The sequence below is a fragment of the Condylostylus longicornis genome, unplaced genomic scaffold, assembly GCF_029603195.1.
Source record: "Condylostylus longicornis isolate FDR11 unplaced genomic scaffold, ASM2960319v2 ptg000040l, whole genome shotgun sequence".
NCBI classification, from domain to species: domain Eukaryota; kingdom Metazoa; phylum Arthropoda; class Insecta; order Diptera; family Dolichopodidae; genus Condylostylus; species Condylostylus longicornis.
Genome location: NW_026578009.1, coordinates 7,006,063 through 7,078,151, shown reverse-complemented (window position 1 = coordinate 7,078,151; position 72,089 = coordinate 7,006,063).

The following is a 72,089-nucleotide window of genomic DNA, read 5'->3' as shown; positions in this document are numbered from 1 at the left end:
TTTTTGTGCAAAAACACAATTTTTCTAGCTTAAAAATTGTTGCTTACAGTAAAATATAAAGTAATACTGTAACTCTAGCACTTTCGGATCCGTTTGCCTTAAATGTTAAAATTTTGAGTTATGTCAGTATTGTAGCAAACGAGCAATTATAGAATTTTATTTATTTATTTATTTATAGAAAAGTTTGCCAAACGACAAGTTTTTACTGTGAGTGATGAAATTTAAATTTTCATTAAGTTCAGCAATTCTAATTCAAATAATTAGGCAACTCTCTTCGTTTTTAATACGGTTTGTATTTTTGTATCTATTTTTTTTTTATTATTCACTTAAATTGTTTAACAAAAACTTATGGTAATAATTAAGCAGTAAAAAAAAAATATTTTTTGTTTTTGACTTTTTTTTACTCTTTTTTTGTCAGGTAGCAAGTAGTATATACCGATATCAAAGGTAAATTAAATGGTTGATCCAATCTGATTGTTTAAAATTGATAATGAAAGAAAGTTGTTGCGGTTGTTTCTGTATTGCAGCTTGATGGTCTTCAAAAATAAATTTAGAACAAAGTAAATTGCTATGATTTGGAAGAAATTTTAAGATTTATTTTTAATTTTCTGTGGTACAATTTTCGGACTTTAACTCAGAGAATTTTTACTTTTCTTTAAAGATGTAAAGAAATAAAAAAGATCAGAAATTTTATAGAAAATATGAGTGTACTTAATTATGTACATACATACATATACTATGTATGATAAATATCGCAACTGAACGAACCCCAAAAATTACAGTTACTGTTAATTGAGTAAAATAAGTGTGTGTACATAACAAAAAAAAAAAAGCAAAAAGAAAGAGTAAAATATTTTAATTTTGATATAAGTTCCAATTTTATTTGTGGCTAAAATTTTAAAATGAAGATAACAATATCATGTATGATTCATTCTAGTGAAATGCAACTTCTTTGCATTGCATGTTCTTAAAGGGATAAAAACAGAAATTTTTTCTTTTCATGTAAAAATTTAATTAAGAAAGATTACGATGGTGGTAAAAATTTTAATATTATTCAGAAAATTATAAACCTTGTCTAATAAAATTTTTGCTTATTTGATTTCGAATTTCTCAACAAAATAAAACTACGACCGATCAGCAACTTTATTTTTTCTTACCTATTTTTGAAGCAATTCTGTTCTATGAAGTCTTAAATTTTGCTTCAATACTATGTTATATGATAAATTGTATGAAGAGGGAGTTAAGAAAATATTATCTAAATACCACAAATGCCAGTTAAATCAACACTCTATTTTAACAAAGAAAAAAAAAACATTTAAATGGCACTTTAACGTAAAATTTACGAAATGGAATGTTAATTGCCGCTATGAAATAATGCAATACACTGCAAATCAAATATGAATCGTGTTTTGTGCAAATAATCAGAGCCGAAATCGGATTAAAAATATAGTGAATGTGAAAATATTAAAAACTCTTAACTTTGTCTGGGCCAAAAACTAATTTGTCCTCATTAAATGTCAATTACTCTCAGTTTTTATACTAAATGAGATCGAAATAATTATTTTAAATTAATTTGAATTTCTCTTGTCGAATACAGTATACAATTAAGTTTGTAATTTTAACATTCACTTATTACACTTTTGAAAAGGAAGTGCTGCCTATTGTCCATTTGTCATTATTAAATTGAAATTGTACTTTTGTTCTCCGTTAATAATTATCACACATTAAAAATGTTTTTCTTACAATTGATGTCTTTTGTTTTGCAACACTTTTAATTTAATTTGGAAAGAAAAAAATATTTTAGAAAATTTTCACTCTTTTACTAATTTTTTATCAATTTTTTCGTTTTCTTTTAACTTAAAATTAGATCAAAAATGAAAGAAAAGAAATTAAATCGGAAAAAATTATTAATTTCTCTTATTATTATGAAAAAAAAAAATAAATTAATTCTCATCGTAATTTTGTGTTCCATTATAATTTAAAATAATTTCCTTTCTGATTTAAATTACCTTTTAAATCAAAAATTACCTTTTACTCTAGAAAATTCTCCTTTTTTTTTTATTTTTTTTTTTGTGAATAAGCATTTCGTTTCGATATAATTATCATATTAGATCAAATTATAACCGAAAAGTGATTAAAGTTTTTTTGCGGTAAGGGGTGGAAGAGATAGAAGTAGGAACTGCTATATTTTTGAAACACAAACAGGGACAAAAAAAAACTAAATTTGAAACGGAAACTGTGAGTGTTTTCAATTTTGTTTTCGTAAAAATTATAACAAATTTTCAGGAAATTTTAAATTTGCACTTGCGATTTTCTACAATAACATTTCAAATATGAACAATTGAACATAATCTCTGCCAAAAATTATTTGTTTTCTTATAAAACTACTTTGAAATTTATGAACAAATTTAAAGTCTAAAGCTTGTTGGTTTTGAGCCAGTGAGATAAATAAAACTGATATTAGAAATACGGAAGTAGAATTAAAAATTGTGGAAACTAGTACTATACTTAAACCAATATTTTAATACAAAAAGAATGGCAAATGTAGAAATTCTTTTATTTTTAGTATGAAGAACATTCACAATTTAGATTAAATCATTGAAAGTTTCGTCGATTTTCGTACCAAATACATTGATCGAGAACAAAAACAGTTTTGTTTAAAATGTTTATCTGAATTTTAATTTTCAGAATCTAGATATTTGAATAACCTCTTTTGCTAAAAATACTAAAAATGCTAATAATGACTAATAAAGGAAAAGATTAAGAAACAACGACTTAAAGAACATATTTCACATTACCAGTTTAGAACGAGATGAAGGCATATCTCATTATAAATTACTGTACTTTTATTACCGATCATTTACAAAGAAGACTAACTTACTTATCAACCTACATACATTGAACTGATTCTCAATAATTCAAAGAAGTCAAAGAAGTTACAAGAAATAATTAATCGAAAATAGTCTAACTGCAATTGCGGCTGTATTCCGAGGTGAAATTGTAGTGATATTACTCAACGAGTTCCTTCATTTTTCCGATGTAACAAGTTAAAATTTTTATCTCCAGTAATTTTAATAATGTTTAAATAAAATTTATTAATGCGTATTTAGAAAAAAAAAATTCAAATTAAATTAAAAATAAAGTGAAAATTTTCTTTGAATTTTGAATGATTGTTTTGACTGACTTTATAAAGTATGACTTAAAATATTAGAAAGTTTATAAAAAAAAAAACTCAATAATGTTCCAATAAATTCTTAATATTTTTTTAATTTTTTAAGTAAATAGATTTTAGAAATAATTGAATAGATATTCGAAACAAAGAAACAATAGTAAAGCTTAAAAGAATTTGAAAAAGTATAAAAAAAAAATTTGAGTTTTTGTTTTTCATTAGATTTCTTTAATCAATCAATTGGAACGTATTCAACGTCTTATGTTGTCCATTAAATTCCAAACTAAGATCGATCAAGTACAATATGGTATTTATTGAATATCAAAAACCAATTCATCCAAAACAATAATTAATACACAACAGATTATTTTGAAAATATTTGTAAATGGCGTCAGATTTCAAAAATAAATTTATGACATGACAACATAGCGTAATAAGAAGAATAAAAGAAATAAAATTTTAAAAAATTTTTACCTTTAACCTTTAATTAGACTAAATACAAAGCTTTAGAAAATTTAATCGTAAATAAATTTGACACATTATATAGGCAATATGGGTTTGTGTATACTTGGTATGATGGATAATCTGCATGTTCTAAAAAAAGCAGAAGGTAAATGTTTATGGGTGTTTGTGTATAATTGCTTAAATGCAGTCCGAAGATTTCACGGAACAATAATATTTTGGCTTATAAATTCTTAATACAGTAAATTTTTTACAGCAGACATACTCAATAATTTCATATTTATAATGAATTATTGATTTTTTTTTTTTAAATTTTAAACTTTCTTTATGATTTGTTTTCTTATTCCAACTCATGTTTTTGATGTGCAATGATATGTAAAAAAATACTTAACTGTTTTAAAAATTCACAATTTTATGCTCTACTTGCAAACTTCGAAGCCTAATTGTTTAATTATTAACAAGAAGGTGAAATAGAAGACATATTTTATTAAATGACAAACAAATCGTTAAAGATAACAGAAGAACTAATTTATAATATGTATGAGAAAGAACAAATGTGACAGATGAAAGAAGGATTTTGACATATCACCAAGGAAGTAATTTGACAACTCTATATTAAACACTCACATAAAAGAAAAATTGTGTTGTGGAGTCTTGTCATAAAGTTCTGCTTCAAGAATTAAGGAAATTAAAAAAAAACTGTAAAACGAAATTTAATTCAAACTAAATTTTATAATTTCCCTTTACAAACGCAGAGTCGGAAGGGAATGAAATTTTGGAAATGGAAAATTCAACCAAAAATGTACTGGGTGAGTAAGAAGCATTTTTTTTATGTAAGTATTAAATTTGTAAATTGATTGCTCTGTAAAAATTGCAATTTAATGATAAAAAGTCTTTGACATTTGCATCAAGGTTATAAATTTTCTTTTCTTTCTTCAAATCAAAACATTGAAGAAAATTTTAATTTGTTTTTATTGAACTCTGAAATAGTTTCTCTCAAAAAATTTTTCTTCCCTCTGATCATTTTTAAATTCTGCAAAATTTATCACGATATCAAAATTCAAGTATTGTACATTAGAAAATTTTTTATTTTAAAATTAAAATGTTTAATTTCAGTTATCATGTTAAAATTATTTAGCCTAGAAATTAGGATTGAACGATTGAGCGATTAAAACAAAAGACTGAAAGCGTTAAAAAACAACAAAATAAAAGAAGAGAAAAAAAATCATAATTTCTATGAAGCGTGTCGTTTGCAACTTTTTAACTGTATTTTTTTTTATTGGCATTTTGGAAAAATTTATAATGTACTTTTTGCCCACTGCACAATGATTGTGTTTTTTTTTTTGCTTTCTTCTCTATTTGTACCTCTTTTCCTCTTTTTCTCTTTTTTTTTTATACCCATACGAAAGTATGTTCGAAGGGTATACTAAATTTGCCTTACCGTGTGTAACGGTAAGAAATAATGGTCTGAGATATAGTATGATTTTGATTAGCGTCGAATTCTGAGTCGATTTAGCTTTGTATGTCTGTCCGCCCGTTACAACAATAAATCAAAAACTAATTAAGCAAAGTTCACTAAATTTTCACAAATGATTTATTATAGTAAATTCCAGAACCTTATTCAAATTGGATATGATCGGGATAACGGTTCGGGTAGCTGGCATACAACTTCAAAATTTATTTGGCTATATCTTAAAAACTGTAAAAGTTGTGGTATTGAAATTTCGCACAAGTAAATATATAAGTAGGGCCAACGTGTTTGACAAAATTCGTTGAAATTGCTTGGCTCCTTCTGGTAGCTGCCATACAACTTCAATAGTAGTTTGGCAAATATTTTTTGAATTATATTGAAAACACAGTACTGAAATTTTACATAAATCAATAGGATAATATAGCAACTTAAAGTCATAGTCTGTCCCACAGTCAGCTATGACATATTTATTCACACATACGATAACAAATTCGTACGGGTATCACAGAGTTGACAAGATCAACTCTATTTTTTCTTGTTTTTAAATAATTTTGAAAAGTGTTTTTAAGGTGTTGGCTTTTAAACATTATTTGCAATGAATTGATTTTTCTTTTTTTTCACGGCATATATACAAATTACGTTATTGATTAAAATGACAAGTTCAGCATACAAAATGAGTTTTTGATTAATGGAAAAATTATGAAAAAAAAAACAGAACATAAAAGAAAAAAATGTTATCTTAATTTTTAGATCAAAAATGTCAACAAAATTGTTGTTGAACTAAAGAAATAAATTTTAAAAGAAAATACCAAAGTCAGGTTCACATATGTAATTAAAATGTGCAATACGAAACGTTTAATATGAAAAATATTTATTAAATGTACTCGTAGTATACAACCACATAAGATACAAAAGTGCAAAGAGGAAATTTTCTAATATAGATATTTGTATGCAGTCATAAATTTTATTACAATTTACAGTAAAATCATAATATCTTACTGAAACTTGCATTATAACAGTAAGATAAATAATAAAATTTTAAATGGATTAATGATCGTAAAGAATAACCAATTAAAATGAAATAAAAAATGAAATGTGATGACGGCAATAATTATAGTGATTTCTTGTCAGTGCGAAATACTGACCATCTGTTGCAATAGAAAATTGTCTAATCTAACAAAAATTATAGGTATTAAAATATTTGAATTTTTTGTATTTCAATCTATAATGCAACAAATTTATTTCTGTCTACGAACAATTCCAACAAGAAAAGTTATTGTGAAAAGCGAAATTAAATACCAAATTCTTAATTTTAACCAAATAATAATGCCAGTTCCAGAATTTATTATAATAAACATGTTATTTCTTATTAATATACTCTGTTTATTAATAAGAATAAATTTTTAGAATAGAGATTAAAGGATGAAGTATTTTTTCAAAAAAAATAAAATTTCAAATTAGATGTTGTCATACATGATTCTAGGATTTTCTTACAGCATTATGATTCAAAATCATTATCTTAGTTATCGTTATTTTAGTTATTCCAAAATCAGGTATTCCAAAATTTTAAATGACAAAAATTGGATGCAGGTCATTTCATTGTTATTTCAAGAAAAAAATTAATTTTATTAGAAACGAGTTATTCTCTTTGAGAATTTTAAAAATGTCTCCAAAATGAAGGCAATAAAAATCACAAAAAGTACTCAACTCAATTCCATTAATTTTAATGGGGTTATAATTGGGTTTATTCTGTTAATGAAAACATCGTAAAAATTTCGAAATCAATCTAATTCATATATGGAAATGGTTTGTGTCTATAACAAATTTGTTAAGATTTTTTAGAGAAATTAAGCTTGAATATTTCCTAAAATTTATGTTACTCTTAAAGAAATCAAATGAAATTTAGAAATTCTTGTGTAACTTTCTATAAAAAGTGTGGTTTATCCCAATTAAGTTTAACTATTCTTAAGAACTCTGATTTATTTGTGATTTTCATAATTCTAGTTAACAACAAAATCGTAAATAAAATTCGTATTCACTTAATTATTTGATTGGTTTTCATTTAAAATAATTGAAATTTTGTAGAAATATTTTTTACCCTCTAGAAAATTTTTTATTGATTTTAATCGATTTGCACATTCTTTATACTGATTGATCCTCTTATAGAGCATTAGTTTCATTTTCATAATAATCATTGACTTGACTGTATTTTTAGTATAAAACTTTAAAAGAAAATGAACAATTTTTCATTTATGTAGGAAAAAAAGAAGAGATAAAAATTACATAAAATCAAAGGAAATTTTTTTTTAATTTTTCTTTTTAAATCTGACAATAAGTGTTGTCATTTATTTTTTACTTTTATTTTTTTTTAAAGTGATAATAAAATGTTTGCACAAAAAAGCAAACGACTTAAAGCCTGCTGCTGATGTATAAAATATAAAAAGGGAATTCCGGAGAGATTAATCGAAATAAAACAGTAAAAAACAGCAAACTAAAAAAAAAAAAAAAAACAAGAAAAAATAATAACAAACTGAAAGCATCTGAAGTAGTTTTCTGATCATCGGCTATGGTTTAAGAGAGTGTGCAAAGGAAAAAACAAAAATAAATACAAATAATATAAAAAACTTACAATGAAAATTTGCGGTAGACATAAAAATAAAACACAAAAAAAAAATGTAAAAAAAAGAAAAGAAAAAAAAAACGTGCCTAAAGTCATCGCTAAATTGATTTCGAATTAATTTTTTTTTTATTTTACTCGTTTAAATTCAATTGGTATTGATTAATTCAAATTCTATTTGTAATTCAAAATAATTTCAAATATCAAAAAATCTTAGTTATACTATAAACTTTGTAGAAATTTCCCAAAATTCGGTATTATGCAACGAATCTGAAAGCTTAGAAAAATTGGCTAAAAATATCCACAAAATTATAAATTATCATAGCATATGAGTATCATATTTTTTTAACCAATGATACGCACATATATTAAATCTGTTATTACAAAGAAAATGAAAAGGGAAAATAATGTCGAACTTGTCTATAAGCTTTGAAACTTTCTAATCCTATCTAAAATTAGAATGGCAGAATTTTAAAATATTGTTTTATAAATTTTTTTTCTTTGTAAAGAATTGATTGTATTTGACAAATCCCATATAGTCTCATCAGTATTTTGGAATAACTTTAGAAAAAATATTTTCCTAACAAATCTGTCGATTATACCAAACCGCAGCTCAACGTATTTAATTCTAAATTGATAAAATTTCAAGTCACATGTAAATGCATTCCATTGTTTATTTTATATACTTTAATTTTATTTAGAGTTGACAAGATTACCTAATAATGCAATAAAATTTTGTTTTTTCCCTCTTTGTTTTAAAGCTTAAATAAAAACTTAAAAGATTAGGATGATACAGGGCACGACCGTAGGCAACTAAAAAATTTAAGAGAAAAAAAAGATGATATTTCCTTATAATGTGAAATGTTTGTTTTTTCTTCTTTAATAGCAATTTCAAGCCGAAACAAAAAATTAAACGACAACAGGTGAATTTTACTCTTATTTTTGTCATTTTAATAATTGTAAAGGATGTTACTACATTTTTACTCTAAAGAAATTAAAAAAAAAAAAAGGTAAATAACCAAGATTCATTGAATATTATTGGGGCGGATAAAAAAAAAAAGAAAAATTTTAACATTGCAATGGTTTTTTATTTTATATTTAAGATTTTCATTAAAATTTCTTTTAAAATTAAACAACAATATTTCAAATAAATATTATGAATTAAATAACAACGCTATTGAATTTTGTTGTAAATTAAAAAAAAAGGAATGCATTTTAAAAACAATATCGAATTTCTTTGAATAAAAATCAAATAGCACGAGTGAAATCGAAATCACATTTTATATTTAATATTACTCAATAATAAATCTTCACCTCTTTAAATAAGGCTTGTGGGCAGAGTGAAAAGCACATACCCAGTTTTTATATGTTTAAAAACAATCAAAAAATATTCTTTAATTTTGAAAACTTTGCCTGAATTATATCATAAAATTTGAATCATGAATAATTCGAGCACAACGAATCCCCAACTATATTATATTAAGTAGATGGGACGGTATACCTTACATAAACTTCAAATGGATTCACAAGCGCCACCGCTTAATACCATAAGGAATTTTTCCATATAAGAATGAAGCCAAGAAGCGTTTGGCCTTCAGATGTAAAGTTGTTAGAGGTGATAAATTTTTTTTTTTTTCAAAGATTGTTGCTCGAATAAATAATTGTATCTCAAACTCTAATTAAATAAAAAATTATTTAACTAAAATTTGAAGTTTCTTAATCAAATTTCAAATTCAATTTACAACATTTTTTTCAAATCTCAAATTCTTCTGAAAATTATTGCTCAAATCTTAGGTGTTATCCCAAACACTAAAAATTAAATTATTCAAAACATGATTACTTCATTACTTAGCTCTCAAGTTTTTCCAAATTTAAAACTAATAAACACTTAAAATATTTTGAACTCGATTAGTCTAAAAATGGATTTTTAATATTTTATAAAGTTAGTATACAAGTTATTATTTAAATATTATTTATTAATAATTAATTTATTATAAAATAAATTAAATAAAACAGGATTCTTATCAAAATTTTGTATAATAAAATGTGATATTTTGCAAAAATACACAAAACTTGTTCAATTTTATTTTAAAAATTGAAATTTTCAGTGACATTTTTTTTGTATTTTATTTAATATTTTTAAGTGTACTAGTTTTATAAGCCTGAAGACATCCTCTAAAAATTAATAAATGCATAAATGAAATCAATTATACAATAAATGCAAATAATCTTCAATTCTAAGGATATCCTGTAGTAGAATTCAAATTGCATGCAATAAAATTAATAAATTATGCAAAATATTTTGTCTATATAAATTAATAAATAAATATATAAAATTTGTCGTTTAAATGCAAAATTTATGGTGTCACTAGTTGGATGTAATGAAAATTTAGGAGTTTAATAAAATATTTCAGGTTACATAAAATATGACTCCATAATTTTTTTTTGAATTTATTACTTGAAATTGTGATTTTTTTCAGACTAGTTTATAAGAATAAATTGTATTGGATTATAGTAAAATAATAAAAATTATATAGTATAGTACAGTAAACATATAAGTATAGTAAACAAAAAGTATATCATGCACGTACAATTCGCTCACATATTACGCTTGTTTTTAGTGTTGAAATTTTTATGTTTTATAAACTTAACATATTTAATGCTAATAAATATTTTAATAATTATAATTTAATTAATTTAACTTGAATGCTTTGGTGAATGAATTTCTTGATTCGGAAAATTAATTTTAATATTTTATACTTTTAAATTGAATATAACTACATAATTACTTCTAATCTTTAATTTCAACGCTTTACAAGAAAATTTTAAATTCGTTTTCATCATCAAGTATGGGTAAAAATGACAATAATCTGATGTGACAGCAAATAATCAACTGCAATAGGTACTTTTGTAATAGTATAAGTTCTAATAAATCTGTTTTTATTATAGTTAAGCGCAAATGTAGCACAAATTCTAAAAAAAAAAAATTAAATTTTAAGAGTATACCCACAAAAGTGTAATTTTGGTTCTCAGTAAATGCTCACTTTGTGGGATCTAATTTCCTTTGATATTTTTCAGCTACTTAAAATGTTAAATTCAAGAAATCTATATTCTTAGTTCCACAATTCCCTTATAGACATGGTCTAAAATAAAAATTCGGGATACTAGCTCTGATATATATTCTTAAGAACTTGGTATAGCTTAGTGTTTAACCAGCAAAAGTTGAAATAATGAATATAAATAAATAATTTGTTTTGTACCTATAATTTCTATGAAAAGTCTGGTAAGTCGGCATTGTGAGACGGAGCTTATTTATAATATTATAAGAAAACAATTTTTAATACTTTCTTGAGTATGATTTAAAATAATGAAAAAATAAAACTAAAGTCGATTATATAAATTTTCATTAAAATCGCAATTTAGCCGAAATTCGAATATACTTCAGTGAACAGACAGACTGACATTTTGCTAAAAATATTTAATTCCCTATTTCCACGTAATAGAGAAATATGAGTAATTTATTGGCATCATTCCATTAATGCATACAATGCGATTAGTAATTATTCATGATTTATTAATGAAGAAACATCAAATTACACTAGCTGGACTTAATACAATCTTGTTTTGAATGATAAATTGCATATTACTAGTATTCGTAAAGCGTTAAGACCTCAAACTCATAACATAAATTATTAAATATGTAATTTATAAAATTAAAATATCATCCTTCACAATTACATACCTTCGAAATCAGTACGTAAACTTTTGTAAAATATTAATTGTTTTCAAAAAGAAAGAAAAATATGAATATGAGGAAAGTATAGAAGAACCTTATACTTCCTGTGATTACTTTTACCTACATATATAAATTTACTGTTATACTTTTACCTACATATATAAATTGTGATTATAATCAGAAAAACATCATTAATCCATCAAATCTTCAAAAGATCAGTCGTTTTTATTTTTCTTTTTCTGTTCTTGTGTTGACAAATTGCTCTAATCTTATTTCCTGATCTGCTAAATTATTCAATATAAAAATAATATCAAAGAATAAAGGTTAAATTTTTGCTAATTTAATTTTTCAAAAATAAAAAAACAAATGAAAATTGCATAAAATATTACTTTCAATTAAATCGGATAAATATAAAAAAAAAATATCTAAAAGGAAATTTAATTTCACGATATTTTAGAACATTCAGTTTGAAAGTACAACAGTTTGTCTGACCATAAATAAATCATTTGAAATTACTAAAATGTTTCTATTTTTTTTTTTATTTTTTACTTTGTTTTTTACAATTAAATTAATCGATTATCATTAATCAATATTATTTATAAGACAACATAGTAGTAAAGTTCTTTTACTTCTTAAAATTTATTAATATTGCATTTTTACTGCATTTGATTAGTGCAATTTTATCTTTATATAGTTAAAAGGTTTGCTTTTGGCAAATAGTTTTTAAATTAAAATCAATTAATCTCAATTTTCCCTAGAGTTAAACAAAATTGTTATATAGTCAAGTAGCTACTATTAATAAAAAAAATTATTTGACATTGATTATATGTACACATTTTATTATTACGTAAAATATTGTGTACGCCTGAAAGTATGCAATCGAGAAAAAAATTTAAACTATTAAAATTAGCTTAAACTAAAAAAGAATAAAACAACGTTAGGACAATAGTAGAAAAATTTATGTAAATTACAATTATAAGCTTCAATAAACGTAGAGACAAAAAATCTCAAATTATACGTCTCAAATTATACGAAGCAGTAAATTTTATCCAGTAATTTTACAGCAAAAAAGATGTTTAAATCGCCTTCGCAGAATAAATTTTAATCGAACTACTTAATTTTTTTTGTATTTGACAACTTTCAAGCCACTTTTTACTCAAATGTGTTAAAATCAAGTTCTAGAATAAAACCAATAAAAATCAATATTAACAAATACGTTTAACTTACATGGATCCTTTTTGTAGAAAATTTGTTGAACGTAAACATGGAATTGGTGATTGTGAAATACTCAGTGTGCCAATAAGGTACCAATTGTGGTGTATTGAGTAGAATTAGGTTAAAAAGAACGATTTCTCACTATGGTCCCGGTATATGAAATCTTTAAGGTTGTTCCATTAAATTTTTCAAAAGAAAAGAAAATTACTCCTGATTGGTCTTAAAAGGTTAGATAATTTTTTTTCATACCACACTATCAATTTTATAATATTTTTAACGAATTTTTTGAATGAGCAAAGTAAATCGTGTGATATTCTTTCATAAACTGTTAAAGTGAACAGCTTTTACGTATGCCATTTTTATAAGGAATGACACATATTTCCAAATAATTTTAACACATTTTAACTCTTTTGTTTTATTTCTAATACATCATTGTTAATTAGTTAAGAGTAAAGAAAATTTTTACTTTTATATTCAATAAACTAAAATTTTTCTTACAATTCACATTTCCCTATCAATTTTCACCATTCTTTTCCCACTAAATATACATACATACACGAAGTTTTATAGGAAATTAAAATTTTACAATTCAACCTAAATATGTACACTAAAAACAATTTTTACCTTATAAAGAATTGCAATTTTTGTTACAAAATAAATGATAATTTCAAGTTACAAGTACAAGTACAAATGTTTTCGGTCAAAGGATCACAAATTTCTTTTCTTTTCCTTTGCCAAGAAAATTGTATGATTTTTTTTTGTTTTTTCTTAATCATTCACATATTTCTTTTTATATATATATATATATATATATATATATAATAAAAATGTATCATGTAAGAAAATATTGTACAATCTTACCATATTGTATTTGAAAATCAGATTTTTTCATTGGAAAAAAATTTGTACCAAAAATACATAAATGACAATTTAACTATAAACTTGAGGAATCGAAATTGTTAAAGTTTTTAAGAGAATATTTCAATTTCAATTAAAAATCATATATAAATTGAGCTAAATGTAAAACAAGTTGAACTTATTAGATGTTTGTGACGCCTACTTATATGCAAATTTCATAAATTCAAGATATACAAATAAACCTCGGTTAGTAGGGCAATTCTAGCTTTCGGATAATAGTCCCGAAATATAGAAATACCAAATTACAAATTCAACAGCAAAACTGTGAACTGAACTTAGCAAGATATTATTATAGAAATAACGTGAAAAGGTTTATAATTTAAAGAGATTTTGCATGTTAAATGTGTAAGCAAGGCCAACTCAATTATAAGTTTACAAATTTTATTAATTATCGTACCTGATTTCAATGTGATTGCACGTTAACTTTCGCTTTAAATGTACTAATCTAAGAGATCAAAGAAACGTAGCAAAATATTGTAATCATAACATTACAAATCTATAATTAAATTTATAATACATAATATAAATAATTTAGAAATTACAAAATACTAAACATAAGTAAAAACTAAAAGTGGTAAAAATTTTTTTTTCTCCAGAAAAACATTTTAACTTTTAAGGTTAAAAACGACATCTGGAAGAATGGTTATAAATTTGTTTGAATGAAAGGAATATATTCATCCCGTATACGAGTATGTTAAATATGCATGCATGTATGAATTCACATGTATACTTACATATACATATGTACGTAATATAAAAAAATTCAGTGACATTTAATGTTATTGATAGAAAATTTTTTAAATTAGATTTGATTTCACTATACATGTTGCTAAATAATGTTATTTCTCTCTGTTGACTTCAATTTTATAACTGCGAGAATTGAAATGAAAGAAGTCATTTCTTTTACGATTAACATAATACCGTAAAACATTAATAAATTATTTAACAAGATTTTGGTGAATTTCATTAAATTGATGATCATTTGATCAAATTGATTATATGTCAAATATATTTAGGAAATTTACAATGTTGCATATTATATAAGCATGATTAAGCAGAAAACTGATGATGATTTTCGAATTGTTTGAAATACATAATATTATGTACGAGTTTTAGATGAAGATTCTTAAGCTGCTCTTTTACTTGAAATAAATCAATTATCACCTACAAGTATTGCTCATACGAAAATGAAAATTAACCATAGGAAGGCCTAAGCATTAGAAGAGTATTAGAGAATACAAAGTTAAAAAATTTCATATGGTCACCGTTTAAAAATATGAGTCCGTCTTACTAATACGTTGGGAGTAAAAACTCAACTTTTATATAAGGTTCATTTTCATTTTTTGAAAGCAAAATCTTTTAGCAAATAGAAGAATTTGTAAGCGCGAATAAAAGATTATAAAAACAAGAGAAAATAATTTATATATGATAAAATGCTACTCGTAAGCGTATAGTTCGACTCAGGAGGTTTTTAAACGTGTAGTGCAAAGTTAAAACGTTTTTAAACGAGTAGGTCATCTGATTAGAATGGCACAGCAAACTCCGCAGCTAAACAGATTTTTACCGCTGAACCAATGCATATAAGCGCAGAAAAAGTGCTGCGCTAAACCGTGACCTTTGGCGATCTTCTATAAATTCGGCGCTAATTCAATGAATTGTCTCGCCACTAAATGATGATGAATGAGTGAGAAGCTAAACGTGAATACGATATGTGAAAAGAGTATAAGCAAACACAATATAGGTAAAATTCGATAAAATTATAATATAATTTTATCGAATATAAAATATAATTCGATAATGATAGAGATTTCCACAATCGAAACATTTTTCCATATGGGAAAGAGTCGTCTCATTTATAGAAAAGTTTGCGATATAGTCCTATTCAGACACCTATTCAATCTTCAGTATTTAAAATAAAACTGTTTTTGAAGTTAGTACATTAACCAGCTCCTACATAAGTATTTGTAGTTGTGTGTACTCAAAAATAAGTGGGCTAATTTTGTTTTTATGAAAATTTTTAAGGAAAAGAAGAATAATTTTTTTTGTTTTCAGCATCAACCTACAAAAAAAAATTAGATTTTGTAAACAGAATGATTGTTTTAGAAATTGTGTACCAAACTTTCATTTCAAAACAAAGTAAAGAAATTATTGTAAAATAATAAAAACAAAAAAAAAATTCAAGCTCTTGGAATACCGAAAATATTTACGAGTTTAAAGGATGAAAATTTTCTCATTCACCAAAATCGATTTTGTGTAATTCTTGCTTTCATTTTAACAATATAAAACGCGATTTATTCGACTGCAATACTTTTAGAAATCTTGAATTTTTTTTTTTTAAATTAATGGAATTGAATCGGAGAAAAAAAAAATAAAAACAAAAAGTCAGAAAAAAACATTTCTCTCTTATCCAATTATTTTTCCTCACGAACTTTACATTTTGTGTGTGTACCTTCCGCCCCAAAATGAAATTCAATAATTACAAAACCAAAAAACTGAAATCATTTCAAATAATTCTTCTTCATTTCAGATTTTTAATTGTCTACTAAATAATAATTTTTTTTTTGTTCCTTTTTTGAAAATTAGTCACACGAAACTCTTCTTCTTCTTCTATACTTTCTTTATTTGAACCGTACTTGAATTATGCGAAATGCATTTTTTCTTATTATTCCTTTTGTATTAAGTTACAATAATTTTGGAAGGTAGAAATTACACCTATAAAAAGTAAAAAAAATAAGAAACAGCTTAACTACACTTTCACACTTACTTAACAAATGAAAAAAAAATTAAAATCAGTTTAAAATAAAAAAAAAACGAGAAGCTAATAAACGGTATTCGTTATATTTGTAAAAAATAAAAATGAGAGAATTAAATAAGAAGCACAGCGCGGCAGAAGTCTTTTTTAAATCTAATAATGAATTTTCGGATTGGAAGTATGGTAATACTGATCATTTAAAGTGCACGAGTTGAATTAGAGAAAATTTAATGAAATATTTCAAAAACGTGTGTGAATTCGAAGAAATAGTTTGCCTAACCAGCTATTTTTAAAATGAGTAATGGTAACTTGTCAAATTCTCTCTAAAATAAAGAAAATTGAAGTTTGTAATTTATTTTCCTTAAGAGAAATACCCAAAATTAAAAGCGATTTTTGTTAACTGAGAGAATAGCGAGGAGAGAATATTTTTACAAGTAATTTTTTTGTCCAAAATTGTCAAATTTTGTTTAAAATTCTAGAGAGTTTTTAACCTTTTATACAAATGCTTTCAAATTTGTAATCCGATTTTGCATTTACCGAGTGATAAAAGATTATTCAATTGGATTTCCAATTTTGGTAATAGAATTTCTAAATTTTTTTCAATATATGAATATGTGAATATAAGAAAATTTCGGTTAAATTTTCTCAGTCTTTAAACAAAAAGACAAAATTTTGCATTTGTTTATTTAAACAATTTCTGGAAAGAGAGTGAATTTAAATGAAATACGGAAAACATTCTTCTCAGTTAAAGACAGTTCATGATGAGAAAAATTATTAATTCGTATATTCTATCGTAAAATCATTCATATTTCATATTATGAAATAATTTTTTGGTTTTTAAAATTCTTAGGATATACTGAAGAGAATATAAAACGAAATGAGACGACACACCTCCCACTTATACGAATAAATACGAATGAATACGAAACATTGATTAGTTAAAAAATTAAAAGTGTCAGAGATTTTGCTATTAAACGTACACAAAACAAACTTGATATTAAAATTTTTCTAATATTATAAATTTTAATATTACTTATAAAATTTTAAAATTTCTTTTAGAGTTACGACTTATAGTCTCAAAGTAAGGACTTGTTCTAAGGGTAAAGTACATATTATATACAAATATTATAGAAAAGCTCTTTTATAGTAGCATGATATTGGAATAGCGAACTGAGATAGAGTTATAGTACTTGTCCAACTTTCTTCATTTAGTTTCTAAACAATATTGTTAAATTCCAGTAGTAAAATCAAGTGATATTGCAACTCAGATTATATGATTTTCTCTTGAAATCGAATATCGGAATCAAACAGAATGAATACCATTATAAATTTTTAAATAATTGGACAGTGGAACAACTACACAACATTTTTTTTTTATTTATTGACTTTTGGTACAAATAACCACATTACACAATATAAAGAAAACATTAAAATTATTAATCCTATAAAAATGAACAAACAAAAAAATAATATTTTTGTTTTTGTTTTTATATAAATTTAATTCACAAACGTTTAACCTGTGAACCCGCCACCATAGCGCGTAATAATAATATTTATCTTATATATACTTTGCTCTTTTAAGTATACAAAAAAAAAAATAGCAAAAACAAAGATAAAAAAAAGAATTGAGATGAGAAAATAAGATCAATTGTAAGTAAAATAAAAAAAAATTTAATGTACATGGGCACATGTACACATAAAATCACACATTCTACCACACATACATACATACTCGTGCATTCAAAAGTCAAATGAACATTTTTATTTAATTTTAATTTTCTCAACCTAGATTAGGTTTTTATTTACAGAAAAAAAAAAAGTTAAGTGAAAAATAAGGTACGTACACTTTATCTGAGATTACTGCCTTTTTTTTTTTTGATCGTTGCTTTCCACATAAAAGAATAACTAGGTTACGATAAAATATAGGAAGTAGAAACAGAAAAAAAAATTTATTTTTCCAGAACCGCGAACTTTTTTTTCTTTTAAACCAAAAAACAAAAATATTCGAATTGAAAAATTCCTGTAAATTAAAAAATTCTGATTTTATTTTCAACTGTACTTTAGTTTTCTTTTTCTGACATTTCTAATTTTATAATACTAAAGATTTGTATAACAAAAAATCAAGGAAAATCTAGAAATCTAAATAAATTGACTTTTTATACCTTAAAAGTGATAATGACACTTTTACAACGCGTATACACGTACCAATATCGGAACATGAAATAAAACACCTGGAATTGAAATTTGTGTAGTTGAGTTTAGAATTTTTTTTTTGTTTTTTATTTTCACGAAAAATTTTAAATGTCGTTTATCTTCTTTTAATTTTCTAATAATAAAGGGAAAAATCTGTGTATTCCAAGTAATTTAAATAGAAAAAAAATTTTTAAATTTATAAAGAATTTTCCAATTTGTACGATTTTATAAATTTTAATTATATAATTGAGGCACCATAAGAAACGATTTATTAGATCAGAATGCAGTTACATTAGTTAAGGACTATGAGTTCAAAATAAAAGAAATGTAATTTAAATCAACATCAAGACAAACTTACTACACTTCTAATGAAAAATTTCACTGCCCAAACAATTTCTACTCTTAATAATTTCCTTGTTAACATAAACATATAGAAATACTGAGGATTCACTTTTTTGTGGTTGGCCATTTTTGGTGTAGTTTTAAAACGAAAAATTAGCGCAGCAAAACACAATTCCAGCCACAAAATTAAGATAAAATATTAACATCAGACATCATAAACTTTGCTCTTCCTAAAATTCCTTATTTATCAACAATATAATAAGTTACTTAAAAATTTGTTACAAACGAAGTTTATACTACAGGAAGGAAACGTAACATAACCGTAAATGTGATACTCGTATTACAAACAAGGTGTGAAGACACCGCGCAACAAAATCTAAACTGTTATTCAGGCTAAGATGAAACTTTCAAGTAATAATGGAAAATTGATCAAATTCATAATACAAATAAGTTAAAATTTTCACTAGAAATCGTAAATAACATACTAAACTCCCAAATATTTACAATTCCTCTTAATGAATCACCTTGTATATTATATTAGACAATCATTTTCCATAGAATTTATTGTTAAAAAAAAAATAAAAAGAGCAACATAAAAGGCCGACAAAAAAAATTTAATGAAGGTAAAATTTATTTTTTTCTTTGAACAGAACATAAAAAACAAAACATGCACAAAAACTTATGTGCATAGAAAACCCAGCCATATAGCATAGCTGCATCACAAAAACAAACACTCATAGACATTGGAAAAGAAAAATAATTTCTTTTCAAAATATTTACATTTGACATGCTTCTTTCTGTTTATTTTACACTCCTGTTTATAAATGGGATTGTGAAAGTACCGTTTACTCCAATTTAAATAAGGGGGTAAAAGGAATTACAATACCCTTAAAATAATAAATTGATTTTCTTCTCGCACTTAAAAGAGGGGGGCTCCTCTTCATTATCACACATACACTTTGTTTATTATTTTAACGCATGAGAAAAACCAAAAAACAAATATTTTTATTTTTAAAACTTCGGTTTTCCGCTTTCTTTAAAATCATTAAAATAAAAAATGAAGGTATAGAACTTTCTCAAGGTGTTAATTGTTATTAATATTCTAAAGGTAATCAATTAAATCTTGGATTTCTTTTTCTAATTTTAATAATTAGAGATTCTCCATATTTTTATGGTTGAATTATTGCATTCCATGAAGCTGTTTGGCATGAAATTTCATATAAAATTGTTAAAGTTATTAAGTTAGAAAATTATAAAAAGCTTCAGATCACAAAATAATAACAAAATGATTTTTTTCCATGAACATTGCTTCAAGTTGCAGTTATTTCTATTCAAACTTTAATAATGTGATATAATGGACTTGGTGGCGATTTGCAGGTCACACTTATATATGTATATATGCCAACTTGCTACTGTATGTGAGAATTCACAATATTTTAGCTACCAAATGTAAATTAAAAATGTTCGCTGTATGCTCATTGCGAAGGTTTTATTCTCATATGAAGACAGGACTTTCTTACTGGATAATAAAACTCTTAAAGCTTTGTGTAAGATAGCTGAATTCATAAAAAAATTGAATAAAGCCTTGAATTGAAAAGCAAATGAAAAATTTTTTCTCAGTTAAAAATAAATTAAAATTTTAAGGACAAAATCAAGTCAAAAACTTCAATATGTTTTCTTCAGATTCAAGTTCAGACTTCTTTAATTATTCTTTGCGAAATAATTCAAAAATATATGTGACTTTTGTTCAATATCAGTCTAGGTTGTCGAGCTATGAATACTATTACACATCATTATATTATACGCTATAAAATAAGACACTTCTTCCTAATAGAAAATAAGTTTATTTACACAAATTAGCACCCTTGTATTAATATGACACTACATACTTGAAATACAAGAATCAGCAGTTTTACACCATTTATCCAATGCTAAATAGGTAAATTACGTTTGTACACGAATATTACTATGTTCATGTATCAAATGTGCTACATGAACAATGTATGTGAATAACAAATTATTTCAAAAATAACCGTTATAAAAAAAGCTCCAAAGCTTTTTTGCAACACACCAACATCTTATATATCATGTCTGCAATAACAACACAAGTTAAACATATTTAATTTTTCAACAATTTTTTGTTTGTTTCATTTTCAAAAGAAACGAATGAAATGAATTTGTATCACAGACACAAACCGCGTTGAAAAATTTTTTTAAAATTATTCAACAACATTTCGTTATGAAACAAATTTGGTTTTTGTCATTGATAATGGAAATATATATTTATTAGCGAATATTAACTCGCACGGCGTCCTATGTGGCGCAACGCAATTATTGAAGAAAAAAGAAGCTTAATCGTTAATCAACATTTCAATGTTGCTGAATATTGTTGAAACATCTTGTCTGAATAAAATCGTCGTTAAATATTTGAAAATTACAAATAAAAACTTTACCATTTAATTAAAAATTTTTAAAAGTTAAAGCGACTTAAAATATGATTAGATTTTGTGTTTAATTCAAATATAATTTTAAATTTCTGTAAAATGTTATTGATTTTTTTTACAACTTATAACGAAAGCGGTGTATGTACACATACAATGCATAAAAGAGCATTTGATTTGGTTTTGCAGTTTATAATAGGTTTATAACACCAATAAAATAAAATTCAATTCCTACTTCTTATTAATATTTAAGTAAATATCTTAATATTTACATAATAAAAATTTCCTACAGGGACATTATTTTTAAAAATCATATCAATAAAAATAACAATGAAATTTTTAGCTAAATTATGGTATTTCTTAATGTTTACAAATATCTGGATCTAAAAATTTTATCCCTGTCCAAACTATCAATAATGCACAGTAATGAGTTAAAGGTGCAGTAGCACAACAAAATATTTAAAAATCTGTAAGAAATTTCAAACTGAAGCCCAATTTAATTAAAAATAATAATGCCACTTTTAGATTTTATAAGTAGTTAATAAAATAATTTTTGCACGTTTCCATTTTTATATGTCAAAATTCACAATATGTCAAGTTCAAAAGTTCAAAATGCTTTCTATCAACATTTTCTGAATATTTTTTAATTAGGTTTTCTAAATCATTTTAATATTTTTATGGAGCATATTTCCAAAACTAATTGGTAAATTTACACATCGATTTAAAATTTTTTTCACTAAATTAATAAATAACCTGAATATGTTCAGTTTGCCCAAGCTTGTGAAATTTTAACCTGGCTTACATTTTGATAAAAACTGCACCTGTTCTCTTTAAAACTCATTTTACATCCAAGTACATTTTAAAATAAAATGTGGCCGATTTGTTTTGACATTCATATTAATATCTTTATAGCAACAGAATGAAGAATATTTTATTTATTTTAACATAAAATGACACTTACATTAATCCTATTTTCAACTATTATAACAAAAATGTTTGAATAAATCTCAAAAATTTGAATTTATTCTACCTGTTTCATAACCTTGACTCATATTTCTTTTTCTCCCAGCATAATTTAAATGATAAAACTTACCTGAAAAGAAAAGAAGTAAAACATTATTAAACAAACAATTCAATAAATATTTGATCAAAAAAAAAATAAAAATTTAAATATTTACACTTTTTGAATATTAAAAGTACAATTAAATACAAAATAAATGAGACAAATTAAAATAGACACTAGATCATTATTAAAATTAAAAGAGAGAATGTTCTGCTTTTTTGTATTCGCCAATAAAACGTGCGGCAAATTATAAATACTGCATAACAGATGTTTTTCAATCTAAATATTATACAAGAAACAAAAAAAAAATAAATATACCGTCTATATACCGCAACTTATTCGCGATTGCATTAACATGCACTGTTTATTTAATTCGTTAAAAAAAACTATTTCTGGAATGAGTCCAAAATAAGTTTATATGTTTTACAATTTGCAAGTATGTATGTACATAAAAATTGTATTTTACAATTTGCAAGTATGTATGTACATAAAAATTGTATTTCTTTTCACAACATTGTCATTGAACTTGAAAACAAAAACAATATAACAAGAGCCAATGAACTTGTATCGGAAAAATAAATAAAAAATTTACTTTTTTTTTAAGGGATCTTCTTCTTCCTATTAAAACAAATCTATTGCAAAAAAAAATTAAAAAAATCAAAATTTATCTTTGAATTTTCAGAAAAAAATATAAAGTCTATTTAAATTCATTATATAAATAGAAAATTTCTATTTGAATTGAAAAAGAAAACAGAAAAGCGGATGACACAAAACAAAGTTATATCCAAAATCTGTATAATGTTTCTATTGTATTGAAGAATAAAAATTTTGGCAATAACATTAATTTTATAGGGACACTAGAGACATGCCATAAAATTTTTGCAAATTTTTAATAAATAATTTGATGGAGGCAATAATATTGTTAGGTTTTCCAAACTAAAAAGAATTTAAATAAATAAATTATAAGGCTATACAAGTCATGAGGAAACTTCAGCTTCCTTCTCTATGTGTCTTGTAGGTACATAAAATAATTATTAAAATTATTAACAGTGATGATAAAATAATTACCGGATATTAAGTTAACATAATGAAGATATACTGTATATAATGTTGTATGTTGCTATATTCTCCTTCCGATATTATTAAAAATGTTTAAAGAACAGTTTGAAAATTTAAAGTACATACTTGATTGTATACAGTTCCGGTCTTCTCAAAAGGAATATGTATAGTATACAAAAAAAAAAGTATAGGAAGAAAGTGAGTATACATTTATAATTTACATATCTTGTGTAATTTGCAATAATTTACATACATTTTTTACCACTTTTCAACCGCAAAAATTTCAAGAATTTAATAATTTGTGTTGATTTCCAAGAAAATAAAAAAATAGTGGTTAATTATATCAAAATTATTGTGATTATTGAAGTGAAAATATTCAAAATTACATAAATTTCAAATTTTCTAAAAGAAAAAAAAAATATGGGGTCTACATTTTGTAGCTTATACAAAATATTATTAACGGTAATTAAAAATTATGAAAAAATTTTCAATTTTAACTCAAATTTTTATTAAAATTTGAGCGAATATTGAATTTAATTATACTCTAATAATATTTTTAAATATTTATATGCAATTAAAATGCAATCCGGAAAATTTAACTTAATAATCGTATCGTACTAGATATTTACCTTACAATAAATAAATTGACCCTGCCTTCCAAAATTTTTTTCACAAAAACACTTTCTGACACCGAAATAATTTGACATTTAAATATAACAGAAACTCAAAGAGAAGAGAAATGGGTGACATGACAAAGGAGCTTGTTTCTCTTTTTATAAATAATTGTAAATTGGAATTATTATTTTTATTAAAATCTTTTAAATTTTTGCATAAGTAATAAAATCAACTCATATCATAGAGCAAAGAGTTGTATATATCTGATTTATGCTCAAACACATAAAATGTTTTGTATTCAAACTTTTCAATTTAGACAAACTAATTGTAATTTTTGACAAATAATATCTGAATAATATTTTGTAAAAATTAGAGTTATTGTTTTGAGCGAAATAAATTCACAGCTCCAAAGAAGTCATCATATACTTGCACAATAATTTCAATTCGACAATGTTTAAATTATTAGAATATGTATAATAAATTTACTTTATTAAAATTAGAAACCTACTCATATCACAATTTTGAATTTTGTAAATTTATGTTTGACAACTAACGATTTGTCGTTATATTAACTACATTCAATATTTTCAAAGGTGACGGCTCTTTGTAATAATTGTCCTCTCTCTATTATTCTTTATTTTTTTTGAAAATTTCTATATTTACGTAACATTTCATTTTTACGCCTATATATTGTACATTAATTTTATATTTTAATACATAATTTTTACTGTCACCTACTTGTTTACTTCCACACACAATATTTTCTTCTTTTTAATATATTTTATGATTACTTTGCGGAAACTCACCGGATACTTAATAAAATAGCGCGAAAAATCCATTAATAATTTAACATTAAATACGGAAAAATATAATTGCTATAATAAATAAAATAAGAAAATAGACCTAGATTTATTCATTTTATTCAAGTCGTAATGTTTATGTCATATTGCATAATGTCAAATTATTAAAAGCACGCAAAATTATTTGTGTATGTTTGTATATATAAACATAATATTATTAAATATAAAATATGAAAAAAATAAAAATAAAAATAATAATACAATTATTCAGTTTTAAGTTGAATTCATGTTTTCTTCTAAAACTTACATAATTTAGAGTAAGAAAATGTACAAATATGGTAACTCTTTAAATTTACAAGAAAAATAAAAATAACTTATGGGCTTACATAAAATTTTTAATTTATAATTTCCCTTTGCTTTCTAATTTTTCTGTTTGCTTTTTTTGAATTTTGTCACTCTTTATTATTTTATGTAGAAAATCTAGATGTCGCTTCAAATTGTGATTATCGACTTCTCTTTCGTCTATTACTTTGTTTATATAGAGTAGTAAATTTTAAATCAAAATCAGTACTAATTATTACCGCTGTTCTTTAAGTGTAATCAACTATTAAAACTACATACTATAAGGTATTATAGAGGGTATAATGTAATGTATACATACCAGTTTATCCAGTATATGTGCAGTATAGAAACCGTTTAAATGCTTATATTCAAATTTATGAGAATTAATAAAATTGTGTGAAAAATAATTGATTCACCTCAATAAAATTATAATTTGAACCTAATAAAGAATTCCGAAATTCAATCAATATTGCATATAATAAGTTATATTATTGTTATATAATATGTTGTTATATAATAAATTATACAAAATTTCGGGTGTGGAGTATTTGGTGGGAACGCACTTCTCCATAGTAAGGACCCGCAAGCAAATTATTTTTAAAGAGATGTCTGTCGCTCTTTCTGTCTGTCTATCAATATGTCGGCCTGTGTGTGTACGCGTGATATCTCCAGTTCGGCTGAACTGATTTTGATGTCAATTATGTTTACTATGTCACGGATTGATTAGTTTTTGGAATTATATCAGGCCTTGGGAACTGGACCTTTTTTAATTTCACATTTTTTCGCATATAAAAAGAAATAATGAACCAATCTCCTTGAAATTTAATGTTTATATTTGGAGTGTATAACTCAACTTATAAATTTTTTGAAAAGATCAGAATTCGAAAACCGAACTAGAGGCCGATTTTACATTTTTTACCGTATCTACCGAATTGATTACCCAAATTAACATTTTCCGAGGAATGTTAAATAAAACTTTAAAAAGGATTTTGTAACCTAGAAAATACACATTGCGGTCTCTTATATGCATCAAAAATCTGGCCACAACAGTTTTTTTTAATTTTATGCATGCAATTTCTTTAGAATTACAGTACAATTTTGTTATATTATATAATGGAAAAATTAATTTGAACTAATTTATATAGGTTTTCTTATTTAGTGATAACGCAGCTAATATTTTTATTTTTACTCGGTTAGAAATTCTGAAAATAATACTGATTTTCTTTAAATATTCTTAAAAATAGCAAATTACATGCTTTTGCAATTGTGTTTTAATACAAATGTAAGCTCTATTTTGAAAATTAATCAAACTCCAGTATATTACTAAATAATCATAATATTCTAGAATTAATGGATTCCCCCCTTTTTTCTCGCCTTTTCAATCATCAAAATTAATATAATTTGTATGTGACAACTATAGAACGCAAATACATTTCAATTGTACTACACACTATACAGTTAAAAGAGGCAATCAAGTTCAACCACCTCCTTTTACACTTGCATTGATTACAAAAACAGTAAAAAAACAAGAAGAAAAAATTTTTTATTCAAATATAATGTAAATTGCCACAAAAAAATTACACTCGTATTGTAATAAAAATTCATTGTAAATTATTGAAATTTTTTATTCTAGAATTAATTAACAATGAAAAGTGAAAGCAAAATATGAGAATAGAAAAAATAAAATTTCTATTTTATTTGACCATTTAGTTATCATTACAAGGGAATTATTGTTGAAGTCGAAAAGGTAGGAACAATGTAAGTATTAAAAGTTGTTACAACAAATCGATTAGTTATTTACTTAGAAAATGAGGTTAAAAAAATTCTTAAAAATAAAAAAAAATTATGATTGATGCGATTGACCCGAAAAATTATAAAAGATAATATCAAATTTTATAGAAAAATTTCGTTAATGCTTTTATTTTAGATCAAGTCTTCGAACTTTTAATGAAAATAATTTATTCTTTATAATTAGAAATAATTTTAATGTATTAAATGCTAAAAAATTACTTTGATGAATTGTTGACTTTTTATTAACAACAATTAATCATAAATAATTTTTTAATTATTTTTAAATTTAATTTATAGAACATAAAATTTTTTGCCCGAATCAAAATTCGAGAAGTAAAATTAGTTGCTTTCGTTCATTACATTTCAGTATTTTCTTTACATATTTTTCATTAGACTTTCAATCTCAATTAATGAGAGAATTTGTATTCTATGAATGTGAAATTTAAACTTATATTAGTACTCCTTCCAATAATATATGCCATATTATTCCTTCCTATTAACTTCCTCCTATGTAATCAACTGACATTTTAGGTCTAATTGAACGCAATTCGTTGGAATAGAAATTACACAGCGTATACCATGCAGAAATTAATACGAGTATGTTTTTAATTAATGTACGTGGAGACCTCTGGTACTGAAGCTGTTACAATTTGTAAGTATTTACAGGATAAGTTTTCTTTCTCAAAACTGAACCAAAATGAATTCTTCACATCATACTGCGCGAACTACCGATGACTATTTTTCAATATTATAAAATTCTATATGATAATTTGAAATAATCAAAAACCCAAGCCCATTTTTTCTACTCAATGATATTTTCAATAAACATAATAATAAAGAAAATAAAAAATGACACACAAAAACCTTTTATATTTTGATTTGAAAACTAGTTAATTTGTCAAATCATTTATGTTTAAAACAACATTTTAATTATGATAACAGAGAAAGAAGTCAAATAAATTTATTTATTTTATAACATTTTCGATCTTGTATGTGTTTTGATTTACAAAAAAAAAAAAGACAAAAAAAAAAAAAAAACATTTTTTCCACTTCTTTTAATTTTTGGGCAAATAATAGGGGACCTGTCTCTAGTTCAGTAGCAAAGCAATAAAAAATTAGAGGTCTTATCAAATTTTCTATATCTTAATCACATACGTACACTGAATGTAATTTTTTCAATAAAACATATAAATTAAATTAAAAAATTGATTTTTCTCAAATCAAAGTTATCGGAATGAGGTTAAAGTCCTAAAAACGTATTACATGGTAAAACGGAACCGTAGTAATCAAGAAGTACTCATGATGATTATTAGATTGTAGCACATTTATAAGGGGAAATAACAATTAAGCAGTGACGATTCACAAAATTATTTTAAAATAATGAGTTCAAATATAAACATGTAATATTTATCAGGTCATTTGAAATAATTTACACTGATTAGTTCCCTGGTTGTGAAAAAAAATAAATAATAAATTAAAAATTATTTTTGTAATTTATTGAAATTACACATTTGTTTTTCAAATCTTAAAAGAATAGTCACTTTTAAAAGAGCATAATTTTTTTTAAATTTCAAATAAAGGAAAGTTTTGTATCAAAATAAATTTTTTATTTACGTTTTGATTTTTATGAGTTGTTTTGAGTTTTGGAGTTGTAAAATTTGTAAATATATAATTGTAGCGATTACCACAACAACAATAATGGCAAAAATAAGAAATGTAGTAAAATTTAAATTGTTATTATTAAATTAAATGGAATTCATTACGCAGGCAAAAATATATCGAAAGCAAAGGGCTAGTCAAATATTGCGTTACGAAATTATTTGTCCTTTAGTTTTTTTAAACATTATGTATGCAATATAATATTTCGGTGTTTTCTAATAACAATTAAATTGCTTTTTTTTAGTAGTAAACAAGCTAATTGTAATAAATTTTCCAAAGTTCGAGTCAAAGCGCTAAATAATTAAACAGCTACTGCAATCTAGACTCATAATTTTAATAAATTATAATTCTTAACAACAAATATTTTATATATACTTACGGTAAAAAAGAAACTAACAAAATATGTGACAGTGTTTCTAATATCTTAAAAATATTAGTCAACTTTTAAATCAAATTTGCCATAATGGCTAATGATACTATTATTTTAGAAATACAATAGTTCTGTCAGTAATTGTTATAAATGCGATAAGTAACTGTTGTACAAATTATCACAATTTTTTTTTCCAACCCTAAAATTATTGTAAATCTATGATTCGTCACTGTTTAAAAGAATTTAAATTTACATTATGTATACATTTTAGGAATAAAGCCACAAACCAACCAAAAAAGTAAAAAAATAAAATATGTACCTATAGATAAGTATGTAAGTATGTTTATAGCGTATAAAAATAAAAAAATCGAATTTTGATAAAGATAATAATAACAATAATAGTAATAACAACAAAAGTAAATTGGTTTAATTGTATCGCAATCAAAGTTCAATGAACCATTACCAACATATTTGGGTTAACAAAAATATAAATTAACCGTTATTTTATTACATATACGGAAATATTCATATTTTGTTTTTTTTTTTATATTTCAGTAGCCATGAAACTATCGTTTCTAACTAATGGGAAAATAAACATTGGAAAGTACGATGGATGATGAATAATGACTATTAAATTATTTTACTTTTTCGGGCTACAAACATTCATACATATATACATATAAGAATATAGAATTTGTAAAAATGTATGTACATACATATTATATATGTATGCATTATACAAGTTATACTGTACTATTACTATACTGTACTATATTACTGTACTGTTACTATGAATAAAAAAAAACGCGAGCATGCGAGTACTTTCCAAAAATATAATAGTAGAAAATGTATAACATATGTATATGTATGTATAAATTTGAGAAATATAACCATGAACATACATATCATATAAGTATAGTTTTGTTATAATATCTATGAGTAATATATTCGGCATTCATCGGATACATTGCAAATCAAAACCGCATGGGAGAGGGAAGCGCAATAAAAAATATGAAATTGAAATTTTTAATACTTTTTGTATTTAAAAAAAAAAATTTTTTTTATTTTATTTTATTATCTCTATCGTTGTGTCATTGTGTGTTTCGTGTTGTCTCCGTCATGTTACATTATTCATTATGTTATCAAATTTGTAATGCGATCGAAAAATTATAATAGTAAAATAGTAAAACGGAACGTAATCAAAAAAGAACAGAAAAAAATAATATTTGAGTTTGGAGAATTTGGAGAATGAACGGGTATTTTATGTATTGGTCTGTGAATGAGAAATCAAAGAATAAAAATAAATCGCGCACAAGTGTTTCTTTAATATTTTTACATTTTTCTACTTCCTGCTGATTATTTCTAATTTTGTTTTTTTGTCTTTTTTAAACTTTTGTTTTTTTACATTTATTTTTTAGATTTTCTTTTCATTGTTATTTGTATTTTGTAAAATATTGAATTTTAACAGTAGAATCATATTTAATTAAACCATATTTGTTTATATATAAATTTTTCAAAGTGCGCCAAGGATGTTCGAAATTATTGCAAAAATTGCAGCTTTAACAATCTTAACAATTAAATAAATTATGCCAAAAATAGAATTTCATTTTAGATTTCCTAATTTTTCATAAATTTTTTTTTAGAAATTTTTCTTTCCTCTCTATTCCTCTAGGGAACAAAGCGCTGCCACATATACCCTCGCAAATTCTATCTATTTTGTGCTATTCTTTTAACTCACATTCTACCCTCACGGTTCTTCTTAAAATTAATCTTGGCCTACCAAAGCTTCTTTTTCCTTATGTATTCCACTGAAGGACTTGGCGTGTCTATAATTGTGGATTCCTTATCTGATTCTTCGAAACTGGTTCTTGCTTTGTTATTACCCCTAATTTTTCATTAATTATTCTTCTGGACCAGAAGATGCGGCATATAATTATGAGATACTTGTTCAGGAACACTTATAATTTTTTTCAAATTCAATTTAACGATTAAAAAATAATACATTGGGAAATATCAAAAAAAATTTTTGAAGTATTTTAAAAATGAGGGTGGAAGAAAGATGAGTAGTGGGAAGTGAGGTGGAAAAAAATGTAAAACAGAGATTTGTTAAAATTCTAAACTCAATCCTCAATCCGACCCCTAAACTCTGACTTTATGACTAAAAATTTTACTCGTCAATTTTAAATACAATTACAAGTTTATAAACGCAATACACCTTTTTTGTTAAAACTATTTAAATGTCCCGGCTTTATTAACAAACTATTGTAAAATATTATTGATTTTGCTTAGTGAAGTCTAAAATTCGTATACATATATATAGCGTATATCTGTAACATCTGAAACACAAATCTGTAACATAAAGTTTCATTTCCGAAACGCATTTATTTTGTAAACCAGAACAATGTAACAACTTTTGAAATTCATAAAACTTAAGACTGATAAAAATTCTAAAATATATGCATTCTTGTTTAATAAAATATTTAAAAAACATTAAAGTAAATAGTTTTTTTTTATAGATTTGAACATGGATTCTTTTTTTCTTGAAATGTAGAGATTTGTATAGCATTCTCGTTGAATCTTCTAATTAAATGAAGCCTTAGTGAATATTTCTATAATATCAAATTTCAAAACAAAACTAAAAATACAATTTTTTTTTTTAAGTTTTTTTAAACAATTGAATTCATTGAAATTTCTTTTTATATTCAAAGAATAAGGTTCAATTCAATTGGGCCTCCATTAAAAAAAAATGCACCAAACAAGTAGTCTTGTTAAAAATTTTTTATAAATCATTTTTAAATAAATAAAAAAAAATTACATCTTAATTGTGTAATTAATGCCTTACATTCATACATATATTACAATTAACGCGCAAAATTACGCATCTGCGTTTGTAATTTTAAAGCAAAGCGCAGTCTATAAATTTAAAATGTTCTTGATTATATAATATTCTTTTATAATACTGATATCATGTTAATTGACTTTATTTTTTATATTTTATTTTAATTCCAATTTTGATTATTTTCTTTTTTTTGTTTTCATTTCATTTTACAGATCTAATATCAGAAGATTATGAAACAAAGAATGATTTAAAAAAATTTTTTTTTTATTTTGTAATCTTTTTCGATAATTAAGATGAAAACAGAACAAAAAAAAGAGAAAAAAACTGCGAACAATTCAAACACAAAAAAAAAATATGGTCGTTTCTCTAAATTGTATAATATCGTAAATTTTCATAATTAATGTGAAATGCATATAATAAGCGCAATTGTAATGTGATTTTAAAATTGAAATTTTAAAGGAGCGAGAAGAAAAAGAAAACAACCAACATCTTTAACTTATTTATCTTTCTTTGTTCTATCAAATGTCTGGGCTATAAAGAAGGAAGTAAAAAAACAAGAAAAATGTAAGAAGAACAACAGATGAAGAACTTGATATTAATTTCAATTAAAATAAAAATAAAGTTGAATTAAATCAATGGTTTGTAAAGTAGCACATTTCCGTTAACCAAGTGAAAATATTTAATTTTAAAACTTTTTTAATTTTTATACAAAAATTATATTATGCAACAAAATAATAATCATTGCATACTTTAGGGATGAGAGTAAAAATTAAAAAAAAGCTTCATAAAATATCCGACGATAAATTAGAAAACTTGCAATAAGTAAGCTTTTACGGAAATCTGCAAAAGTTTGCATTTCCGGAAATACAAGAAGTCGAAAATTCAAGTTCGGATAATTTTGAAAGAACGATACCTTGAAAGAGGAGAGAAAATCTAAAAAATGGCAAGCAATTATAAATTTTTAAAATTTTAGATTTCTATTTTTCTAGAAAAATGATTAAGTAAAGATCTATTTGTGTACAGAATTTCATCTTTCTATATTAAAGCCGTAGAAGTTTTTCAACTACATCCACGGATGTGCGGACGAATAGACTGAATCTGATATAAGAATTCATATTTTTCAATTCTATTAAAATACTAAAAAAACAAAAAATGACGCATAAAATACCACGACAAGAGTAAATTAAAACTGATAAAGAGCAAGACACAGACATAACTTGTGCTTCAACAAGTTAATCAGATAGGTCAACTCTTTAATTTTTTTCTTAAATACATACATACGTATTTGAAACATGTGAAGTTACAAGAATTATTGGTTCTCTTGATTTTAAGGTTTTTTTTTACGCTTACATTCAATCAATTACTATAAAAGAAAGTTTTCTATTAAAAAAGAATTGAATTGAAAATCAAATATGATTTTTTTTATTTTTTGAAATTGAGATTGATTGATTGATATGTACATTTTTTGTTAAACATATAGTATAACTATATTAAACGATGATAATTAATTATAAATTGGCCTAATTATTTAAAATATGTTAATTGATGTTTAAATATAAATTAAATTTCCAGACGTATAAGATATTATCATTTAAAAATTAAGATGCGCTTAGTGAGGTTTGTGCCACAAAAGAATTAAACTTAACAGGATATGCTTGCAATTAAAGAAGAATAATCGTTATACGGCTGTATAAATTAAGTAAATTGAGATTATTGGTTAGCAATTCACCATTAAATGATTTTTATTTTACAATATGAAAAAATTATTCTAAATCGTGTTGCAGTCTTTATTTTAACATTTGTTCTTCATTGGACACTTTAGCTGTTAAGAATACAGGAATACACATATATAATTGTTAATTTTATGTTATAATGCAATGCATTGCATTAAAAATGAATCTGCTTACTGAACACACCTTATAATAATTAATGTTGGTAAGGGTTAAATCATTTTAAGATAAATTCGCTCAAAGCTAATTTGAGTATTCGCTCATAGAGTATTATTCTATACTAATTTCAACTATACCGCAGTTTTTTCCATATTGAAAATTATTTAGTACATTGTGGAAGATTTTTGAAATACTAGCAGATTTTTTTTAAATACTAGAAAACACTATTCAAGCTTATTTTGAATTAATAATTTTATTGTATTTTAATGTTTGAAATTCTGAAACAGTTTTTCTGAAACAAATTTTCATACATTGCTAATTAGTCCTTTTAAAAATTTACACTGGCGTTAACTACTCGAGCACTCTAAATTGTTATCGATTACAAATATTTTGATTATATAGGGTATTAGTAAAGTAATACCCTATTTATGTATGTCATCAACCTCGTTTGAATGTTTCCATTTATTGAAATAAATTCATATTTCACTTTTTTCTTATGGGAGGATAACAAATATTGTTTCTAAAACAAAAACAAAAACAAAATACAAATCAAAAAAGAAAAAGTGAAAGTGAAATTTAAATCAAAATAATTTTTTTTTTGTCTTCAACAAATGAAAATAAAATGTGTTCAAATTATGCAATTCTACACTGAAAAAAACTTTATACATAAAAAAAGACAACAATGTCCTATTAAATTTTCTTTCGTTTTTTTGCTCTTTAAAAAAATTTTTAAAGGTAAAAATAGAAACAAAAACATTTTAAATGAAAAGTGAATTTAATTAGAAAAAAAAAAATAAAAATATTGAAGCAAAAAACACAGAACACCAAAAAAGTGTATATAAACATTAATAAAATATCACATGGAGTGCAATAAAATTAATGTTTAAACTTAGGCTTAATGTTATAATAGTAATTATAATCAGACATCAGCAACATGTATGATTCATTCAGTATTAGTACAAGGGGACTCTCAGAATTTGAAAATTTAATAAACTTTGTTAAAACTTTTCATCAAATTTCAATATTCACATGTATGTATGTGTTTGTAAAATTGATTGCGTTTATGATGGTGACTTCAAATTCAATTAACTGCCAATTATCATTAGTATTATCACATGGTTCTTAACAATTTGTCATATTTTAATAAATAAATTAGTATGTGAGAATTGAACAATGTAGCGCTTTTTTGAAAAACAAATTTTAAATTAATTTTGCTTTAAAATTTGAATAAGATAAAATAAAACTTTAACTCTGACTTTTCCTTTTATTAAAATCAACGTCGAACTCAACTTACATATACATTTAAATTTTCGACCACAATTCGTTCAAATTTAAAATTTTCCAATTACGATCTTGATTCCGTCTCTGTAGTTTTGATTTAAATGAAAAGTTTAACATTGTTGTTTTATATTTTGAAAATAAATTTATAAACTTTGTTTCATTCTTATTATTTCTGAATTAAAATTTAAATTTTAGAACATAAAATTTAAGAATAAAATTTTCAATAAAATTTGCTTAAATTAAATGACTTGTCCTATGATACTCGTTCCGACGAGTTTTGTTATTTTTATTGGCAACTCATTTAAAATCGAGGACTGCTATTTGAAAATTTTCTGAATTACATTGCAATATGAAATTATACTTTTGAAATTGTATTGGAAATATCATATAAGAACTCATACAGTCACGAATATATTTTACGAAAATGATAGTTGAAATGGTTGATAATCCGGGAAATTAGCACTAGTAGTTAGACTAATAATTAGTTCTTAAAATATGCCTAAATAACTTAAAATATAATAATACTTTTTTGAAACACTATCCCGATCTTTTCCAAAAATCTCTTACTCATACCTTAATTAACTTTTAAGTTACTACAGAAAAGAGTAAAAGAACAAACGGTAATTTTTACTTGTTTTTTATTGGAATAAAGCTATAATTAAACCAGAAAACACCCTATATAAAATATTAATAAGATAAAAATTATTATAATTTTCTTCAATTTATACGTAGTAGTAGTAGTATAGCAGAGTCTTGTCATTTCTATATTTGTTAATGTTAACGTTAATTTTCTTCTTTTTTTGTTTCTGAAATTGCAATTCTTATTATGGAAATTTAATGAAATGATTCTGTTTTTTTTTTTCTCTTCAAATTTTTTTTTTTAATATTTTATTTTAGTTTTGTATTTAAAATTTATATATACTAAGTTACTAAATTGAAAATTTTATTGCTATAAAATTTATTGTTGGCAATGATTTATTTTAACAGAAATATACAAATAATTTATTCCTTATAAAATGTACGAAATTAAAAATTAAAATAAAAATATAAGAAGATAATTTGTTTTTATTCGTTATACTTATAATGGTTAAGTGCAACGCCGACGTCGCCAATTTTTTTTTTGTAACGTAATACATGCATACACGCTGTACTCTACCTATATACAATATCTTACGAGTAATATGAAAAAAAAAATAATACTTCTTAAAACTTGGTAAGATATTGGATCCAAAATAGTCGCATAAACAAATCGTAAATTCTACCAAGGATAACAGGAAAATTAAAAATGGTCATATACGTATGCAAAAAAAAGTAAACCTACAGCAATATATGAGTACAGTATATATGTGGAGTTGAAGTCATATTGTAGTAGCAACGGTAGTAATTGTTGTTATTGTAAAAATAGTATCCAACTCATTTCGATAATTTTTCTACAATATTGCAATACAAGAAATTTGTAAAAGTTGTATACACATACATACATTTAACATAAGAAAAAGAATATTATTGTTCTAGATAGCGCCATTTAGTTTTAGGTTAATGTGTACAATGCTTACGTACACGTAAAATTAAAAGTAAAACAAAAAGTAGTAAGAAACCGCATAATATTGCAAATAAGTGAATTAAACTTTTGTTTGATTAGTCACTGAATAAAATATTTTTTTATAAACAGAATTACAAAAAATTAATATTAAAAATGTATGTAAATTAATAAAAGGCGTTCATATTATTCATAAGTTGTTTTACAGTGCATAATACAGAATTATTTGCAAATAAAAAGTATTGTACCTTCCATAAACGAATATAATTAATTCTCAGATCCAAATGTTGCAAAAGGGGGCACATATTTCCATACATATATGCATATTTTAAGAGTGTGTAATTGTAATCATTAAGAAAGCAAGGTAAGACTATTGAGTCGTTTTCCCAAATTTTTTGATATCAATCCAAATCGAATCGAATATTTTCGGTTTTTGGAACCAGCCATGTGTTTCTTTACATATTGTAATAATTTTATGAATTTATCTTTTCCGAACTTCATCTTGACCACGGCACGGACTCTGAATCCCTGTAATAAAGTACATAGATATCAAAATACTGCATGAACTGTAAACTGAAATATGGTTCCTAAGTAATAATTCAATGCTGTTTTTATCAGTTTTTTATCATTTAATTACCTATAATATAGTTGAAAAATCTTACCATGAGTGCTTAAATAATGCAAGAAAATTAGTTCTTTTTAGCAATGTACTTCAAAATTTAAAAATTTGAAAGCATTTCTGCTTTTCTTACTTAACGTTAAATTAATTTTTAATTCATTAGAGTCAGGATCGCCATATTCTATCCTGATTTCAAAGACGAAAAGAAGCATATCAATGCTACACAATTTGTATATGAAATTAAATGGGACAATTGGTGGACATGTTTACTCAAAATAATGTCATGTAAAAAATTATTTTATTATTTTTTTAAATAAAATTCTAAAAACTCTTTATAATGATTTATTTTTCTAACTAAAAATCTTTTTAATAACTTTAAATAATCACTTAAATTGCAATTTCTATGTGTATTTAAAGTGTTCATTTTCATCCTTAAACCATGATTTATTAAAATACACCATTCAATATTTTTTCTATCCATAACCTCAAGGGAAATTATCAACATTCATGATGTACGATTAATAAACATATAGCGCGGATATTTCAAATAAAAGTTTTATAACATGCAATTCAGTAAAATTACTTTAAGCAAATTTACAAAAAAAAATGAAAATACATAGTAGAAAAACAAAAGGTAATTAATTAAACACATTGAACAGTTAGCCTAATCATACACCTATGTATTTAAAAAATTTCCTTATTTAAAATGAGAATATTATGCACGAAATGGCACAACTTATAAAGTTTTCACATTATTCTCTGTAGAAAATTTTTGATATAAAATACCTAAATTCTTGCTATATACGTACAATTACAATTTGTCGTATCAATCCAAGGTGTACCACACAATTTTCCACAGAGTGCATTAATAAAGTTTTTTATCAGGAACTTTACGAAAAATGTACTAAAACCTTGTACCAAAAATTTCACACAATTTCCATTCGAAATTTTTGTACAATTTATAGCATAATTAGAAAAAAAGTGACCAGTTCATTTCTAGAATGATACCAATTACAATGTGACCAATTATTCTAGAATGATTTAATTTTATTCGTAACAAAAATAAATCAATGTTTTTTCTACAAAGAAGCAAAAAATTTTTGCATATTTCCATTATAAATGAAGTAACAAATTAATAATGCCTCCAATCCAAATTATAGTTAAAAGAAGTGATTTAATGTCCCACAAACACAATAGATATTATGCTACATAAGTAGATGCATGTTAATAGGTACTTGAACACACACATATAATTATTTGCATTATATAAAAATCGCACATATCTACATCAGATTTGTGTTCGTTCATTTGTCCAATAAAATAATTTTTCTCTCATTTTTTTTTTCATTTATTTTCACAAGCAAAAGGTAATCTGATCTAATTTAAGTAATTTGTGGTTGGAAGTTTTGTTTGATATTTTAAAATGTTAAGATCCTTCAGATTTAATAATAATTTTTCTCATATCATTCTTAAGTATATATGAATGTTTTTATATACCTATGCTTTATTGCATATAAAAGTATGCGTTTACACAAAATGAAATACAAGTTTTAATCAAAAGGTTTTTATAAAATAAAAATTATTTTAACCAATGATTAAATTGTTGTCATGCAGTGTGACGGATATTTTTGCAGACATTTTGTAAACTGTTTCATTCCTTTTCATTTTGTTGAGTTAACCCTATACTCATTTTTCAACTTTCAAATTTCATATTTTGCATTTTTCATATTTTGCATTTCATTCTGAAAAGTTCACCGAAGCGGAACCTAGGTTGCGGTCAAAGGACCTTATTACCGCATTACAATAAATTATTTTTTGTTTGAAATTTGGAAAATGCAACATTAACAATGAAACTGTTTTAATCAAAAAATCACCACTACATGCAATTTCAACAAATTTACTAATGAATTGGCCTCAGAGCTCCTATCAAATTATACCTCTTGATTACTTCCTGTAGGTACACGTTCAATCATTGTTTTAAACAGCTGTTTAATGAACCAAAAACCTTTGAATCAATTTGCACAATATTCAAACGATGGTAACACTTACAATTTAATAATAAGAAAATTTTGTGGTTAAGTCTCGTATACGAATGCAAAAGTTTTAGAAAAAATGGTATAAGTAGAATTGCAAAGAAAAACGACATTCTTCAAAATTGTTTGTCGTTTGGTCAACAACGATGTAATATTTTTTATGGACATTGAGCGATTTATTAAGTTACTTCATAAATTATATACACAAACATAATATACATATATATGCATGTTTGTTTGAAAGTATAAGATAAAATCATTTTGCATACTTTATGATAGTAAACCGATTTGCTTTTTTTCTTTTTCATATTTTTATTTCCCCTTTTCATTTTAATATTCGGTTGAATGCAATTTAAAACCATCAAAATGCTCTAATATATAAAAATGTACTAAATATAATATAAAAGAAAAATTTAATATATATGTATACATAAGTATGTAACACGAATGCTTATACAAAGTTTTAAAGTTTTAAGACATATGTGCATAGAATTTTCAATTTTTACACGTCCGATACTTTCAACTCATACATATATGTATATATGAATGTACACGATACTTAGATTAGGCAGACACACTTAGATTATAGGTAGTTATTGGTAAAGCATGAATACACGCGACTTTTCAACATACTTGAATGTAGAAATTTATTATTAAATCAAATGGGAAGTTCAAGGAAAAAAGAAATATTTTTTTTTTTTTTCCAACTTATTGGAAAATGAAATTTGAGAATTTTGCACTAAAAAAATTAAGATAATAAAACACAAAATTTAAATGAATAGAAAAAAAAGAGCAGTAATATTTTAGACATGCTCACACTAAATACACGCATATTGGGTAGAAGTCGAAGCTAGTATTTTATAATTTTTTTTTAATCTGCTTTTAATTTTTATCTTTTTATAATTATTTTAAAAGAAAATTTGATTAATTATTTACAAAGTTTTAAAAAACTTCATATAAAATATATGACCAAGAAAAAAGAGTTTTCTAAGTTAAATAAGACTGGACTGATTATATAAGATGATTATTTAACCCTTAAACACTTACTTACATGTAGTGATTTCAATTATGGAAATTTGATTTGTAGATTGAATTTGCACTCTTTTTAAAAAGTATTCAAATGCCTATTTCGTTTGATTTTCTCTCCGAACCCAAATTCCGTTTTCTAATTAAAATTTTGTGAAAAGAAATTAAACTTCAAAAACTTTTCTTCAATTTTTCTCTTAAAAATAGTACAATATTTTAATACGTACAATGATATGTGCATACTGGGTATAAGAATAATAGTTATGAGAATAATATAATTTCACATACGACAAAGCCATATATATTAAAATCTTGAAAGAACTCGAAATAAAATAAAATTTCTTATTCAACTGATAATCTTGTCTTAAATATTATTAAAATTAAGTCGATTCATTTCATATTTTACAACCATTACAGATTTTTCCTTAATTTGCTATTAAAAAAAATTCGTCCTTCTCCTTATTTTGATTTTTCAACGAAGTACCTACCTATTTACAAAGAAGATTTGGTTTAAAAGCAATAAAAATAGTCTCCAATTTATATAGTTACAATTTTAGAGTTTAGTATGAAGAAATAATTTCCATAAAACACAGTAAAGGGTTAATGATCATGTAATCACATATAGAATAATTTATAAGAGATGTGAAAAAATACAAATTATAATTGCACACGAATGCCTCCTTTCTAAATATAAAATACGCCCATAAATTTATTGTTTCCTTTATATAAAAAAATATTAATAACAGTTAACCGACCCAATTGACTTTTTATCTATATGAAGAAAATTTTATTTTATTTAATATTGTAAGATAAAGATTATTTTTGACTGCGGTATAGAAAAATTAATAATTTTGTATGTGGTAAAATAAAAGTGACTCTCTTCTTGTAAGAAATTGCGAAATTACTATTCAACAAAAAAAAAAAAAAAATATCGGAAATATTAACACCTGGACGATTATGGTAAATGATTTGAATTTAACAAATCAAACAGCAATTTATCAATATCAAAGAAAATTGTCTTTTTTTTTTTGTTTTTTTGAAAATTTGCCCATCATTGTTGAGGTTTGAATAATTTTTTTAGACGAAATGAATATGTTAAAATTATATTTTCAATTTTTTTTTATAATTTGTGTTATATTTAATCTACTTATAATAAGATTTTGAGAACGGATGCTGTTCATTGCCCACGCTTTTGAATAAATAAAGGAAAAATATATATGTATATATGTTAATTATTAACACACGTGTTCACATGCATATACATATTTATTAATAAAATATATTATTAACAATATATTTAAATTATCATTATCGTAATAGGATATCGAGAAGTAACAATTCAATTCACCTCATGATAATTATTGTACTAATAGTTCAAGTAAACAATTATGAGTTTATTTACCCTAATACAAAATGGTACATTGTGTATCCAATATGTACTAGAACTAGAGAATTGAATACTTTTTATATTAATTGAAAATAGTAAAATAAGTAATTCAAATTGACCATAAAAACTTCGTCCTGATAAACTCCGACTAAAAATTTCATCCTCAGACGCCCTACGTCAACATTTTGTTTAATTCTATTCATCTACATTAATGAATATAATTTTCTAACAAATACAATTATTCTTTCTTAAATTTATTGAACTTACTCCCATTCAGATTAGAAACCGACACGTTTTGAAATACTAAAATTCAGGTGCTAAGAGAAGATACACATATTTTTTTATATATAAGATTTCTTACCCTGTACTGATTAATTTTTCAATAAAATAGTGAAGGTAATGGCATGTTCGTAGTTGTATTGGTTGTGAAACTAATTACCTTAAAGTAGTAAATAAGCTCACAGTCACTCGATGAACGCGTAAATATGAGTAATGGCTTACAAGCCTGTAAATGGGAAATACAAATACATTTTACTCTACACTCATTTCTGTAGAAACACTCCGTTCTTTTTTCTCAATCATTTGATGATAAGAGAATGTGTTAATTATCTCAATTATATCAAATTAAAAGTGACACTGATCCAATATCTTTGCATCTACAACATATTATTAATAAATTACATTTAAAAAACAATTAAAAAATATTACAGAATAAAATTAATTTTAAAGTTCTCATTAAAATTTATACTTAATCATTGCATTTCTCTATTTTATTGTAATTTTAAAATTTTATCGTTTTTTCATTGGAATATTTTTTAATTTTTTCATTTATCACACTATATGCACAAATGCACAAACATGATATACTGAACTGCCGTTCAATATGAATCACGAACTGCGCAAATAATTTAATTGTTTTATCAGGAGTAATCAGTTAAAATGAAAATAAGTGTGTAATTTAAATTGCATTTTTCATGGCGGGAATATTGAATATGAAAATTATTGCATTTATGGCGGTTATATTGAATATGAAACTTATAATTAAATATTCTATTGACGATTTCATAAACCCGAGAACTATTATAAATGAGAATTTTTTAAATGCCCTTAAAAGTACAGCCACTACAAAAAGAGTTTATAAGGAAAAAAAAACCTTATTGTAATTTGGTTTTACATGAAAATAAATTTTTGTATATTCACACACACTTTATGATTATGAAAAGAATACATGTGTGTTCATGGACAGTGTACAACTTTTGTATGAAACAAAATAATCGAATTAATGGTTAAAATTATTTACATGTACATGAATGTAGATGTACATAGTTATTAAATATTGACTAAGCATATGTAAATAATTGAAATACAAATAATGATTGTAATAAATATGCGAAGAGAAATAATTTAAAATAAATAAATAAAAAAATCATGTAGTACAAGAATGATTTCAAGATTTGAATTAGATTCAAAACATATGCGAATTAGTTATTAACACTGGTACCACATTATGTGCAATTCACTTTGATGAAACTTGACTTTGTTTTATTAAATTACATTCATATTATATGTATAAGCATATTATGTTATTGTTCAACATTTTTGAAAGCCATACTTGAAATTCGACACACTTGAGATTAAATTCCTTATATTTAAATGATTTGATTTCGAAATGATTACATATATTTTAATACATTTTCAAAAAATTTAGGAAAAATGTTTTAATAATTATAATTTAAATAATTATAAATTAAAATCATTTAAATGCCATATTTTCACAACTACTTTGTTTAAATCAAAAACAATATTGGAATTCATAGAGAAATAAGTTAGATCAGATTAGGTCGACACGGCTACCGCAAGGTATACATAGGCCAGTAAGGCTCCGGTTGTGATACCGCTGGATTCACAAAATCCTCCACCCTCACGAGAACCTGCCCGAGCTTTTCAGAAACCGGCTAAGGCCTCTAGAATTTACACCTACCAGATCCGTAGTCCGCGAGACAGAGAAATATATACAGACATATTTACTATTCGGTACAGCAAGTGCTCAATTTGACTTGAATTTTAAAAGTGAAATTAAATTCAATTTCTTTTTTTGTATCATAGCTGTCGTAATTAGCAATATTTGTAAAAATCTGGAAATTTTAGAAGTTTGTAACTATAATGAAAAATATCTAAGTCTAACCAAATTTCTACAAAATCGAAAAAGTACTGTAAATGCATTATCTTAAATCAAGATTAGCTTAGTCACTCGTGTAATCTATAAACAATATTATAATAGAAATATTTTTTTGTTTTCCTTCTAACGATATGCAACAACAAATAATTTTAATAGAATTTACTCGAATTAATTGTACACGGGGGTAAAACAGAATTGAATTGTCATACCAAAACACTGATTTTATTCAACACTTTAATTCTGCGGTTTTAGGTCGCAAAAAAAAGCTGTTTTTCTGAGAAAAAAAAATTGAAATTTGGTGTTTTATTAGTTATAACTTCGGAATTAAAAAATGTAACAAATAGAGTAATTTCTAACTATTCACTGCATTGTTAGTGACTTATTAATTACGGTTCACACAATTCATGCAGACAAAATTTACTTTGACTTATGTGTATATATATATTATATACTTACTATATTATCAATTTATTTGAATATATGCAATATGTCTATTGAACATCTTCGTTAGGAGCAACTTAAAATTCCCTTATTTGGTTTTGTTCTAATTACAAAAAAAATTTCACTTTCTTTTCATCTACACGGCCTTTTTTTTTTGTTTATTTAATTTCTCTGGAGTTAATTACCATGACAAGCTATATATTTTTAACCCGATTATCATAAAACAAAAAATTTAAAATTAATTAATTTTGTTTTTTGTTTCAATTACATTGTTTAATTTTATTAAATTTACATATTTTACTGAATTTCCTTAGGGGTATAAAACAAAAATACTTTCATTTTTTTTTATGTGTAAATAAAATTAATAATTTACAATATGATGACTATATTCAGTTTGTTCCAACAAAATGCAAACTACTTACATATGATATTGATTACCAAATGATTTGGTTAAGTTTCTGATTGAATGTTAATCAGAAAAGGTTCAATCCTACATCATTCATTACAAAATACATTTATCGCTTAGCGTACATATGTATATTGTAGAAGAGTACGGTAAGGCATTATGGTACTGAAATGAACCATTCATTTTTTTCCTTTCATTGTCAGATTTTGTTTTAATTTTAAATGGTTGCTTCATTACTGAATTCCATATTTGGATTGTAATTATTGTGAAAGTTCCAGTTTGAAATTAACAAAAAAAATGAATTATTTTTTTTAATTTTTTTTGTTTCAACAATATTTAAGTGGAGGTGTCAGTGTTATCGCTCAAAAAAAAAAAAATTCAATATTATAAATTTTTTTTAACTAATCAAATATATCACTTTCTTTAAAATAATCATAATGAATACCATATGAAAATGAATCAAAAATTAAAAAAAAAAAATCCCATCAGTATATTTGAATGTGTACGCAATTCTATAAATGAGTAATGATGAATTTTCTAGTATTTAAGATGATTAATAGCTTCAGGATGAATAAAAATAAAATAATCAAAAAATAAATATTTAACTGTCATAAATTACATACATAGGTATTCGTATTTACTACATTTTTTGCTAAAGTATCGTATGAGATCTCAGTTATTTCAGAAAATAATATTCGTTCGTTAGCGTTAATCAGTAATGATTAAAATAATAACAATGATTGTTAAAATTAGATTGAAATTAAATAAAATAATGAAGCAAATGCAATGCGCGTATGTGATTTTATGTATGCGTAAACGAAATGACAATAATTGTGTTGGTATGTCACAAGCAATTTTGACAATTGATTTCAATAATTTCTCTGCAGTTTTATGGTTTTTCTTTTCTTTTCAATTGCGTTTTAGATGATAGCATAGTTAATAATCTTAACCATTATTAATGTGTCGATTTTAATTTAAATAAGTGTTATATATGTAAGTAGGTCTGTTTATGCACGTAATACATGAGGCGCTCAATGCATTAGTGGCCTATTCAACATTTTCGCAAAAATGAAATTCTATTGAACATAAAAGCTGTTATGGCCTAAAGAATTGTTTTCAAAATACTTAATTTACTCCTCTTTTCATTCTATTTTGACATAAGTTTGTTTTTGAATTTAAAAATTTTCTTAAAAATTGAAGATTTAACTTTTAAATCGCAATTACCCGAAATGTTATTTTTGCAAGTAGACCACTAATGCGCTGCGCTGACATTGGAAAGGTTCAATATAGTTAAAGAAATTATTAGGTTACTGAAAATTATTCAAAATTTCATTAATGACAGTATATTTTTGGCGCCTTTCTTACTGCTTCCATCATGAAGTATGCTCCAGCAACCATTCTTTGTCATATTATGGACTATGACATCACAATGGATCAATTCACTTTGTGAGATCAAGCAACCTCTTTTAATATGAAAAAATTACTTGAGCTTTTATGTTTTTTTTTTCTTTTATCATTTAATTTTAGTTTTTTTTTTTCGTATCTTTTAAATTTTCGCTTCGTAACTTTTTTTAAGCGAAAAAAAATTTTTTTCTACCATTTCCATATTTTTTTTCGTTTTATTTTGATTTCTTTTTAAGACGATTATTCATCACCAAATTAGGCAAGTTAAGAAAAAAAAAAGAAGCTGAATGACCGCCGTATCTATCCATATTTGTCAGAAACTATAAAACTATAAGACGTCTGATGTCTGATTATTACTGTAAAATGTGTAGAACAATAACAAAAATAAAACGCGTCATAGCGAACTTTAAAAAAAATTTTTAATTGGATTTTTTTTTTTATATATAATTTTGCTTTTAAATTGAAGGCTTTTAAGAGTGGTTGTGATTGTAATTTGTTTTTTATATTTTGCTTTCTTCTTTATTTGAGCGATAAAAAAGAAATTTATGATTTGTTTTTATTATTAAATTCCTTAATATTCTAAAGAAACTCTACAACTAATGTTTGAAACGCATTCCAGTATATCAAAAAAAGCTTATTGGAAAGTAAAATTTTGACACAGTCAACTTTATAATGAGTTTAAGACGTGTGAAACAATTTAAGATTAAAATTTTTTTTTTGGTTTTCTTTTCAAATTAATTTTGATGCCATAAAATAAATGGCTAAATTTAGAAAAATTGGTATTAGCCATAAAATATAGAATGAGCATTGTATTCCACACTTCTCTAAATTTGGTAAAATTTTAATTAAAAAATTTAGGAATAGAACATGAATTGTACAGAATATTTTGGATGTGTGCCGTAAGCTTTGTGTGCTCTGAGCTGCCTAATTGCAATAACAATAAAAACTCTTGTTATTCCTAATTTATTTTTAATACTTATACCTTAATACTTATAATAAATACATATATGTAAGTGTTCGGAGAAAAACTCAGCGAAACAGAGAGAATTATAATCGTAAAGTACATTAGTCGGCGAATTCAAAACGCAGAGTTTTTGCGAGTATAAATCCCGCTTCAATTGTTTTATATTGCCATAAAAATGCTAACCACTGTATATTTTTCATATATTTTTTTTTCCAAAAAAAAAAGACAAAAAAAATGCTGATTTTATTAAATTGGCTCATATCGATGGTCAAAGATACTTACATTTGGAAAAATTTAATTCGAATTATTCATTTTTTTAAGTGGAAATTATAAGCTCAAGTATAAATGGTAAATTGATGAATAATGAATTAAGATGATCTTGATCACGAGAATTGTAATAAAGATCGTGATTAAAATGAAATGAAAACAATGACACTTGTTGTTGTGATCGTTGAACATTTCATTTTTTCCCCCAGTTGCCGTACTAGTAACAATCTTATATTTTTATAGCATTAATTTTCGTGATTTAGATCAACATCCTTATATAAAATTTTTTCTTTCCTTTTGAAATTATTTGAAATGAAATTGAAAGTAAATAAAATTTTTTATTTTTTTTAAGATTTTGTTTTCTTTTATTAAAAATTTAAAAATTCCTATCTGAATATGGTTGCTTTTTAAGTATGGCACGAGTGAATTTATTATTTTTTTAGGACAATTTTAAATAAAATTGGTAAACAATTGTAATTTGTAAGAAATAGTTAGTCATTTTTTTGTTTATAAAATAGTTTAGTACAACAATTCTGGTATAGTATATACTTTTTTATGTATGTACTATGTATGCATGAATGTACTTTAAAAGAAATACTTATGTACATATGAAATAAGAAATGATTTTCTCTCTATGTCTAGTGAATATTACATTAAGATTTAATGGTTCTTACATTAAGATTTAATGGTTGACCATTAAACTGGCTGCTTATTGGATCAGATCTCAAATTTTGAATTTCGCAAAATTTATTAAGAGATTTCTGATGTTAAAAAACAAAAACTGTAACAATAAATTTGACTATTACCTTTTATAAAAATAAGTAAAATAGTTATCTGCCGGTTGTTTTCTGATAAATTTTGTAAAGTCAACATGGGGGAAGAAAAATATGCGAATGTCGTTATTTATCAACGATAGGCAACGATGTAGACATCGATATTTAATAAAATTAATTACTGAGATTGTCATAGAAAAAGGGTTTCCGTTATTTTAAGTAATCTTTTGCTACAATCGAAGAATAATGCTTAAATAACCTTAAATTAATTTGGAATCCTTTCTAATTTCACAATTTATTTGAATTAAAAATTCTACAATTCAAATCAAAAGTAACTATATAGTATTAATATTAAATTTCGAAAGCAAAAGTTTGAAATAATTTAATCTCAAATATGCATAGAAAAAATGAATTTTTTTTTAGAAAGGTGTAGTGAAACTTTCTTTCAAAAATATTTTCAAATATTAATCCTCTTATTACAAAAAAAAAATTAACAAGCAGAGAAAATATCACAAAACCAAAAGAGAAATTCTATAGAAAAATGCACTTATGTTTGTTGCTTTATTTAATCAGCTTAAAAATTTTGAATTTCCCAATGCATTTATCAAAATGCAAATATAACTTCAAATTGCATATTGAAAATGTTGATGCTCCAAAAATTATAACTTTTTAGAATAGGTCAAAATTAATAATAGTCTAACTAATAATTAATAATTAAGTTAATAGTAGAGTACTTTCAGGTTAATTTCAAGGAGTTTTAAATCTGAGTGATAGTATGTGTTTTATAAACTGTATTATTGCCATAATTATATGAATTTTATTTCCAAATTTAATTTTAAAATAATAATTGTAAAATATGTTTGAAGATAATATTTGATATAGTAAAATTTGATATTGAGTAAAAATATTACTACACTTGAAATGCTCAAATTACGGTAAACAAATTTATTTTCGGCAATAGAAAAAATATTCCCAAATTAAACACGGCAAAAATACAAAACAGATTACATTCTACTTGAATTATTTTTTATACAAACATTTTGTATTTGAATTTGATCTCGTATATTTCAAGGCGTTGTTTATCTACACGGATAAAAATTTTGATTGAATTTTAGTACTGATTTTTAAATTAAAATATAATAATGGCGATGTTTTTTGTTATAGGACCATAAAACAATGCTAAATGTATCGGTCTAATATAAATTATCTGAGGCTCACTCTCAAGGTAGAATTCAAGTAATAAACTTTAACTTTACAAGATACGAGAATAATAGAGTAAAGATATAAACTTTTTAAGGATGTTTAATCTTTAATCATATGAACTGATATACCTACATGCGTTAAATAAAAATAAATTGAATTTATTTAAATCTAATAATATTTGAAATTTTAATTGTTAATTAAATCAATTTGAATTTGAATAAAAGTTAGAAATCTGAGGATCATGTGGTGTTCGGAAATTCATTTAAAATATTAATGGGATTTGTTATATACATAATATCTATATATGTATATGTGTAATAGTTTGCAGCAATATATGGGTTCATATATGAATTTATTACCATACATACCTACATATTTTAAATTAATTTTTAATTATTTTAACATAGGGGCGCTATTTTATTGATAAATCTATTCATTCCAGATCATAATATAAAAATGTGTATATATTCGAATTAACACACACCAACTCTTCTTAATATTAATTTAAATAAAAAAATTTTTTTTAAAGATTATACGAAATTATAAACCATGAAAATATTAAAATAAAAATACAATAAAACTAATTAAAGATCGTGACAATATCGTTAACAAGAAATTGAGGAAAATTTTAAAAAATTTTATTTTGTTCCACTTATTATTATTGGTGATTGTTTTTATATGTAAATATCTAATAATTTTCATCTGAATATGCATGGGTTTAAATTTATTTCCAAAAAAAAATGTCATCTTTTTATTGATCCAATATACACTCATTCTTTTATAAACCCCCGATGTAAGTTCCATAATGTAATGTATGTAAATGATGTGACAATATAATATAGATTAAGATAAAGGGTATATTATGTAAAAGAAACAAAGAAACAGAAGAACCAGAAGACAAAAAACAAAAAAATGTTCTCACTTAATTCACACTAGGAGGCGAAGTTCATTACTTCACTTTTTTTTATTGTTATTTTTTTGTTCTTCTTTGCCCTCTTTTATTTTCCTAGTACCGAATTTTTTTTTTTAATCATTGTCACGTGGAATTATGGTTAATGCTTTTTCGCTGTATAAAAATTGGAAAAACAAAAAGAAATATGAAGTTTGAACTGTCATTTCAGATTTCTTCTACTTCTCACACTTTTTGGTGTTGTACTCTTGTATATTAAAGTATTCAAAACAACTGTCACAAAATTAAAAAAACAAAAAAAAATTGAATCACCACGAAATCTCAATTTCTGTTTTCTTCCTTTTGTTTTGAGTTTGTCATTTTCTTATTGTATTCAAATTTTCACACCGTCAGCGTCGTCTTCTTTTCGCTTTTGTCATCTAATTGTTTTCTTTTTTAATTTCTTTATTTTTGTTTTCTTAACTATAAATTCTTGGCCTCACGCATTTTTTTCATAAGTGCATCATCTTTGCATCAAAAACTCATTGACAATATAAGACCTTAGAAAAACTTAAAAAAAATGCGTCTCTCTTTTTTTTTTCATTCTGGTTGTTTCATCTCTGATTTAAACAACCACACAATTTATGCAGAATGAATTGCATTATGCATCCAACACAAATTATGGAAATTAAATAAATTTATACAGAGTACAATAAAAATATTATCATAAGTTGGAAAAGGAAAAGAACAATAGATTAATGCCTTTTAAATATTATAAATTGGTACTGAAGTAGTGTTACCACATTTCCCCAAAAATTTTAAATTTAATAAAATAAGAAAATTTATATGCATGATTATTATAGCACGATTATTACAATGTTGCATTCATGTTAAAAAATAATTTAGTTTTATTTGTTTTGATAACCCCATTGTAACAAGCAACACAACTGTCTAAATCGCGTTCGGTAGTATAAGAAGAAATTCGACTTCTTCATTTTTAAATATTGGGGCTTATTTTAAGTACCGAATCACTAAGTGATTGTGATACTTGCCGTAAAAATTTCAAAAACTTTATTATAAACACGAATCATATATGTATGTATGAATTAATTTGCGTTTACAATAATAATATCGAACTTTTTACGATAATTATCACTCTCACTTAATGATTCGATACTCCGAATGAACCACCCCATTATATATTTTGTCAAATATTTGACTAATACAAGCACAGTTACTTTCAAAGTAATAAGTAAAAAAAATGTTAAATGTTAAATGATTTTGTATGCTCCCAAAATCGCCCATATAAATCAGAGAAAAAATTAACCGATTTGAAATTCAATACTTTAATTATTGATTGGTAAAATTAATGGTTGGTAAAACAATAAACCAACAAATGTTTTGGATATTTCAAAACTCGGAAACTTTTGAAGCGACTTTGAAATTTTATGGTATTAAATCAATAAATCTTTAAAATTAAATCTGATAAATAATGCAGATTTTACAGGAAAGTCATAATTCGTTCTTTTTTTATAAATTTGAGAGATTTATTAAATTAGTTCGGAAAATTTTTTACATAAGACTTATGAGGAAAAATACATTGCATTTTAGACTTGAATTTTTTATAGTGCATAGATGATTTTTCTTTGAAAATTAACTTGAAATTTTATTTAATATAAAACTGCACATAAAAACTATTCCAATATTTTTATTGGAATACTATGCTTTAAATTTAATTTACAAGAAAGTTTGCAAAGATCACGTTAAAAATCAATTCAAAACGATGAAAAAATTTAGTATTCTATACGATTTTGTATATAGAAAGTAAGTTTGTTTATTAATTAGCATAGCTAATGGATTTAATTAACAGTATATGAATACAATACATATACATAAATATATAGTTGCTATACTTATAGGAAGCTTAGTATACCCACTTTCTATGTGGGTATACATGTATCTTTGTATAAAGAATTGCACTTTAAATGAAAAACTTGAATAGTAACTAGTTTTAATTATCGTTCTCAACAGATCATTAAACTAGATGATTATAAACTTATTCAATATCTAAATTAATCTTTTAACTAAATTATAAATTTGATGTACTTGTACAAGTAACATAATACGAATACGAACGCAAAAAAATGCATAATAATAAAAAAAAAAACTTTCTTGTTGGTAACCCTTTGGAACAAAAACTTTAATTTAACGAGGCTTACAAATAAACCCATTATGATTACGATTAAAAAAAAATTATAGAAATATTTTATTTAATTTCCTCTCAATGTAAATTTAATACATACACGAAGAATTCGATTTTTAGAAAAAAAAAATTCAAAATAAAATAAAAGAGAAAATCTAGGTGTGCTTTTAATTTATATATAGATAACAATAATATTACATAGGTAAAAAACTAGACAACATAAGATTACAAAAAATTATAAAAATCAATGAAAATGCATTTCTCAAAAAGTTAAGGAAGGATGAACTCTGAAAATTATATATAAAAATCTTAAAGTAGACTTTGTTCACTTGAGGTCAATTTTTAAATGACAGCTCATTAATCGCTAATTCCAATCATGGCAAACAAATATCCGGTCAATCACTTATGTTTGCTTGCATTTAAAATAAAATTTTATTATACAAATGGACCTACATATACACATTTATATGTTACAAATTTTAAGTAAAATGAAGATGGAAAAAAATTTTATATTAATTTTTTTTTTTGTACAGGATGGGTGGTTATTTCCTGAGTCAAATTAAATTAATATATGAATAGATGAAATTATATATGCAGTCTTCAATCAGGCCTTTATAAATTTTTATAAGAGCCTCATAAAGAATATTTTGTAAAAATTAATCGCAAGTTAATTTAATCGGATAAGTTAATTAAATTTTTATATAATTGCCAAATGATATTATAATCTAATTAGGTGAACAAATTTGAATTGAATACAGATTTTATAAATATACATATATTTTTATTTAATTAGCATTAAAATGAATTTTAACAAGCACGACTAATGAAAATAAGCGTTTTATTATAAATTATTGGGGGATTAATTACATTTTTCAAGATAACGTCCATGAAATGATCAATTGTCTCATTTCTTGTACTCTACGGTTTAGTGCATTTATAGTTTGACAAAGATAATTGTAAATTAATCCTAAACAAAATTCTAAAATCATAAAACATTGTCTGGGATATAATAACCTTGCCACATTATAAAACATTTTAATATAATGGGGGTTTATTTTACATTACTTTCCAAAAGAAACCAGTGTTTTGTATGAAATACTAACAAAATTCCTAACATTTCCTACTACAAATTTAAATTAGTCAATTTAATTCGACATTTTTCTTCAATACCAATATAAATTTGCATATCTATACTCGTTTCAGTTTTATTATGTAAGTGCAATTGGCAGTATCGTTAAAAGCATGAAGGGCTTATATGTCCTTTTGAACGAATAAGAAATTATGGTTGAACTAAAACTAATCACCAAGCAGTGGCTAACCTCCTTTTTTTGCAGAAAATTGTAACTATAAAACAGAATTAGAGCAATATTTTTACATTCTTAAGGCGACACAAATACTAGGCATTAGGAAAAGACAAAAGAAAATTCAAGATTAAGGAATTAAAATTTGGAACTGCTGTTTGCGAGTTTTCATTTAAGTAAAACAAGTGGAACATGTTGTCAGCTGTTTTAATGAGAAAGTTCCATTAAAAATTGAAAATTAAATTTTTTAGCTTTCTTTAAAAATATTTTCGAAAAATTTCAAATATTTACCCTAAAAAACTCAATTAAAATTCTTTCAAAATATTAATTACCTATAATTATCACAGTAATAAAAAAAACCCACTAATTTAGTAGTCAGTTTAAAAGCTCAGTTTTTGTGAAATAAGTAATCAAATTTACAAAGTTGGTTGTGATGTTAATTAAGCAATAAACAAAGTAAATATAAAAAAAATGGAATATAATACAAAGACTGTAAATTTCACAAAAATAGCTTGCAATTTTTAACAGTATTCAAACCTTTTTGGGGGAAAACTCTTTTTGGGTAATGTAACTATTGGTATTATGGGAACTATATACAGTACTGTCCAACAAATTTCGTATATCGTTTCTGATGCATAAAAAATAATTTCATAAATAAAGTTCAAAAAGCTAGAAGGGCACTTAAAATCTAGCAAATTCTCAAAATTTTTTGATTGAAAATCTAATTGAAAAATTTTTATGTACCAGAAGAAATTCATATGGAACTATTACTAATGTTTTGCAAAACACTGTATGTATACTTATGTAGATATGGGTATGTGTATATCAAAATTAACATATGAAACTTTTTATGATATATTTTTTTTTTTGCGATTATTTGAAAATTACTATTTAGAGATCAATATAATTATTGAAACAAGGACTGTTGATGAGGTTAATTACTGCTTTTTTAATTAAACAAAATTATTAATGAGAATATAAATAATTCCTCTCGTCTATAAGTAAATAAAAATTTTTGACGCTTAAAAACTGAATAGTATGTGGAAAACAAGAAAAGTATTGGTAAGAAATCGATAAAAACAAGAATGTTGAGTACACATAACGTCATACTCTTAATTTTTCCTGCAACTTATAAAATATGTAAAAGGATTTATTTCAATACATACTTACTTACATACTTATACATATAAAAATATTTAATTTGTTGACACACTTTTCATATAAAATAATTTTAAATTTATTTTAAATTTTTTAAACAAATTTTTTTTTGTTCCAGTTAAATAAAATATTCATAACATTAAAAATAAAATTTACTCTAAATACCTTCGAGAAAAACAAAAAAATTTCTGATTCATTTTAAATTTTATTTGATAGAATGATGACAACACATGAAAAATAACATTAAAAATTCAGGAAATTCCTTAAATCGATTTATAAATCAATGTATGTATGTATGTATGTACATAATATGTATACATATATGGGAACATAACAATCCAAAAAAAACCGGTTATTAAGGTAGAAATTTCCTTGAACTCTTCAACTATATCTATACATTTCATTTTAATAATTGGGGCTTTACTTTCCAAAAAAAAAAATCAAATAAAAGAAATTCAGAAAATTTTAAAAATTTTAGAAATGCTTTTACACAATTTTGTACCTATAGAAAATTTAATGTTAAAAAATCAATTGTTATACAAAATTTGTATAACAAAATTTTTACTTTGAAAAAGAACAAAAACAAGAAGAATGAGTCATTAAAAAAGAATAAAAAAAATTGAAAGATAAACTTTTGGAAGAATGAAAAAAAACTTCAACAAAATCAGACAACGAAAATAACACTAATTAATGGTTTGAGGGCTTTCATTGACCTTTTTATTTTTTCGGTTGATTTTCAACTTTAAATTTTTAACTTGTTTTTCTTTTTTTTTTTTGTATTCTCTAATTTTTGTATAAGAACGTCGGAAATAATATTGAATCCTCTCATGAATTGTGTTTCCCTTTTAAATTTCATGTTTGATTTTTTTCTACTTTTTCACCGTAAATTACTTTGAACTCAATAAATATTCCGGTTTTTTAAGAAATACATAAATAAATGCATAAAATGAAATCAAAAAAAAAAAAAAATTGAAACAGAAACCAAAAAAGAAAAACAGAAAAATTTTTTGAAATCCCTCAAAAACATGTTTCTCATATGGAAACCATCAATAACCAACAATAACTATTTCAAAAGGAATTCGTCCTACTAATATAACCTCAAAAAAACAAAAACAAAAATTAAAAATAACAAAACACACCGTGAAACAAAAATAATACAAAAAAAAAAAAGAAACCATGTTTTTTTTTTCTTACTGATATAAGAAGCACCTACTCATTACACCTTTCCTATTTCCTTGCTTTTTTCTTTTCTGTTTTCTTTTTATTTTTTGTGTTTTTATTCTTAATTCTTGGAGAATTCCATTAACCCTTTTCATTTGTTCTCATTCTCTTGATTTATTTTTCATTTAAGGGTATTTGTGATTGGTAAAATCGCATAAATATTATTATGGTATAATTTTGTATTAGGGTTACCATATAATCATAATTTATTTTTCATACTAATAATTAGTAACATAATTTAATGAAGAAAATTTTGAACAACCTATTTGAATTATATAAGCTTCCGTAGTAAGCTTTTATAATTCGCTAGCTTTTTAAGTAGAGGTGTAAAATTTTCTAATTAATAACGAAATATAAAAAATTAATATGTTATGCGTTTAATTTCGTATTTTCACATTTCTATGATCATTTCATTTTGCACGACCGATTTTTTCAATGTGAGTTAGATTTCAAATAGTTATTATACACTATTAAAAAGTGCTCCTTAAACTCATAAGAAATAATACCAAGCTCTATATTTTCTCCAAATTTTGGAAAATTGATTAAAATATTAAAAATACTAAAATTGCAACAAATTAAACTTAAATTAGATATATTAAATTAAAAAATTTTGAAAAAAATTATGTTAATTGAATAATAAACAGAATTAATTACAAGACTTTAGTTATTTCAAGTCTAATTGATTTTTCTCAAAAATGTTCACTTCATATTGTCAAAAATACACTGAAATAAAAATTTTAACTCAGTCGTACAAAATAGTTTATCAGAAAGTTAAATATACGTTTCTGTTTTATATTTCAAATTCATATGGATTCTGCTCAACTAAAGTTGAAATTGAGTAGAGAAATTAATTCATAAGACGGAAAAAAATCTATAGAGCACTGAATTAAATTTATTGAGTAAGGAATGTAAGGAGTAAATTATTAATCTATGGTTACATGAAACTAAAAAATATTGGTGAAAAAAAATTTATACAACTGGTAACCCAAAAGGAAGCTTAAAAATATATTTTTTGTTATAAAAATTTTTAACCGGTCTGTGAACTTTTAAGGTCTCTAAAGTAGTATGATTACAAACAGCCTGTCTGGAAATATTTTTTGAAATATCATATCACGATATTCCACAAACTCTTTAAAAAAAAATTTTTTTTTTTTTTTAAAGTCATGTTACTCGTGAAGTATTTTATTGATTTTTGAGTCCTTACAAATAAGTAATAATGGTAATTCATATGTGAAAAACAATAATGTTAAAATTTTTCATGTTATGCTTTATGAGTATGAGGTTTAATTGTTTCTTTTCTACAGCTAAAAAAAAAAAAATTCTAGAATAACTTGATTGAAATGGTGAGAAAGAAGACAACGATTTAATTAAAAAAAAAAATAAAAATAGCAACAAAAGTTAATTTAACAGATTAACATGTTTGTGAGTGTAAGTAATTACATAAAAATACATACAAACATATGTACATATATTTTTGATTTTAATCTTACAATTCATATTCAGTGTGCAAAAATGTTGAGTTTTAATATAGACGTCTTGTTTACGAATTAATATTATAATAGGTAATTAAAATGAAATATTTAAAAAAGAAGGAAGGACCCTATTGTTGAATTTAATTAATTTTGCAAAATTTAATTTATCTTAAAGCCTACACATTAATATAAAGAAAACGTCAAGATAATTTTGGCTTACTTATACGAGTACCTACTTACTATTTTTTTCATGTAGGATTATTAAAAAATTAAAATTGTCGTTGCAAATCAGGATGACTACATATTAATTATAAAAGAATTTAATGCAAGAGAACTTATAACAATAAAAGAAAATATAGACACCAGTGTACTTCAAGTTAAAGGTACTAGACAAACAAAATAAAAAAAAAATGCATACAACGCTTTGATTTATAAGTAAAATTGCTTACTCATCTTTTTAAATGTACCTTGAAATAATTTTTGACTTTGACCTTTAGGAAGATTGCGATTATACTGGATAGGAGTCAAATAGTCTGATAATATTAATATAAAATGAATCATCTGTTTCGTTAATAGAATCTTCTATAGGGTTTTAATTTGCACCACCACTTATATTTTGATTACAATAGATATTTTCTTTTACTAAAAACTAAATATTAAGACGCATGTCGTTTAAACGTCATGTGACTCAAAAGGGCAGTTAAGGCAGGGTATGATTACTTAGAAAACTAAGAACTTAAATTAGACGATAGAAATACGAAGGTGCAAAAACTACAGATTTGACGTTAGCATAAAAAGTTTTTCTAGTTGTAGAAGTCTAAGATAGTTGAGAATTATAGGACACATTTAGCACTAAGTTAGAACTGAATTATCAAAAACGCAGGTAACTTAAAATTAATGCTTTTAAGCGCAAAAGGGTGTTTGAATTCCTGAAAGGAAATAGTTTCGGACTTTTTGATTTTTGCGACGAACTAAATGTAACATTTTTATTTTTATAACTTTCTCCAGTTAACGAATAGCTTTATATTTGAAGTCTCCTTAAATTATGTATTAATTTGATTCGTTCAAGAAAAGTTGTGTGGTTATAGGTGAGATATTTTGATCCGATATACATACATAAATCCCTACTTTTAAACAATCACATATTTAAAACAGTATTGACCCCTTTAGAAAAAATTTTATTTACAAGTTTAAATGATTCATATAGCACTATGTGAGAGAGCACAAATCATGCTTTTCTCTGCGTATCTTTAATATGTTTTATGCTTATGTTAAATTAGTAAGATTAAATTATATTATATGTGCATAGATTCTTTGATATAATTTAATCTCCTAATTTAATCATAATTTTAATACATTTACATATGCATATACCGTATACCGATTTATTGAATTAAAATTATGATTGATTACAATAATTTTATTCAATTTCATTTTCAATTAATTAAAAACATAATTTAAAATACGAAATCCAAAACGAATAAAGTCTTCATTTATCATTTTGAATATTTTTTAAATTTTTTTTCTACCTTTTCAATAGAAAAAGGCACTCCGACACACGTTCCCATTCAAAATTATTAATTTTCATAATCAATCGTAGTCACCTAAATATAAACATTTTTTTTCTTAAGAAAAATTTTAAAAATTAAAGAAATTATTGCTTAAAATTTTAATGAAAACGAAAAAAAAAAAAAAGAAAAATAAAATGCGAATTTTGCCGGCCGGCTGGTTGGCAAAAAATTTCATAATAATAAATCATTAACCCGTGACTGGGTTTGCTAAAAAGCTTCTACAACAAAATATCTACATACAATGCTTATGAATTTTATACATAAATACCTTTATATACATATGCTTGTACAATATGGGAGTATAGCATACAAGCGGAAATGAAAAAGAAACAAAAATTATAAAAATGTTATTTGCATCGTTAACCGTCATTCTTTCTTGAAATAATAAATTTTTAGAGTATTCGTAAAAATATAAAAATAAAATATGGATCTATATACATATGTATTTACATACATACATACATATGTATACAGATCGAAAACGAAGAATTTTAACAAAAATAAATCTTTAAATTTTTAGGGAACAATGGAGAAACTTTCTTTCTTTTTCAGAATTTTATTAAGAAAAGAATTGCAAACTAAATATACAGGTCATATATTTAACTGGAAAAATATAATAAATAAAATAAAAATGAAAATTTTTTAATTAAAATAAAAAACCATTTGAAAATTAAGTCTGAAAGTTCTCGTTTATGGCGAAAACAATAAATATAAAACGTGCCAAAAACGTGCAAACTTTGGCAGTAAAATAAATAATATATGCAACGTATGTACGTATGTGTGTAGATATATACAAGCATAATATTAAGGAGACAATATTATTATCAAAACTTTAAAATTTTTTTTGAAATTAACATTTAAAATGGTGTGTGTATATTAGATTGTAGTCGCAAATATATTTGTACACTGAGAAAAAATTATTACATGAATTTATATTTTCACGATATTAAAATTACATCGAATACAATGGTTTAATTCATCTTAAAAGTTCGACACAATATGGACACACTCGAAAAAAATTTATTAATATGGTTGAATTCGCGTTTGCAGTTCTGACTTCTAACTGCGAGAGATCTTACTAGATGAAACTGCACTGTAATAGAACTACTAATAAAGCTCTGCCAACAATAACGATGGTGTCAAAAAACTTGATTTATGTTTTCTACTAGCTGAGTTCTCTACTAATATGGGTTATGAATATATGTATGTATAAACAAAAAAAAAATACAATTTATGCTGCCGATTTGGTAGAAGATCTTTTGCAGTTTTACCAAAAAAACGAAATACTTTATGCAGTAAACTACAAATACATGCTACTATTACAGAATTTTTTTAGAATGGCAAACGGGCATTCGACCTATGTTACCTTTTTGATTTAAAAAAAAATGTTTCAGCGAGAAACGTTAATGTATAACAAAAATGTTTTATGTGTTAAATGTACATATTTTTTGATGTATTTGATTATGTTGTTAAATTCACAGATAATACAAACCGTGAGTTAGCATCCATTTGATAATTAATAACAATTCATTTACAATTCACCTTCTTGATAACAAATTTTTCATTAAAATTCCAAATAATCAGCTTATATTTTAATTAAAAGAAGACACTTACCTAAAAAGAAATAAGAAAACAAAATTATATTAGAATTTTTTTGTAATGCTTAAAATTGAATATAAATAATTTAAAAATATTAAAATATTAATAAAGAAAAGTAATTACTTTAATTATGCATTAAATATGTTAAGACATTGAAAAATATTTCATACAAGAGTCTATATGTGTAGCTATAAACTATAATTTAACCAAGCCCATCCAAAGCAACTTCTTGTTTATCTTTTAATCCCACATTTATAAAATCAACCTACACAATGTAAATTATCTTTTGTTCCCTAAAAGTAGAACCACAAAATTTATTTCTCTCTGTGTACTAATGTTTTTTTTTTCTCTCTCTTTTTAAAATAAATGTATAATAATTATACTATTTTACATACAGTAGATTACACATGTACATAAACGTATGTTTTTGAAAATGTGCAAATATGATTTTTTTTTTTTAATTTTTTTTTTCATTTAAAAATCATTCATGCCATATAATTTGTAAACAAGGTAATGAATAAAATATTAAATGAAAAAAAGGAAAAAAAATAGAAATAAGTAGTTAAAAGAAATAAAATACAAAGTCACAAAGAATCTTAATAACCATAACCGTGTAGTTACCGCTGCTGCTCCCGCTATACGCATTTCCATATTCTCATATAAAAATCCATTTATAAATCTGTGGTGGCAAGCGTTAAATATATAAGTCGAATTTGGTAGTTTCTAATATGTTACAATTCAAAAATTCCAACTCATCAAGTATATCAAAGTCTGGCAACAAATGATCACCATAAAAGTTGAAGAGTTATTAAGTCTGCCAGGGTTAAATATTAAAACCAATAATAGCTTGTGAAGCGAAATATTACTCTATTTTAATAGAAAATACATGCTGTGTACATTTTCAAAAATATTTTAAACAAAAGAAATTTAGAAAAATATTTTAAACAAAAGAAAATTTTGCGTTCGATTTTACAACATTTTTTTGAGCTCATCTACATTCAATAAAAGCTTCGTTTTAATTTTTCTAGCAAATTTTATTCTGCGATTTGCTACTTTGTTGTGATTTATGTACATCGAATATATTTTAGGGCTCAATAAACTGTATGTAAACACAGATTAAAATTTATTTGTCGTTTATTTATGAACAGTCTTGTAAAAGTAAAAGCCGATACTGAATTCCGTCGAGCGGAAGTCGGTACTTAGCAATTTCCATCTTATATAAAATAATATAAAGTGATACAATTTTTTTAATAAGTGTTCACTTTTCTCTTACTTTACTTGAAACCAATTTTCATTTTCCCACTTAACAGGATTTCCCTTAAAACCACAGAAATATGTAACAAAATTACTATGATCAATGACAGGTAGTATTATGATTCATTAGCGTTTTAAAAATATTTGTTGTTACAACGAAATACAAATTATTATTCGAATAAAGTAAGTAAATAAATGCAAAAACAAAAAAAAAATGCCGGTTATAAACAAAATAAACAAAAAATTAACAACAAAATAGCTATAAAGAGTTTGTAATTTAAATAATCATTTTAAGGTTTTTAAAAAGTAAATTAATTCCAGAGAATGTGATAAGAATGAAAGGTAGTATTAGTTATTACTCTTTGTCTTATTTTTCTTCTGTTTGGCATTGAAATTACAGCTTTAGAAAGAACATACTCGTATCTTAGTGACTCGTACAAATTCTATACTTAATCCCTTGAAATTGTGAAATTTCACGTTCTAATCTAAAATAATAAGATATTAAAAAACTTTACTTTTTTAATACGTACTTAATGAATTAGACAATATTAACGGAATAATTCTAAGTCAATTATAGTACACCAAAATACTGAGGAATGGAAATAAAAAATTAAGCGTTTATTTCCATTGGAATGATACACAAAAAATTGGTAAGTACATTCATGTTTGAATAATATATTATTGGTTTTTGGTCATATGGACGATGTAGCTGCAATTGAATGCATTTTGAATTTATTTTTATGGAATAAGGGCACTTAATGATTTTGATTGCCATCCAATTAAAGTAATAATAAGTAAATAAATAAACTATAAAAATAATAGAGCTTTTATAGATCTATTTGAGAAGCAACTTAAATACATTTAAAACTGCACCTTAGACCTTTTATTTGATATTATTAGTTTTATCGAACTACCATAAAAGCCCAATTTAATAATCATCCTCTTATATCGAAAATTATGCCTTATTAAACTGATTATCAATTGAATTCAAATCTTATAATAATTGAGTATAGCAATAATTAAAACTCTTAAATTTCTCCTAAATTTATGCAAAAGTTTGATTCTCACGAGCGCGACATTCAAATTTTACAAAAATTTAAAAGGGGTCTAATAAGTTATTTGCTTACAACTTCATAATATTGCTTATATAATTTTCCTTTACCATGCTAATAAATACTCCATTATTCTTGAATTAAATTTAATGTTGAATATGTTGGAGTTTTTACATTCTGTTATAAGCTACACTGTATACGCTACATGAAATTCTTTTAAAATAATAAATGTATACATATTTAAATAGAAAGTAATTAAAATTCATTAAAAAAGAAGTCTGGTTTTTTTTTCTCTTTTTACTGTCATAAAAGTTGATTAACCACAAATAAAATGTTAAAAAAATAAAATTATTTAAAAAATGTTGCAATAAATTTAAGTAATTATAATTTTTTTTTCATCTGAATATTATACGGTAACTCAACAGTTACTTAATATTAAAATGTAGTTAATTAAAATGATTATTAACGTATAAGTTGAATATTTTGAATTTACTGTTTTAGTAAAAAATGAACGCCTGCCTGAATTGCTTTCTTATTCAATTTTAAAAATAAATAAAAATTGAACACAATTTTCTTTACTCTTTAATTTACTCTTATGGCTTACAGAACGCCGTTATTACTTTTATACTCACACAGTTTTACTTTTACATGGATAGATACCTATTATTAAGAAATACAGCGTCCATTAGTATAAGAATTTTGATATAAATGTCATATATAAAGAATTATGTGGCAATCACACAGAACATTACAAATTAGAGTAAACCTGCAATTTTTCAGTAAATAAAATTTTTTGAAAAAATTTTAGGCCTCTAATAAAAATACTTTGTTTTAATAATTACATTTTTTGCTTAATTGCCTGAATTAAGACTAAATTTTGCTAGATTATAAATTTTAATCTGGAAATTTCAAATATATTCGAATAGTTATTTCAACTTTGCGCTAGGTTGACATAGACTGCTTTGTATTACTGCCGCATATTTTATCATAACTTGTATATTTTGTAGATAAGAACATTGCATAAAATGTATACATTATAAGAATTTTATGTACTTACGTAAAATGATAGACACTTCTAAGCAATATTATGTAAGAAAATTTTTTAATTCATCTATCGGTTTTTATTTTCAGAACAAGTTTTGATCTGGGTATCTGGAATATGTACATATGTATATACTAAAATATTTGAATAAGAAAAGACAATCAACCGGCAATAGAAAACCTACTGTAGAAGAAACATCCAAAAGATCAAAGTAATTTGTAATAATGTTAATCTTGTTATATAACTGTTTATGACACGTGAACGATGTGTCAAGGTTTATTTTCTCTCATGTGAAAAGGATGATAAATTTTTTTTTTTGTTTATTTTGTTTTAAACGCTTGAATAATGTTGCGCGCGGTTTTAATTATAACTGGTATAACATTTTTTTTTTCTTCTTTATAATAGTAACAAATATAAAATTTTCACATTGTATCAGAACGCATTGCATTGTAAAATACTAAAATAACATAAAAGTTATGATTTTTTCAAATATTTTCATGAAATTTTTTTTTTTTATATACCTAAGTTTTACTTCATTTAATTTTTTTTTGCAAAAATTTTGCTTTAATCGTAGACCAATTTTTGCTACATTGTATTGTATTAACACTTGCTGAATTTCTTACATATGCTATCAAAATGAATTCGAAGTCGAAAGAACGGTTTTCGCAGTAATATTCATACACGATTTACATCCGATATTTAAAAAATATTTTTAATAACGTATCAACTTTTTACAGATTCAAATGTTAAAAATTAAAATGTGTAAATGTACAAGCTCGGATTTAACGATATTTTTTGCACAATTAGAAATTTCAAACTATAAAAATTGAAAAAGTACAATAGTGCTAGAACTTACAGTGGGATAACTTACGCAGCAGTACACTCTGATATTACATCGGAATATTCGAACTTTTCAGTTTCTTAAAATCGTTTTCTAGAAAGCAGTCAATTCTTAAATTCACTGTCAATTTATTAAGATAAACAATATATTTATGTGGGACCAAATAGCGTGAGCCTGTTTCATTTTAAACAACTTTTTAAACTTATAATTTTAGGGAGTCCCAGCGATCTTTATGAGAAATTGGGATAACTAACTGTAAAATAACAAATGAAAATTTTATTTTCAAGAATTCCCTCAGAGAAATTTCTATTTAAATTTGCTCTCTAAATAATTGAAAGCTTTTGGTTAATGAAATCTTGATATCAGTTTCAAAGGGATTTTTTATTTTAAATTTACTACCATTTTCTAAAAATTTGAAATTAAAAAAGTTTGGTTATTAGGGTAAAAGCACTAGTGGCCGAACAGTTAACACATTTTCTAACTTTAACTTTATATTATTTTTTAACTACGAGAAATAAGGCAAATATTTAAATTGTTTCTAAAAGCGGAAAGAATTCTTAATAGCATTAAATATGTCAAAAAATTGTTGAAATTATATTTATAATAAATAATTAAATTTTTGTAAAAAGTATCACTTTTTCTAGTATCCGAACACCAAAATTTAGTTGCCGAACACTTTTATTCTAGTATCCGAACATACAAATTTTCTTGATATATAGGTGCTTTTCTATTAAAAAATTAACTAATTAAATAAATTAAGGTTTTATTTTAATATAAGTTTAATTTTTAAATATGTTAACCAAGTTTATAATGAAAAAACTTTAAATATGCAAGTAGGTACAGTTTTTTCACATGATACTTCACCGTTAAATCCAAAAAAGGAATAGAACTTAAATTGAACTTCAAGAATGAAAACTAAAATAACGAATAACGAATTTTAAGAAACTTTTTGGTTTTTTTTATTCTTTCCTCTCTTCATTTTTTAATTGATTTAGCCTTTTTCTGCTTTTATTTTTCTTTTATGTCATAAATTTGCTAGTTTCATCGCCATTTAGTTTTGAAGGGTTGTTTAAAGGGTCTTCTCGATTGTTAAACCATTTCAGTATGCTCTCCTCAGTGTCTGCCGCCTTTGATAATATTTTCAGCTTCTCTGAATTTATAGGATTTCGTTTCATAAAGAAACGCATCCATAACTTTCCTATCATCATCATTATGTAGATCATTTTTAAAAGGTGTTTTTCCTTTACTGTCTTGAATGCTGTACAAAGTATTTAGGAGATTGTCTGTTTTCAAAAGGAAGCCACATTTGCATAAGTTAATACATCATTGTGCTTCCTCGTCAGGTGTTAAATATGGATTTGGACCAATTTTGGTTGATTGTTCTCTAATTAACCTCTTACCCATTAATCGATCGAGTAGTGTTTTCGTCGTAATTCTTATTTGGCAGCTGATTTTCGAATACTTAAGTTATTATTACGGATTTTTATTTAAACAAGAACAAGGGGATATAGAAATTGATAAATTGATAAATTAAATTAATAAATTTCAGCAAAAAAAATGTTTTGTATTAACGGAATTGTAAAAATAAAACAGATTATATATATAAAAATTCCAAAATAATACTTTTTTTTAGGCTAAAAAGTTTATGATTCGTAATACGGTGGTTTAAATTTAAGACTTAAATTTAAGACTAAATGTATGGGCAATTGTTTAAGAAAATTTTTTAATAATTAGTTTCAGTAGGTCTTTACAATTCGCCCAATTTCACATAAGTACAAATTTTGCATAAAATAGTAAATAGTAAAAATTTTTCTTTAAAAAATTGCCACTTCTACATGCAATATTTTAATTATTTTAAATATTGTTTATAAATATTATGTTTATAGTAAAAATAGATATTCTGATAATTAAATTTATTTACTTAATGTATTAATAATTAATTTATGTTCCTACTATAACCTTTGTAAAAAATTAATTATATACAAATTTGGTTGTTCGGATACTAAAATATGCATCTTTTTCATATCTTCAGAATCCGAACCCACTGTTCGGAAACTGAAAATATAAAAAAATGTCGGCACCAATAGGCGAACTGCAAATATTTAGTTAAAAATTACTTTTTTGTTAACGTTTTATGATTTTTTTAACAAAATTAAGTAAATTCCAATGAAAATATATACTTATCACTAAATAAACCTTAAAATATACCAAAAAAAGACTTACTTTCCACACACAGTTCCACTATTTTTTTTACAAAAAAAACGCCAAATCAAACGCTTTTCACAAACCACTAACATAAACTGACTTATAATTCAAAGAGCATAAAAGTAATTTATTTGAAATTTTACAAGCACTAGCCCAAAACATAAACATTTTTTTTTGCGTTTTTGGTTTGAACGATTTCTTGGGAAAATTTCTTATTTTAAATAAAAAACCAACGAAGTGTTCGGATACTGCAACTGTTCGGAAACTAGTGCCTCTACCCTATAAATTTCAAAGTTATTAAATTATTATTAGCCTTGTGACAACATTCCTCATCATACCGTATTAACATTGTATAAGGGTTTAAAATCTTTGCCTAATTAAATATAATATATACGTATACGTATTTCAAATTAATCAATGGTAGACAATGAATACAAAATTTAGATAATGTAGACTAGATTTATAGTGGGATTAATAACAATCTTAGAAAAAAAAATCATTCAAAGGGAAATGTCAATCTTTTCAAAGTAAAAGGATTAGAATTTCATATTACAAATGATTTTTGCTACCTAAATGTTATATACTTCAATATAACACATAACATGGTTAAAAGTACAATAACAGCTATTCAATTCAAAACATGTACAATCAACCAATATGCCAATTTCTTATTAAAAAATTACACTCTTTTTTTTTTTAGTTCTTTTTAATAAAAACGCCCATATTATTTGCAACAATTAGATTATTTATCAACTCCTTTATATCAAATTGAAATCAATAAATAAGAAAAAAAAAACAAGCGAGAAAATCGTAATAATAGTAGTAAATTTGTTAAGTTTTCTAACATTCAGCAGTTATTGTTAGTTTACCTACATAATAAAAGTAAAATTTAAAATTGTTATTTAAAATGACATGCGGTACATAATTTGTACATTGCACTCCCAAAGGAAAATGAAGTACTTTTCATAAGAAAAGAATTGTGTCGCCAATTTTCTCATTCATTTTTTAATCATTTCATACTTAAATAATAGTTGACAATCAATTTATTAATTAGAAATCACACTTAAAATAAGATTTAATGTTAACATTTATAGTTCATATTCTCGTTGTATTCTGTACAGTATTCCTGTATTCCCGTCAATGCACACAGAAAATATTTTATTTGAAAATTCAAAGTGCACATTGAATATTGAATATTTCGAAAGGTATGTATGTGATATGAGGACGTGATGAGACAACAATTTAATTTGATTTTCAACCTTATAATTTTGCTACTACTTTGTTTTCCCATTAAATTTCATATATACATACACTGACTTTTATAAGTCAAGTAAGTACTTATTATGTTAGTATTGTTCGTATTTAATGTGATTATAAACTAACAGTAAAGTCCGCTTAATTGCATTTTTATTATTTGTAAGAAAATTTATGAAAATACACTGGAAAAAAAGGGTAAAAAATGCGAACCGTTCGTGTACAATTTGAAAATGTAATGCGACAATAAAAGAAAAATTGGCAGTCTTGACAAAGAAACGGACGGCAGTTATTGGACGATAACTTAACACTTGAAAGCTTAAAAATTAGAAAAAAAAATTTTATTCAATTTTTTTCGATTTGATTCGAAATTTTGTATACAATTAATTTTGTTGGTTTAAAAAATAATTATTCCCGAAAAAATTTGATCTCTTCTCGAATTTTTCCGGATTCCATTTATAAAAGTACACTTAAAGCGGAAATTTTTTTAAACAATCACAAGAAGAGTTTGGGGATCAAAAATTCAAAGGTTTGTAATGGCAAACGCAATGTATTTTTATCTGGACTTTACTGTCTTTATGTTAAAATTCAGTTTGTATTTTGTGTATTTCGTTGAATTGTATATATTAATTTTAGCAACAATATTTCTGGCAATATTGCAAAACTTATTCATAAATAAAAATAAGCAATTCTGCAATGAGTAAGAAGAAGCGTGATTATTATGTAAACCATGCAAACCATTCAATAACATTTTATGGCTTTTTTGTCCTTTATAAAAATTTTTCTTTGTTTTCCTTTTCAAAATTTTCTTTATATTTTTTTTTTTTTTTTGCGTTTTTTAGTTTTGTGTAATGATTGTAGGCGAAAAGAAACAACTTCATTTCTTATCTAATTAGGAAAAAAGATATAAAAAAAAAGAGTTAAGAATATATGAGTGTGTTTGTGTGTATGTGTTTCTGTGCATATAAGAGGATAATACAAATCTATCGCTTCGAGACATCTTAAGTAACAATTGAATTGATAATTTTCTTTTCTTTTTCAATTTTTCTATTTTTTGATTTTTTTTCTATATTGTAATACCAAAAATGGTAAAATGGAATTGAGTCTTTAAAAAAAAATATATATGTATATAGCTAAATTTTTTTTTTAATTTAAAAATTTAAATAAGAAAAAAAAATGGAAAAGAAGAAAGAATTCAAGTTGTTTTATTGAGGAAAAATTTAACAATAAAAATAGCCTCAAGTTATTCAAATAATATGCGAAATATCCCAAAAAATAAAATCGAGTACAGATAAGTAACTAGATTTTAGCAATTGCTTTAATGTAATTTACATATAAATATATGTATATTAAATTGTATGTATACATAAATTATCTATATGAGGAAAAAATTTACAAAGGAATCATTAAAATGAATTAAAATAATAATAAATAAGTATATGAGTACATTTATAACTAGCATTTTAAGTATATTATAAAATAGCCAATTTTTCCAAACAATAAATGTAATCATTTTTATCGTATGGGTTCCTTTATTTCGTTATTAAATTTTATAATCAAATTTTAATGATGTTAAAATAATTTTTTTTAAAAAAGGTAATAACAAGCCTTTTTTCCCAATTTTTAGTTTTTTTTTCTTTTTATGTAAATATTCATTTAAATTTGTAAATTTCATTGTAACTATTTGCCATAACTGATTAAATTTAACGCACCTGTTTTCTATTTTTTTTTGTTTGTTAGATGATAAAAGCAACAAAAAGAAATTATTTTGCAAAATAATTTACTAATAAGCATTAGTTTATTATGGCATTTAAACCACTCATTAATTCGTAACAAGTATAAGAAGAAAAAATGTTACTTTGTAAGAATTTCCTAAGAGTAAAATAAGATTTGGGTTATTGTAAATAAAATTTGGATTTATTTTAATTAAACAATATTTATGAACTTAAGCCACAAATTATTTCATATGTGACAAGCACTAGTAAATTTGCATTATTTTAGTTTTGATTTCCAAGATTTTAAATTAGTAAAGTACGAAAAATTTCGTACATTCATGTATTTCAAAGCTTTGTTTATATTTGGGAATTTAGAGAAATAGCAGGGCAACGAAGCAATTAATAGTATCTTCAAATACAAAAATTTTGTAATAATACAATTAACACCTTGCCGTGTTTTCCAAAATACCTTAATTTTTCCATTGTTTTTCACGTTATTTTCTTACTTATGTATATGTAAAAACAAAAACCTATACATATTTTCTTAAATCTGTTAATAAAACTTTAATAATTTCATTTTTTAAATGGCCTCGAGAACGCATGTATAAGTATAATAGATGCATTGAATATGAAAAAACAATAATGTTTTAGAAAAGAATAATTTTTATTTTTTATTGCATTATTCTTGAAATAATATTCTACCTTCAAGGTAAATATAAAATAATAATAAAATTTTTAAAATGAATAAAATAAAATAATAAAGTTGTTAAAACAATGAATGTTAATTAACCCTTTTTTGCAAATTTAATCAATATAAACCAATTTGTAATAGAACAAAAATACAAGCTAATGATAAATTGATAAAAATTTTAATTTTATTTTGAAATTTTTACAAAAATTTTTAGATTTAGAGGCAAAAGTATTTGAGCCCTTGTGATTCCTTCAATTCAATGTCTTATGATTACGTAAATTGATGGGTCATATTGACCCCAATGTACTTTATTTTCAAATTCTTACGAAACTATATACACAAATGTACACTATAATTAGCAATTATTTTGTGTGACAAAACGGGAAATTTCTTTTATAGGAATAAATGGAATGTACATATATTATTTTGCAATCCCTTTCACATTTTAATTAATTTGTTTATTAGGAATAAAATTCCAGATTGTGCATAAGGGTTAAAAAAAAATCACAATAAAAATGCATTAAGAACTTAACAGAAAAATCTCATTAAGAAAAATTTCATACTAAAATAAAATTTTAATTAGAATTTTAAAATAACATGAACTAAATTAAATACAAAATTAAAGTATATAGAATATATAAAAAGAATAATGAAATAGGTGTGTAATTCAAATGCAAATCAATAAACTATTCAAAGATTTTATCACTTTCTGCTTAAAATGTACAAATATTAAAAGTTACCGAGCCCTACAGCCTTTTTATGCAATAAGTTTATTATAAAAATTTATCCTGAATGCTCATGAGTTCTTACCCCTAAGTAATAAATTGAAAATAATTTTATTTTATTATTTTGTTAAAGGAAATATTTTTCAAATTTTCAATATTCGATAAACTGACCGAAACGTTTAATTTAATCTTAGATATTAATGAATAAATATTTAACAAAATCTAATTAGAATCAAATAATTGAGTTCCTTTCTCTTTTGATCAAAGTTTAGAACGGTTTTAGTATCATTTATTACAAAGCTGTAATTAGTTTAGTAAAAATGTATCATGTATTTTTATTTCCAGAAAGGAAGACATTTACGGTTCTAGAAATTTTGTAGCAATAAACTGCAAAAAATTTTGATACGCAATTCAGACGGACATAATTAAATTAAATAAGGAATACAAGTTTTTGCTATCCCATAGTAATATTTTTATTTTTGTACATTTTTTTTTCTATTTTACAAATAAGATTAATTAATTTTAGCGTAGTTTGTAATTGGGCAATATTTCAGTGCTATACTTGACTTATTATACAATATGTATGTACTTGAAACTATGCAAAATGTAAACCCATAAAAATTCTTATTG